A 60953-nucleotide genomic window follows, 5' to 3' on the forward strand; every position below is an offset into this window, starting at 1 on the left:
CCTTTGATGACTTGGGACTCTTACTGGACTAAGAGATTTAAATTCATGTTCAGCCAAGAACACACTGGGTTGTCTTGATTAAGGGCTGCAATCTTATACCCACCTAACTAGGAGTAAGCCCCATTGTACTTATCATGTACATCACCATACCTCTATTTCTCATCTGTAAAATGGAACCTAGTGAGCTACAAAATAGGGTTGTTATGAGGATGCATAAGAATTGAGACGCACTTGACAAAACAACATAACATATATTTGTAACGTATATGGAGAATGGTGCCTTGATATTTGAAGGCTGCGACTCCAGGAATCTTTTATTGGTTTGACACTCAAAATAATTCCTTCCAGTAACGCAACCTTTGTACTACTTGTCAACTTCACTCTGACCTTTTTCTTTTAAAAAAAAAAATGGAGAAATAAATCTTTCTTTCATCACCGGGGAGGATTTAAGCAGATATCATTGTGCTTTGTTTCTCACATCTCCTAAACTGTAAAATCTTTAAGCCAGGAATGAGTATACAGTCTTGAATTATGCAAAGCAGAATGGAGCTCACTTACCGCACTCAACAGAGCACCCTCCAGATCAATGGGATTCTGCTCCTGCACTTTCTACAGCTTCTTTTCCAGTCTGAGCTTTCTATGTTATGGGAATATTGTGTGCTGGGAACCCAGAGGGGTCTAACGGAAGAGCTCACTAGCCTCTGCGTTTGTAGTAAAGTACACTGGTTTATTTAGTTGATATGTTTCTTTACAGAATGCAGAAAACACATTTTTAAAATAATTATATAAGGACATAAAAACACATCAGTGGTTGGTGAACACTTTTAATACAAGATTTTCTCCCACCATTACAGTGTCTAGTGGCATAAATAAACAGCACTGGTGCTTAGGGGGAAGGCGGCTGATGAGAATGCCATTGTTATTATTCTGTTCACTGCCCCTTCGCCTCCAGTTTCTATGGTGACAGGTAGGCCCAGGCCTGAAACCGTTTGCGCTTGCGCATGACCATTATAAAGTGGCATCAGTTGCTAGGGACAACGGCACTGTTTGGAAGGCCCTTCTAACTTGCAGCATTTGGGCTTAGGAGGCTGTGTGTGTTGATAACTTGGAGACATCTGAAATGCAGGCCTGCCAGTATAGATTTTGGCACTGTGCTGCCATGGTCGCTAGCTTGTGGGGGGAGGCATTCTTACAAACGTATTTCTAGTGTCTGTTCAAAAGCAGTCTGCCCTAAGTGGTGCCACTTAATCCCTTTCCCTTCAACCAGCTCTCCTGTGTCTGGAGCGGAATCCATCGCTTCTCCTCATCTGAGACACACACCAACTTTCAAGCACTGAAGGGATAGAGGAGAGGTGTGTTGTTGTTTTTTTAAGGGAAAAAAAACTTTGTAGGGCAAATCTATACCTGTCAAACTAGACAAAGGCTAAACCTGAAGCATTCTTTACAGTCACCCTCACTTCAACACAAACCCCTCCAGCCCACCTCAGGGGGCAGAAGCAGAGTGCAGAACTATATGGGGCCATAGTCAAATTAACAATTGTTTTAATAGACAAAATCCTATTCAAGTAGTCAAAAAAAGGCTTGATGGGAAATGCCACCCTAGCAAGTTCAGAGGTGAAGGCCATTTTAGCCATTCATCCACTCGTGTGTTAACTGGCCATGTCAGCACACCATCATACTTTGCAAAACAGTCAATATGGCTTAAAAGTGTCTGCTTTGTGTGCAAAGTCAGCCAGAGGCTGCCCAGCCCCCAGCCAGGGGATGGACTAATTATTGCAAAGGGCTTTTCCTCCCTCTAATGTACCAAAAATAGTCTCAAATGGACAAGAAAAATTAATAACTCATGCTTAAAATCATTTTGTTGAAAGGGGGGGAGAAAGGCATGGGGGTGACCTTGACAGTCACTCCAACTTCCCAGGAGAGACATGTGGAAGTTCATTTTTTTAAAAAGGCAAGAAACCTAGACATGGCTCTACTATTTAAAAACAATGACTATGAGAGACCAAAAAGAAAGGGGAAAAAACCCAAAATGAGCAAAGCAGTCAGTCCCGTTGAATTGATACTAAGAAGCTAAGCTCATACAAACTGCTGGCAGCATTACCATTTTTAATCACTTTTTTTTAATAAAACAATTTGAGGCTGTATCAAAAATTTAGTAAAAAATTAGAGCTGAGAGTTCACTGATTTTCGCTATGAACTATTTCTGGCGCGCACGTGTTTTTTATTTTATTTTGCCAACCGCCAGACAGCTACTATTGCGTCTGTGTGTGTGTGCAGAGGACAGCAGTGAGTGATTGGGGGGGAAGAGGGACTGTTCCAATACTGTGGTCCAGGAGGAGTCTTGATGTGAGGAAACTGCATTACACTACATAAAAATATTGCATCTTCACCAAAATATCTCAAGAGTGTTTCGAAAGCCAAAGGATGCCTTCCAGATGAAAAATCTCAGCACAGCACCATGACCCTTGCAGCCTGCAGCTACCACTGTTGGGGCCCCAGTTTCCGAAAGGCAGCAAATGCTGCTACATAGCTAGATTCAACCCTCTCTCTCGCTTCTTTTTTCTTTTTGGTAATTGCAAAGAGCTCTCCAAACTCCATCCCTTTTTCAGAAACCTACGGCTATCGGCCTGAAATCGGTCCAGCAACGGCAGGCTGGAGCAACAAGAGCTCGCTCTACAGTTTGCAAAAAGGACCCCAGCTGATGACTGAACTGTATAATGTGTGAAAAAATAGGATTCCTTTGATTAAAAAAGACGGTCCCTCAGCCTGACTGGCATTGGAAACACCCCTGGAGCTTATTTGTAGTAAAGCATTTCCCCTCCCCCTCCCCATTCTATACATACAAGTTTAGGTAACAGCAATTAAATGTAAAAACTTAACATTGACCTCAGAAAGTCCTCCGGTTTTAATTTTTTAGGCTACATTTCATGTTATGCCCTGTAGCTAGACACACGTGAAATAGAAAAAACAGTACAGTTAGTTTTAAAGGCAAACAGCAGAGACCCAGCGTGCCACCCCTAGCGCTGCCTGCATGTCCAGCCATTCTCCCTTTGCACAAGATGCTTCGAGACGCCTGCTGTCAGAAATACTTTTTGAGCCAAGTAGATCCCCCCCCCCTCTATGAATAAACAAAACAAAAGCTGTTAGGCAAAAATAAAATCAGTGTCCCGAAAATTCCACAAGCACTGTGGTGTAGCAAACGCATTCGGAGAGAGGGCCTGCCGGGACCGGGCTACGTTTGAGCTTATGTATGTTGGTTTCCTAATTGGTAACGGATTCGCAGGCCACCGACCCCTACAGACAACACTGGTGTGGAACTATAGGCCCCATCTCCGCAAGCGCCTCTTGTTCATTAAGGGGGGACGTAGGGAGGTGGAGACCTGTATGGGGTCATGTTCTTCGGACGGGAGCCTTTGCCCTCCATGGGTGCTGTAAAGGGAGGGGGTGGCTGGTAGGGCGGTGCGTTGGGGTCTTCGTCTCGCAGTGGCGTGTACTCTCCTATGGTGTCTTGGTTGAGCGGGGTGGTTTCTGGCATATTCTGATTTGGGTACTCTGGGGGCGGGAGAGGGGCTTTCTCCTCCTGTAGAATCAGCGGCATGCTGGAGGAAGGGGGAGGCTTGGAGTCATCCAGCTCATCGGCAAAGATGATGGGCACTCCCTTCTTGATAAAGGTGGCTTGGTCTTCTATGGTGAGCTTGCCTTTTCTCTTCTTGCGATAGCAAATCATAGCAATGATCCCAGCAATCAGCAGGATTGCTGCCACCACCACAGCGGGGATGACCGTGTGGAGGTACACATCGTCTTCGCTCGTCTTTTCTGGATCCCGCGGAAGCACAACTGTAGGCGGTGCCGGTGTAGGAAGTCCTTCTCTATAGAAAGGAATAAACTGAATGCGTCCGCAGCTACCAGCACCAATAACGGAAATATTCTTAGCCGGGAACTCTGGCGCTAAGGCATTCTTGAAAGCGTGGCTTGGCTTCCCAGAATTATCAGCAATTTTTCTGCTCATGGTGCGAATCATCTCTTTGGGGCATGGATCCAAAGGCAGAGTATTGTTTGTCCATTCAACCACAATGGAGCCGTTGACAATGTTTTCTATGGTAATAGTGCTACTGTTTCTGTCTCCGAGGGCAAAAGCCAACTTCTTCACCAACAAAATTTTCTTATGAATGTCATTGACAACTGTAGTATAGTCTCCCTCTAATGCGGCTTTAAATTTAACGGGAGGCACCTCGTCGGCTCCAAGACCATGGACAAATATTTCAAATGCATCCACTGTTGAAAGGCCCCCTTTGTCTGTGGCATGCATGAAAAATTCATGCCTGCCTGAGTGTGTGCGATTGGGTAGTCCATACATTAGCTGACTAGTGCTATTGAACTGCACCCACGAGTTTTCTTCCAACGGCTTCTCATCTTCTAGTTTCATGGTCAACTGCAGTTTATCAGTGGTGGTATCTTCCTTGTCATAGAAAGTGTCTGAAGGTATCTTGAGTTCAAAGTAAGTGCCCACCCACGCATCCACCCTGTCAATGTGGTTTTTCAGTTCTGGCGGATCATTGGGCACACGGGGAGTTCCAACTGTAGTGGTGCGTATGCGAGTTGGTGGCGAAACTCTTTCTGGTGGAATGAAAGGCGATTTAGTAGTCCCGGGAGTCTTTGGAGGTCGAGGAATTTTGGTGGGTCTGGGAGTTCTTCGTGTCGTGCTCGTATCGGTGGTTGATGGTGTGGACGGTTTTGGCGTGGTTCTTTTTGGTTTCTTTGTTGTGGGCGGTGTAACTGCTGCAGTAGGTTCAACTTGCCCAGTCACTGTTGGCCGGATCTGGACAGGGGTAGTAGAAACTGCTTCTATCATTCTGGTTGGCTGAATTGGTCCAAGGGTTGGTGTCTGAACAATGGCACCTCTTGTTCTCATTGTAGCTGTGGGTTTCCTAGGCAATGGAACAGGCTCTCTTACTGGAGGAGCTGTTGTTTCAGTGGGAGGTGCAATGGCTGGGGAGGTGGGTGTAGGAACAATTCTAATTGGCGGTTCTTGGAGGGCTGTTGTCGGAGGTCCAACAGCAGTCACAGGGGTTGGTGTAGCATTAATCTGCCGCCTTATTCTCTTTGGAAGATTAGGCTTCTTGTTCGCAATGTGCCAGCCAACCACGGGGTAGCCAAGATGAGCAGACATTGTACCTTCCTTAGCTGGAGATTCAACATTGCTTATGTTTGGGACACTATTCTGGCTCAAAGAACAGCCTAGTTTCCAAGATAGTAAGGCTCCATTTTCCACCACTTTCTTTGCGTTCCCTGGGCCAGCCATGAAGGCTGACATGTCAAAGAGTCTATTATTTACAACGGGAACCAATTTCATGTTATAAAGTTCCACTTCTGAGAAGGTTTTCATTCGGTTTAAAAGTTCAATCCTCTGCTTTGGTGTCATTTTTGTTAAGTCAGCATCCAAAATCACAGTCAAAATAGTGACTGGTTCCTCTGCGCTACACACAAACGGTGCTACTTCATTCACATCTTGTGAAGCCACCCGTACCGACTGAGGTTCATTATGATCTTCTGGGTGAACCTCAATGGAAAAGACATTGGTGGTTTGGGGCACATAGCTTCCATTAGATACCAGATGCATTGAATTCACTGAGATATAATGAATGCCTTTATCTGTATCAAGCGGGAGACCTTCCAAGGTGCTACTCTCTGGTTCCCAATGCAACCAAGAAGGCAAAGTTTCTTTCCCAGCTTCGGTAATCTGTGAAAGAGAAAGAAAGAAAGAGTCACAGGTAGTTACAACATTCGTTAGAAATAAGTATAACAGTAAACTCTGGTCTTTAAAGTTTGTGCAGCAGGCGTTTAAGAACCCCTCCAGCAAGTACACATGGAATGTAAATCTTGAGCAGTAGCTCAGCTTAGGTCAAAGAGAAAGAAAACAACCAAGTTAATAAATTAAAACAGGATTGAAAATGGACACTCACTTGGTTGCCTAGGGCCTAGGCTGAGCCCAAGTCACGTACAGGTGACTAGGTAGAGAAACTTTTGTTAAAGGTAATGCTGGCTCTTTTTGCTTTTTGACTCAATAATTTTATTGATTGATTGATTATATTCAAAGGAGCCCAGGGTGGTAAAACAAGTGATAAAACCATAAAAACATCTTCAAAACAATTTCAAGACAGATGCAGATGGGTAAAAAATTAACTGAAAAGGCTTGTTGAAAGGGGACGGTCAAATAGGTACCAAAAGGTTTTTCCTAATAAAAAGAAAACACATAATTGAAACTCTTCAACTATCAAATTTGAAAGTGGTACTTAAGTCATGCACTCAGTGTGTCTAGTGTGTTCCAATGTAGACAGAGGACCCTGATTTTTCACTGCTTCTTTACAGTATGCCCAGCCATTTTCATTGGGGCAACATGAGCGAACACAAAGTTCTACCAGAAAAGTGGAAAGATACGTTCTGTGCCAAAGGGCCACCAGGAGCCAGAAAGAACAAGCAAGAGTCCCCTTTTAAGCTTCCTGCTGGTGGTTCTGTTAGACCAACTTTATTGCTTCAAATATACATAATTGAAACACTCTAGAAAAAGTTTTTGCAGAAACTTAAGGACACCAGTTAAGGATTCAAGTGTACTAAGGTCTCCTGAGACATTTGTATTCAGGAACAGAACACTTGATTATATACTTTCTCATAAGTAACTCTGTTGCATGACATGCAGCAGTGGCTAGTTCTCAGAGTCCAATTACATATATGAATGTATGCTCAAAATCCTCTGGCCTACTTTAGGAAGTGGAAACTTTATGTAAGAAAAAAAGAAAAGAAAAAAGCCCTCCCATATGTCAAAAAAGGATCTTATTAGAAGTCACTGCACCTAGTTCCTCCTCTTTGATTTCTGTTCCTTATTTCTTCCATTTCCCCTCAATTATATAGCTTTCAGTTATAATCCTGCATTTCTTGGTGTTGTGGATAGGAAGGAAGGAAGGAAAAGAGGCATGGATGAAACCTGTATACTTTTGTTGGTTTCATGGGAAGCCATGGGACCCAAAATATCAGTTAGCAGACTGTATGTTTACTGGGATCTTGCTTTTTCTATAGCCATTTGTTATCAGAGTAACTATGTGATAGCATGCCAAGCTGAGTTTTCCTTCTTCAAAATAGATGGGAAAGCTATATAAAATCTATTTCTGTGCGAATTCCTGTATGCTTTGAAACCAAGAGAGTCCCAGCAACCATCCTGCCTAGCAGGAGGAGGAGGCACCATTTTGGTTCCATTTCAGGCAGCAAAACATTTTATGACTGCTCTATCTGTGATCTTTACAGTGTATGGTGCACCTTCAGTATTAAAATAATATTTTAAAATAAGTAGCAATGTTGATTTGGTGTCTAGAAACCGTATCCAACAACAGGGTCATCTTATTTTATTGAGGTTTGGTTTTTTTGCATTCCAATGTATTTTTTTTTTATTGGGGTTTTGTTTTTTGCATTACAAGGTATTCTGAGCCCATGAGTAGAATCTGGGTCTTTCTAGGTACAGTTCCAAATGACTTTGCTGCAGTCTAGTGCACAGCTGTGATTAAGCTCTCAGAGTTTTTCTAAAGGTCTGTAGAATTCATATATATTTCATGATTTGCCAAAACTCAAATTTATACTTTGCCGCCATACAGCAAAAATGGATCCATTGCATATGTACTGTACCTCCCTCCTCTTTAAAAAAAAAAAGAAAGCAAAAGGGGAAACATAATAGGTGAACAGAAAAAATAGGTGAACAAAATAATAATAATACTACTCCCATAACAGATAGATATCCCAATCCCAACATGTTTCAGACTATGCAGTCATTTACTGGGGAAATATTCAATGTAAATAATAGTAACTCAGTTGTATCTGCCTTAAGATGGTTCACATTTAACTAATGTGATACATGCAAACTGAGCCTAAATTATGAAAATACTCTCTCATTCTGGCAAATTGCAAGTATTGTTTAGCCCTCAGAACAGCTAAAGTTGAGGAAACAATTACATTTCAATATCAACAACATTATACAACACACAAACACATTTTACAAAAGGAACAATTAAATACTTTTTTTGGAGAAAAATTACATGAATCACTACAATAGATAATGGTTTAGATTTAATTTAGATAAGCTGATTGCGACCAGCAGTTTTGATTTTATTTTTGGTAAGATGAATACCACAGATAGGTGAATGGAAAAGTTCGTTTTCTCAGAAAACTTACAGTGCAATCCTTTATGTGTCTACCCAGAAGAAAGCCATTTTCATTTTACTCTATAAAAGCAGGTTGCAGCCTGAGTGTAACACTTTTGTCCCACTGACATCAATGGGAAAATTAAGCAAATGCTAAAATTCATGAGTTAAAAAATGTTTACTTCTGGCCAGATCATTCCCTGTTTTTCTACAAATACTGCCAACCACCTGAAGGTGCAAACATCTCAGTAAGCAAAATGCTATCTATGCTAGCTCCTTCTGTCTTGGGTCCTTGATATTAACAGCTTTCTCTTGAGTAGTTAAAAGTGTTTGTGAACATTCTGGGATATCACAGCAAGGCAGCCCCACTGAGAACATCTTCAGTCAGGGGACAGTATCTGCTAAGTGCTGAATATACTGCTCCCTTTTGAGGATTCATGTTTTTTTAAAAAAATCCATTTTAAGAAATGCCTTTAAAATTATTATTGTTATTGTTATTATTACTCACAACCACTATTAACATGAATTTTTAAGTAAGGAGAAATTTCGAAGTGTGTGCCCAATTCAACAGCAGTGATCTGAGTGAGGCCAACTAGTGAATTGCTGAGGCAAAGTCTTCCCAGTGCATAGCTTACATCCTTAGATCTGAAACTCTCCATTGCCGCTGGAGCTCTACTCTGCCTTTTATCTGTGACAGACTTCGGGAAACAGAAGCAAGAAAGCCAATGAAAGCTGTCAGAGTGCCCTGTGGGCACTAAAGCTGAATACAGTGCTGCCCCGCAAGGCGAAAGAGTTTTCCGTTTTCTGAGTTGCTTCACAAGACGGATTTCCCTATGGGCTTGCTTCGCAAGACGAAATGTCTTGCGCCTTTTTTTTTTTAACCGCCAATGCATTCCTATGGGAAACCGTCAATACACATTGGTGCTTCGCAAGACGAAAAAACTCGTAGAACGAAAAGACTCGCAGAACGAATTAATTTCGTCTTACGGGGCACCACTGTACTAGGAGAATGAATCCCCCATGGTTTCCAAGTATTAACATTATCACTTGAGGGGTGCAAATGATTTTTTTTTGGGGGGAAGCACTTTGGTACTAACTCAGCCCAATACAATAGTTAAGAACAAGAAAGGAACTATGATTTGCAGGTATCTAGTGTTACATGTGAACTGGATCAAAGACAGATACACACCTTCAATTTCTAATTGATTAATAAAGCCAATAAATAAATAAATGACAACAAAAACAACAACATACTATTTCTGCTTCAGCTGATTAGTACTATTTTCAAGAAGTATTCAAATCTGAGGGACAAAGATGAGTAATATTTGCCGCCCATCTACTTGTCACTCTGTGCTTCAGATGCATCTGTGTGTCAAGGGACTAATTTTCTTTATGCCGATTTCCACAAACAAACAAATCCCATATACAGTAATTGCATCCTCACACATAGTAAACTTTGCAAGCAGTCAGACTATGGCTTTGACAGCCACACTATTTTTACTAAGATTTCACATACAAATATAAACCCAAGAAACACTTTTCTAGTCATACCGCATATATTGGCCAGAATATGTAGTGGAATCTAGAAGAAATCCCATGGTTAAAGCCTCACTTCGCTGTGTACAGACAAGTGGCTACATTAATTCCTAAAAAGTGCATAGCTGTGTTTGTGATATTGCCTCCCCATGCTATCTTAGCAGAATAGAAAGATATTCAAGCCTAAGATGACTACAGATGGATAGATGAAAGAAGGCAGAAAGAGAAAAGAAGCTAAAAGGCAGAGAGTCAGGTCACTAAAACCTAGGCAGATTGCATGATTCTCAGATTATCATATCAAGACTCCTATACAGCTGGCTACTTTTAAGAAAGAACTTTTACCGCTAATTTTGTTTTTCTGAAAACTTATAGCTCTGAACACAAACTAATAAGGGTTTGTTTTTGAAGGATACAGTCCTCTCAAAACAAGAAAGGAGAGGCTTTGAAAAGCGTGCTATTTGCATATTTGAAAGCTATTGAAGAACTACCGTATTTTTCGCCCTATAGGATGCACTTTTCCCCCTCCAAAAATGAAGGGGAAATGTGTGTGCGTCCTATGGGGCGAATGCAGGCTTTCGCTGAAGCCTGGGGAGCGAGAGGGGTCGGTGCGCACCGACCCCTCTCGCTCTCCAGGCTTCACGCACCTCTCCGCAAGCAGCAGGAGCCCAGCGCTGGGCTCCTGCCGCTTGCGGAGAGTTGCCTGCATGCTGAAGCCTGCGCGCGCTGAGCTCAGCGCGTCCAGGCTTCGCGCACCTCTCCGCAAGCAGTGGGAGCCCGGCGCTGGGCTCCTGCAGCTTGCGGAGAGTTGCCTGCATGCTGAAGCTCAGCGCGTCCAGGCTTCGTGCACCTCTCTGCAAGCAGCGGGAGCCCGGCGCTGGGCTCCCATGGCTTGCAGAGAGCTGCCTGTTCTGGGGGCTGGGGTCGGGGGAAGCTCGGGCCCCGTGCCTGGGGAAAAAATATTTTTTTCCCCTTTATTTCCCCCACAAAAAAACTAGGTGCGCCTTATGGGACGGTACGTCCTATAGGGTGAAAAATACGGTAACTGAAAAATTGCAATGTTCACCATGCAAGAGAATCAGGTTAGTCAGTTACACCAGAAAAAGCCAAGCATTTTTGTCTCTCTCAGTCACCATTCTGCTTTCATCCATTCAGTTGTCTAGTGAAGTCACCAAACCTACATCTTCCTCCTCAAGACATTGTTTCTGCCACACACTGAAATGACATGCAGACAAACTTGTTCAACTGTTAACAAGCATATTGCCTCCCTGCTTTTGATTGCATAAAAAGCCCTAGATACAGTAAGCAACAAGACTTAGGGAATCTATTATACCAGCTTTGGAACAGCAGCATTGGCTACAGGCCCTATCCAAGCACAATTCAAAGTAGACATCCCCAGAGACCATCCTCTTGAGCATGAGCTATTCAGAAATGCCTCAGCGACCCGACTCCATGTTCCCTGCCAAGTGAAGTAAGGAAAGTGGTAACCTGAGACACTCAAACCTTGTTACGGAGGTCCCTTCCAAAGAGGTTTGCTTGGTGCTGCCTTTTTATTTTTGGCACCAAGTGCATACTTTAAGAAGGTCTGGGCAAGGGACATTGTAAGAAACCTTTCATATATTTTGTTCTGATTTACTGGTTTTACTGCTCAAGTGACTGCTATTTTTATTGATCTAGGTTTGTATTGGTTTCATGTAAAGCTACATGTAAGGGATGCGGGTGGCGCTGTGGTCTAAACCACTGAGCCTCTTGGGCTTGCCAATCAGAAGGCTGGCAGTTCAAATCCGCACAACGGGGTGAGCTCCTGTTGCTCTGTCCCAGCTCGTGCCTACCTAGCAGTTTGAAAGCACACCAGTGCAAGTAGATAAATAGGTACCGCTGTGGCAGGAAGGTAAATGGCGTTTCCGTGCACTCTGGCTTCCATCATGGTGTTCCGTTGTGCCAGAAGCGGTTTTAGTCATGCTGGCCACATGACCCAGAAAGCTGTCTGTGGACAAACGCCCGCTCCCACAGCCTGAAAGCGAGATGAGCGCTACAACCCCAGTTGCCTTTGACTGGACTTAACCATCCAGGGGTCCTTTACCTTTTACCTTTTTACCATGTAAGTTACTCTAGGAGTAAAACAAACAAACAATAGGAGGGACATATTAGTTCTTCCTTTAAGTATTATTTCTTCCACGCCATTAAGACGGCATAGAGAGAGGGTAGGGATGTGCATGCTGAGCCTGCTCATCTATGCTCCACCCCCCCATCCATGCAATGGGGAGCTTGTCTGTATAGGGGAAACCTACTGAACATATGCTGGCTCTATTCGTGATTGGGAACCCTGCACTCACACCCACTCTCTCTATGAGACCTTAAATAGAGGAAATAGTGGGCTACTTGCTATTGTAAAGGGTAAGCCCCTAGAACAGTACAATGTAACCCAAATAAATGAAATTAATTACTGAATGCAAGCGTCTTAGTTCATAAAAGTGATCAATTTTCTTGGGAAAGGGTTGAATAGATGTGTGTATTGAAAACTCACACTCCCTCTCCCCCACAGCTTTGGTGCTGCTGGAGTTCGACTTCTGGGAGGTGCTTATTCCTAGATCTTAACAACTGAAGCCACCACAAAGCAGAACATGGAAGCAGTTGCAGGGAAGGTCTGATACAGAAGAGCGGCTATGTGAAGCCAGAAGCAGGAATGTCAGTGTGCAGATGCAGCAGTAAGTGTTTAGGGTGTTTGGACTCAAATATACCCCCAAAGTAACTTCTTTGGTTATCACATATTAATGCCATCCTGTATTTCAAACCCTCAAGCAATTCAATTTGAGAAGCAGTTATGTTCAGCGCTGCCTGCCCACTATCATCAGCACGTCTGTGAACTCTGCCATTTTATGCAAGACAGAAATATCTCCTTGGATGCTAAGAAAAAGCCTGCTTTTGTTTCCAATTATTACAAACAAGCATATCTCAAGCAGCTTTCATGGAAGATGATCTTGTTCCTATGACTCATGGCAAAAAAGTAATTTGTACTCCAAATGGAACAACAGTGATTTAGAACAATTTAGATTTCTAAAATTGCCATCAAGCTATTTATGAGGTAATGCCTAGTGTCAACAAATGCTTGAAAGTAGATTAATACCCTAATCACAGACCACCTTCACCCCTGCCATCTATAAAACTCAACGCCAACTTCTTGCTTCTGGAATGGATTTGATCTTGTCAGTTTTTGGGATCCACAGCACATCTGTTACTTCCTTTCAGTGCACTGCCCAATTTACTAATTTGTACTCCATCTCTGGGGCTTACATTCATGCTGAAATCCATTATTTACAAGCCCCACACCCAGTATCCTGGATACTACCGCTATAATTTAATATTTCCCCTCAGAATAATTTTTTAATTCCTGAAGATTTTCAGAAGATTTTTGTCTCGACTGCAGATGCCTCACCCTGACTGGATTTAGCTGAAAAACGGATGTAGTGAGGTGGCCAAGTTTGCTGATGATACTCAATTGTTCAGTCATTAAAAGAAAAGGACCTCGCCAAACTGAGTGAATGCGCAGTAAAATGGAAAATGTACGGAAAGCCTACTTAAGTATGTTTTATAATTTCCAGGAAATGTTTGGGTTTTGATTTGATTGACCTACAGATCATGGGTAGGCAAACTAAGGCCCGGGGGGCCGGATCCGGCCCAATCACCTTCTAGATCCAGCCCGCGGACGGTCCAGGAATCAGCGTGTTTTTACATGAATAGAATGTGTGCTTTTATTTAAAATGCATCTCTGGGTTATTTGTGGGGCCTGCCTGGTGTTTTTACATGAGTAGAATGTGTGCTTTTATTTAAAATGCATCTCTGGGTTATTTGTGGGACATAGGAATTCGTTCATTTTTTTCCTCCAAAATATAGTCCAGCCCACCACATGGTCTGAGAGATGGTGGACCAGCCCACAGCTGAAAAAGGTTGCTGACCCCTGCTCTAAGCAAAGGGTCAAGCTATGTCTCCATCTTCCCCCAAACAATGGAGGCAACTGAAACAAGCAATGTTCAGTTGAAAATTTGACCATCTGAACAAGCTTGAATGCTGAAGCCATGTTGGTTTTGACTTCTCAGCATAACAAGGAATAGTCAGTGAATGAAAAGCAGATTGGAAACTTTGCAAGAACTCATGAAGATTGTTTCAATTCTAAATTTAGGAGCAAAAGAACTCCCTTGCTGGGTAAGATCAAAAGTCTACATGGCCCAGCACTCTTTCTAACACTGGCTAACCAAATGCTCAAGATACTCACTCCAAGGGCATGATGCAATTAACCATCCACCATTTGTCCAAGCATCTGGCAATCAGATAAACTACTTTTGAATATGGAAGCTCTAATATTGATTGGGAAATCTATTCTCCATGTGTTTATATATTCCCTTTTTAAAATTAAAATAAACCTAAACCAGAAGCCACAACTACATTTTGTAGCGATCAATTCATTATTATACTTTGAATTAGAATTCCCTTGCATCTGTTCAAGACCTAAATGCAACATACTTCAAGCCATCTGGGACCTATTAGTCACAGCTGTATTTTATTGATCATGAATTTTAAGAGAGTCAGATTCAAAGGTCAGAAATTTAAGAAGAAAAGATGCGCTATGATTGTTATCCTGGAAAATAAGGACAAAAGCTGCATAAAACCAAATGCTGACCTCGAGAAAGCTATTTTTGATATGCAGTGAACATTCTGCAGTATGCCTTCTTCTGGGACCACCCAGGAACACCAGTCAAGCATCTGAACCTCTAGACGTCCAATGTAACCACTAGAGGGAACTACGAGGCTCACTCAAGAATACTAACTAAGTAGTACTGACAACTAGGTGTGTTACGATAAAATGAAAAAAAAGTAAGGAACATGCCTGGTTATAGTATAACAGTGGAACTGCATCCCAGATGCTAAATCGAAGGCACATTTTTTAATTTCTTGTTTCAAAACATTCAGTATATTCATCTGGAGAAAATGGAAACACTGAATAATCAGTGGGCAATTAGAATATTTCCACTATGCATACCAGACATTTAACCATACCCCGGCAAGATCCATTTTAAAGATGTGGAAATGACCCGTATTTGAAGTGGCATTTGTCTTTGGTGTCTGTAATAAACAACCTCTCTATGAGATCACATTGTTCAAAACTCAGCAAAGTTCTGAACAGCTGCTCCATCTAATACCATTCTGCCACTCCCACTGTAACGCCTTCCATTTCCAGATGTGCCCATATTTATTATAAAGGAACTATTCAGAGGACAACTCATTTCCTCTCTCATATGACAAGAGGGCATGCCAGTAATTTCACTGGGTGGTCAGTGCAAAACATTGACTGTCCGATGAAATGCTGCCGGTCTGAAAACATTTCATTTAATCTAGAGTCTAGCAGGGTGCTCAAACAAGGGACCTGTTGCCTGAATCCTGCTCTCCGTTTTGTTGCTCACAGTCCAGAATGCCAAATTTTGAAAGAGGGCACTTCTCCACACATGACCTTTTTGCAAGCAAAAGGCCAAAGGAAAAAGAATCTATGATACAACATTTGCACCAGATGCTAAGCGCATATTGATGCTTTGGACTCCCAACTAATCACCACTTGCTGCTATTTCCCCAGCCAGCAGATATCCTGATGGCTGAATTGGCAGGAGGATTAAAACTTCTGCTAGTGACCTTCATCCAAGCCACGCAGACCATGTATACAATTACTTACTGGTTATCTTCTCCTTCTTTAAAATTCAATGCTAGAGGACACTATTCAGGAGGGGCAACGTCGAGAGACAAGGAACTGTCAGTGTGAAACGTTTGTTTGTAATTAGACTGAGTCATATCTTCCAAGTGTGGAACCCACTGTTGGAATCTAAAAGGCCAAAATCCGTCACAATGGGAGGCATACATGACTGCACCAGTGAAAAACTGGACAAGATCTTCTTTGAGTCTCTTAGCACACGCCTCTGTGACAATCCCTTTATATCCTGGGAGTCCACAGGTGTTACTGCAACTATGTACGGCAAACAGCATTAGGTTCCCACAGACCCAGGCATGCACAATTCTCAACCCATTAGTTAGCAGGCAGCCTGCCAAGTGCTCCCACTGCATTAGCTTGAAGCTTTCACGGAAAGTGCTCTTTGCACCACATTGACCCTAATCTTGAGTTCATGTTCAGTTAGAAATCCATGTGTTAATCTTCTTAACAGAAGGCCAGGAGAGAAAAATGCAGCATAGATGGCAACTCCTTGCTACATCCAAATGCCTCAGAAGAATGTCTCTCACAGTGCAGCTATTGCATTAATAGGGACAGAGCCCTGCCCATGTGACCCCACTCACAGCTGATAATGAGCCTGTTTGGTTTCAGGCTCAGATCCTGTTTGTGGGACGAAATCTCCTTAATATCCAATAAGAATAAACCTGTTAAATAAACCTGTTAAATAAAAGCCTCTCCAGCAGATGGTGATAGTTATTGGACTTGTGAAAAGAAGTCTCCAGACCGCACAAGCAAAGCAGCTTTGCATAGCTTTATTGCCAACTAGTCCGTCAGTCACAGAAAACACCATTTAAATGGAGTCAACAATTAACCAAAGATTAAATGGATTTGGTTTTGCTCTTGACAATTCACTGACATAGCACCATCTGTGCATCAGTTATGTGTATGTACAGCACTGCAGAGAGGTTGAAAGGAAGGAGATTCCATCTCCAAAGGAAATACTTTCCCGTACTTCCATTTTGTTGGAGGTCACAGAACCTAACTATTGTAGCTTCCAAGGCAGATCCAGATTGGTCCTTCATTCGATTGCTACAGAAACACCTGCTGCCAAATGTTTATCTATTCCTGAGCATGGTTTTTTTGGGAGGGGGATTCCATTTAAGAGTGTTCAACGAAAGTGATCACCACCAACATACCCAATAATTGTCTCTTCTGTTTAGTGGGAACCTACTTTGCTCTGCAGAATATTTGTTGAGATTTTACTCAGCAGTGTGACCAGAGAAAAAGGTAGAGTAATTATTTGCTAATTATTGTTGGTCCCTTAAGTATTACACTGCACCCTTTTGGCAAGAAGACTAACACAGTTCTTAAAGCTCATGTAGGGTAAGAAACTATTTTAAAATGGCATTGTGACCTTGATGGCAAAACAATACAGGCTTGAAAACAGACATTTATCTGACCTGCAGTTAGTAAGAGTCTCCTCCAGGTGACAAAGGAGAGAAGCTTTTGTAAAGCAAAGAGAAGTGCTGATTATTTTCTCTTCCTTTCATACCTCTGGTATTGTATTCTGGTAGCATACAATTAATACCACATGGATGGGGCAAAGAGGCTACAAGAAATTGTTATGGGCAAGTAATTTCTGTATATTTGCTTAAAGATCTAAGGTAACAAATCCAATTTGAAGGTTCACATGTCTAAAAAACAAACACTGAAAATACTATCCCAGAAAAGTGTGGAGAGCTCAACATGTCAGAACTTCCCAAAAGGTTTAGATGTCATAAGACTGTGGGGATTAAGTATATTCATGCATTCAAAGTGTTCGGCACTAAAGAGCTAATCTACCATATTTTTCATTCTATAAGACGCACTTTTCCCCTCGTAAAAAGTAAGGGGAAATGTGTGTGCATCTTATGGGGCGAATGCAGGCGGGAGGTCTGCTCAGTGCTCCCTTTAAAGAGCCCCGTGGAGCGTGTGTGCAGCTCTTGGGGGCTTTTCCCCGAGGAGGGAAAAGCCCCCAAGAGCCGCACACATGCTCCGCGCGCTCTTTAAAGGGAGGGCGGCTCTTGGGGGAGCCTTCCTCCCGCTGCCCAGGAGAGACTGTGCGCAGCTATCCCAGAAGCCAGATCCCTCTTGCTGTTCTGGCTTCTGGGGTTCAGAATATATTTTTTTCTTGTTTTCCTCCTCCAAAAACTAGGTGCGTCTTATAGAGAGAAAAATACGGTAGGTGAGGCACATATCAGGTCACGGATATCAGAAATAAGACTGCAAAATTAGGCATAAACTTGGGCATGGGGCTGATTAACCAAAAATGGAAATAGTTTGGGAGGTTTTTTACCCCCTGATTTTAAGTGAAAAGCAGTCTTTTGTAAAATAGAAGAGCAGATTATGCTGATTACTAATTCCATTACTGAGTAAATTTCAATGGCCTGTATTATACAGATTACAGGCCATAACTTATTAGTCCTCCTGGTTTTTAAATCCTATGGATGCTGCATAAAGCAAGGTGAATAAAATAATTCCGCACGTTTCCAAGCATAGGTTGGCCGTTTAGCACAGTCAGCATAGCAAGTTTGGGCAGGATATGATTTCTTCTTTTGAGAAGATGTCAGGCTGCCTTTATCCTGCCCTGAAATTCAGCCTGTAGTTCTGTGGGTCTTGTGAATCCTCTGAGGTTGTCCAAGCTTAACACACCTCTGGCATTGCCTAAAATAAGTTGCATCTCAAGATCTCTGAGCATCTTAGTGATTAAAACTAAATATCCTAAAAGGGAAGCAGGACTACAACTGCTCTTACAGTTTGGGAACTACTTAACAGATTACAAGCAGATTCTTGCCCCTTACTTTCAGTTATCAGTACCTATCACTTTCTCTTGACCTTCAAGCTCTGTAAGGCAACACCCATCTGGCTTTCTATGAATGTACCATGTCAACAATGTTGCTAGCAAAGCACTAGTTTCAGCACAGGATAGCAAAGCAGTTCTTGCACAAAAACTTGCACAAAAACTGAGAATGAAGCCTCAGTAACTAAGCTACACGTCTTTCAAGATATAAAAGAATGAGCATGGGTATGAATGATATCTCTTTTTGCCAGCCCATGTTGAGGCCTGGCAACCAGACAGTTGACTACATGCCAATAACCTTTTTTAAAGCACAGGGCACAAAAAAAGTTATGATCACCTCTGAATTATCTCTGAGAGGTTCCAGCAAGGGAGACTCTACATCTTTGACTAACCCTTTAACTAACACTTTCTGCATACTCTCCACAATCCCAGTGCAGTCAATTACTCATATATGCCTTGTTTCCTTCCTCCACCCAAAGACAGAGGCTCTTTCAACCCAAAGACAAGCAAGTGACAAGATGGTCCAAACCTCCCTTTGGGGGAATGCTTTTGGGCAATAAACGGTTGTTCCCTTTCTGGGACAAATTGCTGTAGTCGTTTTTTCCTGTGCTGTTTTGTGTGGCTCTTTCACTGCTTTTATTGCATTTATATGTTGTTGTTTTTAATAGAAATAAAAAAGTGGTTCCTTAACTAAAAACAAGGAAGAAGGGGTAGGAAGGAGTGCAAAGTCAGCAAGTACTTCCTGATTATTTACAGGCCTTGTATCCCATAAATGATTCTAGCTACTTTCTAATACAGCCTCAACTTTTTGGCTGAAAAGCTTTTGGTCAGGCTGGCTGACTAGTGGCAGAATTTATGTCTTCGGGCACTGCAACACTTTCCCCCAGAACAGCAAGTTTCACATCATTACCACAGCTACCTCTCCAATTGGAGAAATGATACATTATTTGTCTGTAACATTTGAATTGTGACAGGCCATGCAAGCCCTGGACTCAGTGGTGGGCTAGGTGAGGGTCAATAAACTGACTCTTTCAAGATGGAGGCCCTGTGTGAGAGCAGTTCCAAGTCTGGATAACTGATTAATTGCTTGCTTTGAATGGGGCTATACAGAAGGAGCAGGTTTATAGTCTGGATGTCTCTCTATTGCTAGAGGCCCAGGTGACCTGGATGGTTAACAGAGCCTTTTATCAGGTTTGACTGATAGATAGACTGACTTAGAAGCTGCAGCTGGTGCAGAATGGCTTGACTGCTCACCAGGGCAGAATATTATGCCGGTGCTGAAAGAATTAAACAGCCTGCCAGTTATCTACTAGGCTAAGTTCAAGCTGCTGGTATGGGTGTACAAAGCCTCACATAGCATGCAAAGTTTTAGAAGTTTTTAAGCAGGGGTTGGATGTCCATCTATCATGTGTGAATTGGTTGAGATTCCTGCATGCCAGTTGTTTGGATTAGATGACCCTTGGAACCCCTTCCAACTCTACAATTCTATGATTCCTCTTTCAATAAGCCTTCTGAAATCTTTATCTCGGTTTTTGAATTGGTTTGATATATAGTGGTACCTGGTTTACAACCACAATACGTTCTGTAGGTCCGGTTGTAAACCAAAACAGGTTGTAACCCAAGGCACGCTTTTGCCAATGGGGCCTCCCAAAAAAATTGGTTGTAATCCCCCCAAAATGGTTTGTAATCCAAAAAAAGGGACACGCATTTCCAGGTTTGACATGGTTGTAACCCAAAACGGTTGTAATCCAAAGTGGTTGCAAACCAAGGTACCACTGTGTGTGCTGTTGCTTTTTAAACTGTCCTTATAAAAATAATTGTTTTAAAGTTGTTTTTGTGTGTGTGTGTTTTGCACATGTTTTTATTATATTGCAAATTGCCTTGGGGTGTCTCATGGAAAGCGATTCATAAATAAACAATAAGATTACATTTAAAAATAAAGTGTTAATAAAAAATATCAATATGCAATAATGAAATAATTATAATACAACTAATAAATTAAAGCTGGGTCTGGCAGGCTCTGTAGCATCCTAAGGCCAGGAAAGTACATCATGGCTGCCTGTTCCTACCAAAGTCAGAAGAGGAATGCAAAAATTTTATGCCTAGGAAAGTGATTATGCTTGGAGCGTGTTTATGACAAGTTCTCTTCCCCTGGCATCAAGTTTCAAATTCCATGAAAAGTCAACCGAGATTTCAAAATAGGATCACGTTAGACAAATTAGTATAGTAGATACTTATCCTGATCTTAGTCTCTGTGACATTTGGATGTAAAAGTCAATTTCTAAGCACACCCATTGAGGAGAGAGAGAAGACAAAGACTAGTAAGATAGAAGTAAATACACAGCAGGCGGTATTACAGCCCCAAGTTCTCACCTGGATAATTTCGCCATTAGAGGCTATTAGTTCTGTTGGGATGGTGACTCTGAAGGAACGACCCACTACAGCAGAGCTGTCAGGAATCCCCACCACCGCTGGCACATTCTCTCGGAGATCCGAAAGCACCGAATGCATGGAGGCCTCTAACTGGTTTTCCCAGTCCCGTACAACTTCTGAGGCCTCACTAGGCCAATGGCACTTAACTGTAGTAGTCACCATCAGCACTAGCAAAGTCCTCCCCAGTATTGGGGACAGCTGTATAAATCCAAGAGTCATTCTCTCAGCACGTGCCAAGTACTCCGTTGTAGCCAGAAAAGAGATCCAGGGCCCAGCAAGCTAAACAGAGCCGTGCAGTCACCAATCCTTCACACCAGATTCATTGTTGCTAGTCTTGGTACCTGTAAGAGAAACACACACAGAGTCAATGAGCAGGTGACAACAAACTTCATGATGACCCTTTGACTAAGGTTCTGTCATCTGGCTAGTGCATGAAGCCTTTCAGAAGCTTGAAGCCCAATTGCCCAAAGAACTCTCCCTCTACTTTCAAAATTCTCCAGTTTCTGCCCCAGTCCAGTTCAATCTTTCTGTCAAGGCTTTTGTTGACCCTCCCACATCCACAATGTCTTCATCATTTTTAGATTTTACATGGAGCTCCCAGGGGCCTCCCATCCAATTTTCTGCAACAGTTTATAACTTCCTGGCTTCAGTAGCGCTGCAGCATTAAATGTTTCCAGGTTTTTTTACTCCCCATACCCTATATCTTTACTGAGTCATAAAAGTATGTGAACAAAGGAAGAAATCCAACGATGTATCATCATAGAGCGGGGCAATCTTTCAAGAAAACAGTAGTAAGTTTGAACAGGCAGTTTGCACTTTAATTATCAGAACATAAGAGCCATTAGTGGAAGATGTTGCATGCCATTCAGTTCCGCTACTTTGAGCTCAACTCCACACTACAGTTTTTCTAGCCCCAATTTGGAATGTTACAAACAAGTAATCTAAAGATGACAGCTGTTTTACATAGGTCACTGCTACCCAGACATTGGTTCTGTGTAGGAAATTCCATACAAACACCATGTTGCTTGGGAGAATTGTGTCTATATATTCTGAGAGGTGTGTATGCTGCAAGAACTATTTGCAAAATAGGCTTCCTGCTGCATGGTCGAGAGACAAAAATGCCTAAACATATCTGGGTACATGAAACTTCCTGCAGAAGAGCAACAGAATTCCATCCTGCGTGAAGACATTCGCTCTGTATTCCTTATTAGGCAGGTGAATATCTCTACCCACAAGTTATCTGACTGGAATCCCCTCTTGATATGAGACCCTCCCCGCCTCCACGCTTCTCACTTTTGTATTGCAGAAATTTCAAATATATTTTCCAATTTCAGAAGTTGCAACACAGAGATAAATGGGATCCTTTATTAGCTCTATCCATATTTATCTACTGTACACAGACGACCTTTTCATTAGGTAGCAGACATTTTCAATACTACTGCTTTTAATAATGGGAAAGTATCAAATGTAATAGCTTTGTTGGGTGTTGACACATCATGCAAGCTTGTCTTTCACCAGCTAAAAAGAATCTACACTGACGAGCAATGTCTTTATAGTTCATACAAACACTTTGCTCCATGTACACTTGTAAAAAGCACAGGCCCAGAACTGCTCAGACAATACGTAAATAATAAACTAGACTAGCATTTGCTCTGATAAAACCATTAAAGGAAAGATCTTCAAGGTCAATGAGTAATAGAAGGCTTCCTTAAAGCTCAAGAACCAAAGTGATGATGTGATTACAACAACTCCCAGTTAGGCACACCTTCTCTAGTGAACGGAAACATTCCTCCCATGCACTAAGTTGTGTTAGAACAAGTTCTGACCCAATTTGGAAGAATACTGATCTGCGGGTTAACATTTCATGTGTGCATTCCAATGCACAATAAAGTGCCTGGACCAATAGCTTAGACAATATTTGAATGCATGAATGTGCTTCTTACTACATTTTGGTAGCCTTGGGGCAGTAGTAATTTCTGTCTGGAGTGTGGAGAAAAGGGAGACAACACAGGAAGGAGCATCACGGTGTCAGTGTGTGCAGACTATGAGGCTAAAAGACAGCAACTCTGGAGGTAGCTTCAGCCACATTAGTGCAAATGCACACCCAATGCATTAATGTCTTTTGCTTTGGGCAGAAGCTCCACCCCCACTGTGTGGCAACTGCACCATATGCTAATATGGAAAGACTCCACTTTGTGGGTGGGGCAGAAATGTCAGCTACCCAACTTCCCCCTTCAAGCCACCAGTGTCTTCAAACAGCTGGGAAGGCCTCTTCACAGGTGCAGGGAGGGGGGGGCCTCTTCCCCACAACTATGCCATTTGATGCATCTATCTTGGAAACAAATGAGTAATTATGTACATTGAAATGAGCAGGCCCAGTCTTAAAAGCTACCTGGATAGAGAATCTGGGAACTACGCTTACGTCACTGAGTTCTTTTGAAGACTAATGGGTTAGAGCAGTGAAAAAATATACTTATAGAATATAACTGGATTTGACTTTGTCTAGTCAGAGGGACCTCAGAGCTTCTTTGCACGGCTCAGCTGAGCATTAAACGGCTCCCACTCCACAGCTGAGAGAGCTAGGGCAGAAGCAGTTTAAAGAAGTCGAGGGAGGAAGAAGCTGTATCGGGCCCGGTGATACAGCTTGCTCCTCTCTCTGCAGTATAAGGGGCTTCACCCAGCAGTATATCGTGGGTGAAACCATCGCTGCTCCTGAGTCCCTCTGCTACCAGCAGCTCAATGCTGAAAGTGGCACTGGTAGCAGAGGGACTCAGAAGCAGTGTCAGTTTCACTTGTGATATACTGCTGGTTGGAGCTGCTATACATCACCCAGGCCCAGTTGAAACACCTCCTACTAGGAGTGTCTCTGTTCAGGTTTCCTACCAAACCAGCCAGCCAGGCCCTTCTCCAATATACTATAGCTGTAAAGGAATTTAAGCAAGGCATTCTATTCTTCTCTCCTTCTGGTCCTCATGGTTCCCCACAGTATGTCAGTAGCTGCCTCTTATTTGTGAGTGGCTCTGTTTTGACGCCATTTATGACAGCACTCACAACATGAGTTTGTTATCGGAGGGAGCAAATACTGAATGTGTTAATGGTTCCTTTGGACGAACTACTTACTATAAGATCAGCAAAGCTGCCTTGCAAATCAGGCACCTAGTCCTTTACACATTGCAGGACTAAAGATTGTGCGGAGGTTTCTGAAATGAACAGGAAAATAATCTAAAACAAACAACGTATACCTTTATTCAAAGTCCAAACATCAAAGAAAGCCGGTCACTTCAGTGCTCCATGGATCTTTGAAAAACAAAAAAACTGAACACTTGGCAATGTAGGCACTGCCTTTCCACCAGCTCGTATGTTTAGATAATGTGCTGCCCACCTGGACTTGGGAGCAAACACCTAGAGGCTCCATTTATCAAAATGTGCTTACTTTAATTGGAAAAATATGATCCAGGAGTGCTTTGTTGCTGTTGGCCAGAACCACATTAGAGCACATAACATTAGTCTTTATGAACAAAAACACCAACTGCAAACAGCAACTGCTTGTGACAGAATGCATAAATCTTCATACAACAACTGCAAACAGCAAACAGAACAAAACATTGGCCTCCAAAACCAAATAAGGGAAGCCCTGAAAGCCCCTCAATACCTTAAGGACCGCCTCTCATACAAAGTAACCTGGACCCTGTGTTTGTCATCTGATGCCATTCTCTGTGTCCCTCCTCCTTGATGGGTTCAGAGAGTGACCCCCCCCCCCAACTGTGGAATGCTCTCCCCAGAGAAGCTCACCTGGTGCCATCATTACATTAGGCACCAGGCAAAAGCATTCTTCTTTAGCCAGGCCTTCAGCCACTGAATGGCCTGTTAAAGCTTTTTTTTGGGGGGGAGCCAGGTCAGTTGACTGTTGTTATTATGATTAGTTTATTATTATGCTGACAGTTATTGTGCTTTTTATTATGTTTTTATTATCAGTGGTTCATAAAATGTGTTATTAATGCTGTACACAACCCTGGGAGCTTTTGATAAAGGGCGGGATATAAACAGAACAAATAATAATTATAATAAAGCAGCTTCCAAAATTATGTAAAAACTTATACCATTTTGTAAGGCCAGATAATGCATATTATACAAGTCATCAATCCCACAGCAGGAAGAAATCATATCAAAGCCTTCTAGAAAAACTGCTCTGTTACATTTCTACCCATATGAGATTTACTACCAACATTTCAAGATACATATAAGGATTGCAAATAGAGACAATGCACGTATTTTTATAACCCAATAAAATCTTTAATAAAAAATATTTTTTTTAAAAAAAAGATGCATACAAGGGGGAAAAGCCCAGGAAGGCCTTCGTGTAACCTTCACCCCCTGCCAGTAATGCCAATGCTCCTCAGAAGGATAGATTTTCTTGAACCAATTTCATCTCTTAACAGGAACACATTTCTCCCAGAGGCTAAGAACTAACCTTGGAGAGTCTTTTCACCCCAAATCCCTCCTTAATCTAAATTCCTTTCCTCGATACTCCACAGCACCAAAATATGCAAGACCTTTGGACCAAAGTTCTGCAAACTGGAAGTTTTACTCTGACTCCCTGGGATGCTTTAGGACCAAGGTTACTATGCAAATATTAGTCTTGCTAATCACATTTCAGGTATGTAATCAAGTAGACCAAAGGGAAGGACACAAGATAATGAATGTTCTGAAGTGAAAAACACGCAGTACTTCAGACAGTTCTGGTTTAACAGAAAGATTGTGCAAGGAAGTAAAGCTGCATAATTGCTCATAGTTTTGTACTTACGCCTTCCTTTTTACATAGGCATTATCTTAAGCAAAGGGCTGTTTTGAAGTTGGCCAAGTGGATTTGAGTTGTACATAGTATAGCTACTTCAAAATTCCTCATCTCTTGAAACTTAAGGCATTTCTTTATTGTGACAACATGTTTTGAGGCTCTCCTCCAGTTCATTTATTCTTAGTCTCAGCAAAGTTAAAATAAATATAACTATTTGAAAGCTCTTCACACTACCCGCCACTGTTCCTCCTCTGTGGTATAAGATTATTCTGCTGCTATCATATGTACACTGCATGCATGAAAGGAAGTGGTCCCAATATATGAACCCTACTGCTTTTCAAAGAGGTGAAGAAAAGTATTTTTAGCAAATAAGTCTTGTACACTGCTTTGCATGAAGCATTCATAACTACTACAGTATCCTAAAAGAAAGATACTAATATTTCCTTTAGATGTCATTAGGGTGCATTTAATCCAAGGTGACTAGATTTAACCACATGAAGTACATTAATTCCAATTTTAATGTTCTGGTTTTTGCTACCTAGTGACTTCTGTTTGGTAATCTGTGTTATATGCCTGTCCTATGGGAGTGAACTCTTCAAATGCGCTGAAGATCCTGCAACTGAGCTGCACTACTGCTTTAAATTGCTTCTGTTCACAGCTATGTGCAGGGAAAGCACTGTGGTACGAAGGGAATAAGCTGAACAAAGCCACACTGACCAGCAACATTTTCTTTAAGTAGCTCAATTATGCTATATATGACATCACCAGGAACTTTTCTTAGAAGTAGATAAAAGTTTTAAAATAACCTCAAGTGGGCAGGAGTAATGAAACAAGTGCCACACTGCTACATTAGACTCCTATTACAACTGTAAGAGAAACCACAAAGTGCCATACTGCACTTGGGCAAGTAACACGCATCTATAGGAATCTATAGGTGTGTGCAGAGTGTAGAATAGGCCATGATGGACATCTAATCACCAGCTTATATAGGAAAGCTACTAGCTTCCACTCAGAACACACCACAAAAGAATCCACATGTCTACAGCCAAGCCCTACAACTGCATTTGTTCACAGACTCAGACAGAGAATTGCGACTTTCAAATTTTCACCAGACATTCCTTGGAATCCAACACCCATGCAGTGCAATGAAAAAAGAGATAAACAAAATTGGTACACAGGAATATTCTACTAGTGTATATCTAGAAGAGAAAACTACAGATCGCCACTTGTCACTTTCAGCTCCCAGTTAAAACCAATCAAATGTATCATGATCTATAGCACACTTTCTTCTCACAGGCTTTGGATGGCAGGCCCACACTTGTATACAGACACCCTCTTAACCTAGAACAGCTACTCATGAACAACTGGCCATAAAACAGACATCAAGCCACTAGACCCTGCCACACATCCAGATCCAAACCCTGCCTCTGTCCCCATGTCAACTCCACAACATTACAAGATCTAATAACACCATCCCCACCACAGCTTCTAATACAAGCCACCTGCCAACAATTCCCTTCTACATGGAGAGGTGGCCTGCTCTAGATAACCCACTGAAGAAGCAGGTATATAACACAGTCACTGGAGATCCAGATGGCATTGGTGGCAAGGATTGCCTATGTCTAGCTCCAGCTACACCACCAGCTTTGGTAGGGCTACCTTGTGAAGATCTGAGAACTGCATTTTGTGCAAAATGTGACCACCAGATTGTTGAGTGGTGTATTTAATCAGAATCGTAACAGACCACTCCTGTGAAAACTGCACTGACTGGCAGGATGCTACTGAGCCCAATTCAAGGTTCGACATTAACATATAAAGTCTTACATGACTTAGGTCCCAAATACTTGAAGAAATGTCTTGGCCTGAGCCTTAAATTCTGCTAGGAAGGCCCTTCACATGGTTGCACTGCTGGGCATAGCTTGATGTGAATGTGATGATACAGGAAAATACCTTCTTGATTACAGCAACACATATGTGGAATTCCCTTCCCCTAGAACTGAACTGTGTATTGTGACATGTTAGTGTATCAGCTGCAGTATGTAGGTGTGTCGTGTGAATGCTCCCCACTCTCCTCCAGGGGCTAGAAAGGGGTTAGTTTAAACTCTGGTTTGCTAGTAAAACTGAATTACTGTGTAGCGAAATGATGCAAAACTGAATTACTGTGTCGCAAAATGATGCATATCTAAAAAGTGTTGTCACCAATATGAATAAAAATTTCTGTCTTTTGTAAACTGTCCTGAGATCTAATTAAGGGAAGTATAAAAATTTGATCAAATAATTAGCGATTGCTGCTTTCCCCCCAAAAAGGGCACAAATCTGAGATAAGAAATGTCAGTATCAGTGGGGGAACATTTCAACCACACTCTTAACAGATCATAAGATAGCCATGATAGAATGCCAAAGGGAAACTGCAACATGAAACTGTTGGATTAGCATCGAACTTCTCGATGAATTCTTTCTTGTGAACCAAATTGGGATATCACACTGCTTGTTTCAATTGGCTTACCAATGCCAGGATGCCTATGTTAACAGAATATAATTATCACATTCTGCATTTTATTTCCTCCTGAACTTACAGTTTATAATTCCCCTTCCCCCAACTGTACATATGGATCTCTGTTGTGATACAGATGCATCTGAAACAGTGGGCTGCCATCTACTAAAGCTTATACCAGGATAAACTTTGACAGTGTTTAAGGCATCACAAGACTTGGTCGTTTTCAGGAAAGTCTTTGCAAGTGATTTTGCAAGTAATGCTGACTACAGAAGTGGTTTTGGACTTTGCTCTCCTTCTCAGAGTAAGCCTTCATGCATTACAAAAAGATGACATGAAACACAAATCAAATCAAAACATACGTAAAACTACTTTAAGAATGGCCATATTCAAATACAGAAAAGAGGGTATGAGGTAGAGAAGGCAAGAGAAAAGAGGAATTTTAATTAGCAGGCACACTACATTTTCAACACAATTTTGTGGAGTCCGTCTTCTTTTTCTTAATTGGTGATCATTCGTGGCTGAGTAAAATTACTGGTAAGTAGTCCCGTACTGGGTAAGTGTATTGCAATTTTTTTGCATTTAGCTAACTTGGGTGCATTTTCCATCCATGAAAGCAAAATCATGCATCTGTGCAATGCAGAATCCAGCTAAAGGTCATTTGCTATTCATTTTTTAAAAACTTACATTTCTATGTTACATGGAAAATCAGTACAGTACAACCATACCACCAAAGCACACACTGCGGGCTGTAGACCTGGAGCAGAACTCTGGGTGTTTGTGAACAGGTCTTGTCCTATCCTCCTCGACTTTTTGCTGAAACTAATTCAAACCGTACATGAATTTGTTAGCCACTGATACTTCCTGTTTAGTCAGAGTCAGCATGATGTACTGGCTACAGTGTTTGACCTAGATATGAGAAAACTAGGTGTGAATACTTGCTCAACTATGAAGCTCACTGGGTGGCCGTGGGAAGTCTCAGTCTAATGTTCCTCACAGATCTGCAAAAGCTAAAATTCTTCTTGGAGCCCTTTAGAGGAAAACCGGGGTACAAGTGTAGCAGATATATACAGTCCTGTGCAGCAATATGCATCTTATAGGAGGCTTTCTCTGCAGAGAACTTAAAGGGGGAAGCATGTACCTGCCCCATGTACCTGGTGAAAGCATCTACCTGGTGAAAGCATGTACCAGCATAAGCTTTGTATGATTTTCTTTTCATCAACTACTTCTGTTTAAATAAAACTAAACACACAGCAGCCCTGATCCCAGTGCTTCTAGGTTCCACTTATTTCAGAAAGCATTTGTGCATGTTGAGTAGCATATTAAGTATATTGTGTTAATAAAAGAATGAGCAATGTATCATGCGATGAGAAATATTTGTCTTCAGGGCCAATATTTAGGTCATGTGCCTCCTGATTTTTAATATTTGAGGGTGTGGGTGGGTGTTTTTTCTTTTACCTTGGGTGATGGCTGGGATAGCTAAAAGGAGAAGTGCAGACCTGCAGTCACCCTGCCCTCTTCCTCTCTATTCCCCAGAATGCCTCTGGGCTCAGAGAAAGTCTTCATAGGAAAAGGAGGGCAGGGCAGCTGGAGGCCAATGCTTTGTTTTGCAGTAGGGGGGGGGGAGGAATGCTGCCACTGTCTGGTGAGTTTGGGGGAGGAGAAGTGACTTGGAAATATTTAGGGGCATATTTTACCTGGTTGTAGGTTCTGGTGTTACAAATTGGGGTTTTTTTGGCAGGGGGTGGAAGTGCCTGTCCTTTTTTGTTTAGGGGCATTAAATAAGAAAATAAGCCAACGTACCTGGATATGTAGATCTGTATTTATTTATGGAATTTATAGGCAAATAAAAAGAAAATAGAAGGTTTTTAATTTAAACAACTAAAATATGCTAGCATTAAGAAATTTTACTGTGCATTCACGCTGTGTTTCCCAGAATTAAATATTAATATTACATTAATTCAGAGAGTCGTTTTTCTCACCTCTGCCACTGTGAAGTGAAGCAGAGAAACCCAAAGACTGATAAATGGCAGTCACAATCAACGGCAGGGTATGTCAGTTTCTCATTTACCGATCACTGAAATCATGTTCTCATGAACCTGAGCTTTGGAAAAAGCTGCTCTCACCTCGCACACCACAAGCCCACAGCTCCAGGTTGTGTCCAAGGATATGTGCCCCCCACAAGCTTCCTGTCCCACCCTGACAGAAATCATCTCAACCCCCAGATCTAATTCATATACACTTTCCTTACCCTGCTCCAGATTATACCCCCCAAAATCAGTTTAAAAATCAAAAATCAAATCTGAACTGTGGGACAGTGTGAGGAGGGGCCTTTCTTTGAGGCAGGGAGGACAGCTCAGAGACCAGGGCTGGCAGAAGCGGCTGCTCAGAGGACTCCCAAGGAGAGGGGAGGAGGCTGAGGGAGCACTCCACAAGGAAGAGTGTTCAAAAAAGAGCAAGAGACTACCAGTTCTGCAGGGGTGACATCACTGGGCTCCTGAGCCCCACAGGGGTGCCGCAGAAAGAATGTAGTTGGTCAAGGGAGCCGTGGACTCAAAAAGGTTGAATACCTCTTACAGCAACAGAACTGTATATCCAGCTTCTAGGCATGAAATAGAAGCACCAAATCTGCACAGGCCTATGTATGTGCTAGTGAAGCACTGGGTGTGCAGGTGACCAATCACTTGGGGTTTTTACATCCCTGTTTAGGGATATACAGTGGTACCTCGGTTTAAGAACTGTCCTGTTTACGAACGATTCAGTTTACGAACTCTGCAAAACCGGAAGTAGTGTCCCGGTTTGCGAACTTTACCTCGGTCTAAGAACGGAATCCGAACAGTGGAAGGGCACTGATGGCGGGAAAGCGAGCCTCGGTTTAAGAATGGACTTCCGGAACGGATTAAGTTTGTAAACCGAGGTACCACTGCATAAGTGATTTTTTTCTCTGTTACCTCAAACATATTCCAAAGGGTCAAAGCAGCATGGATAATATTACTCAACCTATACATGACAAAGGGGTGGAAGGAAATAAACCACTGAGGAGTATCATGTTAGTCTGTTTGAAGGTGTATTCCTAGACTTTACATAAAACACATGAAATTCAGCTGATCAGAACCCAAACTTTGCCATACCATATCCAACATGTAACAGGCCTTTGCTTTAGAGGTCAAAGCTAATTTTGTATTGCACTCAGAAACTCTCTAGGAGCGAATATAGCCTATGGAACATACTGTAGGATAATATCCTACTCTCTAAATAGCACAGCTCACTCAGGCATTTCAGTCACCCAATGAAAACTAAATAAAAATAAAAATACACTGGTAGACCCTCTTGCAAGATTGGCACATCGCTGTTAAAAACAAGTCTCCGTTTTGCTATGCAACTGTTGCAATTAAGCTATCTGTTTATAGTTCATGCACATTATTTGTTCTTGTTGCAAAATCTGGGACAAAAGGTTGAAAGTCAAGGAAAACTGGAGGGGAATAGAAAGGTTGCTAATCTCTCACAGAAGCATGGAATTTAATGAAACAGAGGACACCAATGTAATGCATCCTTGTTGTCCACAGGGACCCCTCCCCACATTGAAATCAGGCTTCGAAGAGGCTTTCTATCATAGCCAACAGAATAGGTGGCAGAGTGTGTGTGGGGTGCCTGGTTTGAAAGTGTGCCCATGGGCCCCCAAAGGCCAGAGAACAAAAGGAAATTCTTACCATGAATTTCTGTTCCCAGAGCCTTCTGGAGGACAGCCCTTTAGCTAGACAAGTGGGCTTTGTCTGACAAGGCCTTCAAGTAGGAAGGTACAACAGAGGGTGGTGCAGCCATTATACCTCTTCAAGCTCACTCGGCAAGCTCTGGTAAATCCCAGCAAGCTCTGGTAAAAATCACATTTTTAAAAAAAAATCCAAATCTTTATGAGTGCCACTTTCAAAACATCTCTGCAGAGGATATACAGAAGGATGGTAGCCCTGGTTTGCCTTTCTATCCCCGCCTTCCTTTCCTTGAAAGCCATAATGTCCCCTTCTCCAGTGTTTCAATCACACATTTACTAGCTACTTTATCTCCAGATCTAAATAGGCAGTAAATTACCTCTGCATCTCAGTGAATCTGCCTGTTCTACAGCTGTATTGGTTATAGGCAGCTGATAGAAGAGATCTAAAAGAACAGACTATGTCTACAAGCCTAGATCTTTCTGCTTTAAATACATGCAGATTCATACTATGTCTTCCTAGCTTTTAGTTACCCTAGAACGAAGAAGAAAAACAAGGCTGGTGATTACTGATTTACCATCTCTGCCTCCTGGCCAATAGTGTTTATGGTACCTCAGGTTCTCAATCACTTTACATACTTCAGATATTTTAGATTGTTGAAATTTCCTGTTCCTTAATGAGCTTAGTTAAAGATACAGTTGTAGGCATCAAGCTACACACACACACACACACACACACACACACTGCAGTCGTCTTTGTAACTGAAGTGAACAGAACTAAACTAAGTATTCCAAGTGTGGCGCATTCAGACACCCAAGCCTACAATACCTAAAGCAGGCATCCCCAAACTCAGCCCTCCAGCTGTTTTGGGACTACAATTCCCATCATCCCTGACCACTGGTCCTGTTAGCTAGGGATGATGAGAGTTTTAGTCTCAAAACAGCTGGAGGGCCGAGTTTGGGGGTGCCTAACCTAAAGCATCACCTTGTGGCCATTAAGTACAAGCGCAAACACACTACGTAAACCACACAGACTTCACGGCATTACTGCCTCCCTACAGACTATCGTTATTTGGTCTGTCAAAATACTATTTTAATATCTCCTTCCTGCTTTTCTTTATTTCATCCAATACTGATTTGCACAACTCAGAAATCCTTAAACTTGAAACTTCCTTTTCCAAGCACTCTTAAGAGCTGTTCAATTTTTAGCAATCCTCAAAAAATAAAAGTCACCTCATTCCTTTCCAACTGGCCCATGCAATATGCTTACAGCCAAATCTATTTAAATTGTTTGGGCGAGGCGGTACAATATGTCTGGTGCTATTTTCAAAAATATGCCATGTGGGTGATAGAAGCAAGCAAACAGTCATAGTCTAAGAGTGCTTGGATAAACTAGTAGTGACACTCCAGGTGCTCAGGGAGCAACAAGAAAAAAGCCTCCCACAGATTGGGAAATGAGAGCACTGGGGTTTTGCTTTTTTAAAAAATCTACTTTATTCTCAATCCTCCTCACATTCATCATAGGCAGAATAGTATATCTTACAACACTGGAGCTAGCTCTAAGCCCGATTAGAAAAATAGCAGAAATGACAATTAATAAATCCAAATAAATTTAAATGCCGTTGTTCTGCTTTACAGCAGTGATTTCAGTGTTTGTTGCCACTATGCAACTTGTGGCTTCTGATTTAGAAGTCAATGCCTCAGGAAAGTTTAAACATTCTTTCCAAAACAGAGGCTTATAGGATAAGCCACTTCCAGCCTCTGGGTGTGGAACAGTACAGTTTATAAACCCCTACAGGAAGCTCCATGTTACAAGTTAATTAGCACAGAGAGATCCTTCAGAAGATCTGGTCAACTTCACTGTGGTTAAGTGAAGAGTACAAGTTGTTTGAGAATACCCTCACTAATCCTGTCAATAAGGAGATAATGCCAAGAGATACAAATTCCTTGGTATTTTAGAAGTAACAGCATATTAGAGAATCTGAAGCATGCAAACTATCCCAATCTGAAAAAGAAGTCTGGTTTAGACATCATATTAAACAGTTTGTTGTAAATAAACTATGGTTTTGAACAAGCAGTGTGCTGGTGCACATTGCTCAAAAGTCCTTGCTCTTCCTGTTGCTGCACCAGGCAGAAAACAAGCCAGAGGCTGGCTTTGCAATACTGTGAGCCAGAGCTGGTGGGTTGTTTCCCTAAAACAAGCCCAACTGGTAAGCTAAGCAACATCAGCTTCTACTCATGGTTTGTTTGGAAAGAAAAAACAGGAGTGCCAGTTCACATGTAACTCAAAGCCACCTCCTGATTTGTTTCTGCCCCAGCTTGGCCACAGCAGGCAAAGTGGGGGCTCCTAAGCAATGTGAATCAGCTCACTGCTCATTCACATTCATGGCTTGTATTTAACATGATCAAACATGATGTCCAAACCAAACCGATGTCTGAATGCAATGCATTAAACCAAGAAGGTTTGATGGTTGAACTATTCTTTCCCAAGCAGATTAGAATGGGGCAAAATGGACTGCAAAGGACAGAATATGTATTCAACCATGAGAGACCATGTCTTAAATACTTGCTCAGTCATGAAGCTAAATGGGAATCTTTGGGCAACCCTGCAACTCTATCTTAAAAGCATGGCAGGAATAAATACGGAATAAAACACGCTTGTACTCTAAAGTAGGGTAACTGAATAGCACCATCTAGGTTGTTGTGGTTCTAGGAACAAGGTGCTGGATGGCACATATATGTGATTTCTAATGGTCTTGCTGGAGCAAACCAACATTCACCTCCATCAGCACTCTGCTTACAACAGTTTTAACCCAGATGCCTCTGGAAGCTGACAAACTTAGACACAGTTGTAATGGCCATTTTGTTTGCTCCTCATTATCTGATACTCAGAGCTATGCTGCCCCTGGAAATGGAAGTTCTTTAAATTAATAAGCTGAAAGATGCAGTCCTTTGATCTGGAACCAAAACTGGAAAATTGAGGATGATTTGTGCAATACTCCATGGTCTTCTGGTCTACTTTTGTCAAAAGACCTATTCCTCCAGATTCCCTTTGAATTTGATCAAGTTTTATTAGAGAAGTCTGTTTCAAAGCATTTGATCTGTGAACCACCTTTTGTCGGCATCTTGCAAAAAAAATGTAAGTGATAGCTGGGCAAGTGTTTTGAGAGTACAGAATATACTCTTTTCTCAACCCACTAAAATTTACTTCACAGCTGAATTCCATTCTTCCTCCTCCTCCACTCCCTAAAACATTTCCCATAACTTTCATCCACTATCAGCTGTGTGATTTGCTGCTCAGTAAACATACTGATGAGACCAGCCAAATGTGGATTATTAGGTCCAGTGAACAGAGGTCAAGCCAAGGTTTCAAGAACATCATGCCATCTCCTTACTTTCATACAGTATTCTTTAAATCAGTGATATTCACGACAGCACTTGTAAACCAGATTACAGCCAGAGCAGTGACCAACACTTAATAGCTGCATTCTGAAGCCAAATCAAGAAGAAAGGAAATCTGCAGTTAATCCCACAGCAAGGAAGATGCACATCTTTCAGTTCTGTATTGGCTGTTAAGTGACAACGGATATAGAAGTCACAGATTTATTTATTTTTTAAAAACTACTCTCAGTGAAATATGTTGTGACAGATAAGCACATCTGCCTGTCCCCACCTGTTGCCAACATTCCACACATTCCCCCAGAAACTTCTGCTGTGGCAATTGATAAGCAGCCTCCCCTCCATCAGAGGAAAAACGGCTGCAGAAAAGTGGGAAACAAACAGGCTCTTACACAAACAAATGCTGCTCCAAGGCCTGAAAGAGGCCAGTGGATAGTAGTGGTAGAGGACAGCAGGCGTAGTATAGCGGCCGCGAGACTAAACTATGGACCTGGGAAGGCCCCAGTGTGACTCTTGTCTCAGTCATGAACTCACTGGCATCCCAGTTCTTTGTCTCAGTTCTCCCATCAGTAATATGAGGGATAGTACAAGGCTGTTGTAAGGATTCCAAGATAGATAATGCATGCAAACCACTTTGAAAGCTTGAAAATGCCCGATACAAATGGTTAAGTAAATAGAGGATGGAGCTGGGAGCAGTCATGTTTGTGAAGACTTCATTACCTGCTTCTTCTGTCAATCAATCTAAAATCTACCTCTTTTATTCTTACAATTATTGGTTTCCATTAGGATGGAGAGGTGGCAGAATATGTTTATTCTTATTTCTTTGTGGATTTCTGAATATAGGTCCAATCACACTTTCCAAGTCCTTGTCAAGAATGAGTTGACTTTTATGACTTCCCTCCACATTAGGTATGGGAATCCCGTGGCTCTCAAAATGATGTTGAACTACAATTCCCATCATTCCCCAAAATTGGTCATTTTGTAGTTCGGAGTTTAACAACATCTGGAGAGCTACATGTTCCCCATCCCTGCTCTACGTATACCTTACACAGCCTTCTCCAAAGAGAAACAAGTTTCTGCAGAGTACAGTGGTACCTCGGGTTAAGAACTTAATTCATTCTGGATGTCCGTTCTTAACCTGAAACTGTTCTTAACCTAAAGCACCACTTTAGCTAATGGGGCCTCCCGCTGCTGCCGCGCTGCTGCTGCACGATTTCTGTTCTCATCCTGAAGCAAAGTTCTTAACCCGAGGTACTATTTCTGGGTTAGCGGAGTGTGTAACCTGAAGCGTCTGTAACCCGAGGTACCACTGTATCTCTTCAGCTGCTACAGAGAGGCTCTGTCCATGCTGTTCGGCCATACCAAAAAACAAATGCATCTGACTGGCAGAATACAGTAACCACTACAAGAGCACAAGGTCTTTGTCCCTTTCTAGAGGAAGTGACCCCATTAGCTGCCCAGGCAGCTGACAGAACAGATGGTGGAACAGCTGCAGCCCAGACTAGTTGAACCAGCCGATTCTTACAGGTACCAGTATATGAACTTTATTTAAACATTCATACTTAGTTCACTGTAGTTGTGCTGTGAAGTCCACCAGTTTAGTGAACTGTGCTTAGAAGTGCAGCTCTGAAACTACTGCCAACATAAAAAGTTTACTCAACTGCATATTCCACAAAAATGCATATATATAAGAAGGCACACTTACTCCCCTTACTTGCAGTTTATAAGTGTAAAATGCTTGCCGACTATCTCACTAATGTGGCAATAACAGGCCGCACCATAATACATGTACATCCACACAACCTTCTTTCTAGTAATCTTCTACAAATAAAAACTTATATGCTCAAAAGTGAAATATGAAATTATAATAATAATAATCCTGCCCATCTGACTGGGTTGCCCCAGCCACTCTGGCCGGCTTCCAGCATATATAAAAACATAGTAAAATATTAAACCTCAAAAGCTTCCCTATACAGGGCTGCCTCTTCATGCAGTGTGCAGCTTGAATCATTTGCTGAAGACACCCAGAGCTCTTTTCTGAAATACACCCAAGTGCTGTTACTCTGTCTCTGCTACACTGTGGCCTGGACCTGAATAGGCCAATCTTTGAAGAAAGGGTCATGCCTTGGAGCGTAGGTTTGGACTTAGTATTTATCTCTTCCAAACCTATGATTCTATAAAATATAGGGTCAGAAGTGTTGTGACTAGTTTCAAATGAGTAATCGTTTTTTTAAAAGCTTCACCTAAATCAGTTATATACGGAAACGCCTAAGTAAAAACAAAAACAGCTACACAAGTTATTTAGTATCCTAAAAGATACCTTTCATTCTTACTTCTTGAGACCTAAATAATGCTTCAGTGAAAAAGCAGGAAACTAACATTCAAAAATTGTACTGTTAAAGGGGTTTTTGTTTTGTTTTTAGTTTCCACTTGAGAACCAGGGAAACAACAGACGGCTCACTTTAATAAAACTGGGAATAGAAGCATTTTGCAAGCTAAAATGGAAAGTTCAAATACACCAGCAAGCTCAGAAGGCAGGTTTGTCCCAAACTACAAGGAACTGTTTTATTCACATACAGACTCCATGAGGTCTCCGTTTTCGTAATACATATGAGACAATGTCCTTCTGATAAGCTCTCAATTACACCAGCACTCGGAAAATATTCCCACAGGAAAACACACATTCTTAACTGCTCACTAAACAGATTAGCTAGCTAATGAGTCTATATTTTGACTATCAGTTCTGGATTAATTTCATTTTGCATTCCCACATTATGTGCTAGTTCTAATACCATACTTTCCCTAATTAGGAAACATACTTGGCACTAGAAAAAGCAACTAGTCAAAGCATTTTGCGCATGAATCCTTTTTGTTCTTTTTCTTATAGCAAGAGGGGCGTCAGGACACCATTTTTGGTGGACTACAGATTTAGTCACTCAGCACTTTCTAAACATGAATACTTCAATACCTGGGATAGCTCAGTCAGTACAGCCTGAGACTCTTAATATCAGGGTCATGGGTTCAAGCCCCTCATTGAGCAACATATTCCTGCATGGCAGGGGTTTGGACTAGATGGCCCTCGTGGTCCCTTCCAACTCTACAATTCGATGATTCCATGAATGATGATTGGGTTTCCACAAAAGTTTGCACATTGTGACAGAGAATAAAAATCTGGACAAAGGAAAGGCAAGTATGGGGAAATAACTTGCTTGTTCAACAGAAGCAGCAGCATGGCACAGGGATCTCCAGTGAAAAGATCAGTATTTTCCTGCAAATGCCCCAGGGATAGCACCTGCACAAGATACAGGTGTGACCACAGCTCTGGGCACACCTACAGCATCTTCAGGCCAACCACAACCTATTGCAACTATTAACTGTATTCTAGAGATGAGGGCTGTCTACATAACAGATATCAATGTAAGCGCAGAGCTTGCTCAGAGCATTATTAGTACCTCCTGTTCTCAAAACAAGATTGAAACAGAATATGAGAATAGAAAAGGCACAGAGAGAGGCCAGACTGACTCCAGAAATCTAAAATAACCATGCCAAACTGCCTGAGAGACAGTAAAAATAGTTTGGCTTTCCCTTCCTTCCCAAGACATAACTTTGCAGGAAATGACTACACAGAGCGTCTCTAAATACTGAGCTTAAAAAGTAGCTATTTTAGAATATTTATCTCGAGATCTATCTGAAGAATGGCTAGCAAGTCAGAAAGCTGGCTTTTAAAATGTATCTGTTCTGGGCCTAGTTCCAAGCAGTGTCAGTTGCTGTGCTAATTTGAGATTATAACCTTATTTTAGACAACTAAACATCAAGAGAAAATCTCCCTGCAGCCTATGAACTGCTCATATATACAGGCACAAAGAGCAAAGCAGCAAACTAACTGAGCAAAGCACAGAAAATTCTCATACACTAAGAAATTCAAGAAACAATACTGCCCACCTTGCAAATGTCAGAAGGTCAAAACTAACACCCCCGTTAAAATTATAAGTGATTTATGCCCCGGAAGGAATTCCTGAGCTACTAAATGAAACACATCCAATAAAAATAACATTCTTTCTACATGGTTACCATATAGCTTAAATCACATAATTATGTTTGAAGAGATTCAGAAACAACCATCCAGACCACCATGGCTGTGTTTTCTCACTAAGTGCATCAATTTCACACGGTAGTTCTATAAGCCAGCTTTCCCAACTCAAACATTCCTGACATTCCCAAGCTGAACTGCAGCTTCAGATATTAAAACACAGAAATCAAAGAAACATTGATTTAATCAGAAATAAGGATCTATAGCGACATGTGTATTTCTTTCGATAAGTCAGTCTCCCTGACAGATTTTAAACTCTTTTCTGCATATCGTATCAAGTGAGCAATCACCACTTCATATGGCATGACTGCACCATCAGCACTAATTCTGGAACAAGATCTTCATCAAATGCCCGTTATGATGTTTTCACTGTATCCTTTGCTGGATAAATGCCAGTCTACGCCACAGAGCCAAAGTTTCTCTCATAAAGGTCAGCATCCAGGTTCCCCCTTTTCATCAGCCCCAGCTAACATGACCAATAGCATGATAGGAGCTGAATTCCATCACCATCTGGAGAGCCACAGGCTCAGATTTAGATGCTGCACAGAATCCTGTGGAATCTAACCTAGAAGAAGGGGTTCAGAAATAATATATTCTGGCCCTACACATCCATTTGCACTGTAAATAAGGAGATTTGCACCACTTTGAATTGACTGCAATATCTTCCTTTACATCTGTAGTTTCAAACTTCTTACTTTCAGCAAACCCTTTTCACACTTCTCTTGGGCTTCTGAAAAGCACACTCCATTCACTAAGGCTGGGCGATATATCGTCCCAAACTGATTTGAAGTTCACATTGTGTTAACTGTTTCATAATATCTGAGCTGGCAATATATCGTGAATCACAATTTAAGGTCTTGGGAATATCTGGTGTTCAACATTGGCAATGAGTCATAGTGAATACAAATAATCTGGGACTGCCAGACTACTAGCAGGCAGAAGTAGCAGTTGCAGAACACCTTGCCATGACCGTGGTACATGTTGTCAGTAGTGGCGACAACCTGCAAGGCCTTGTGTTGGCGACGGAAAGTGGTGGTAGTACAGTAACAGCAGTGGCCTGCAAGGCCTCACAACAGCAGTGAGAGGGAGTGCTGGCAGCGGCAGCAGACTGCGAAGCCTCGCAGGCTGCAGATTATTATGCCATGGCTGCTGCTGCTTCTGCCGCCTAACAGGCCTGCTGGCAGTACCAGATTATTTGTATGCACTATGACTCATCACCGTACTTCGGATTCTCCAGAATACCACCATTTGGTAGCCAAGTCCAAAACCAAAAGTCCTGTTGGGATGCATTTTGGCTTGCCTGCTGCTGAAAGTGACCATGAGGTGATTGATAATATCATCATTTATCAGTTTTAGACACTTAAGTAGTAGCAGCTGCCAGGACATTGTCCTGTTCACATTTACGTTGTTCCTTCTTTATTTCAGGTATCATGATATATCGGTATATAATGATATATCACGATATTGAAAACCAGTTATTGCCCAGCCCTACCATTTACACAAGTTGCTGGTCAGGTCTGCTTGGCCTCAAAGCCCTGTGTGCACAAAATACACCTCAGATTTCTGATATTATCCATATGGAACTACAACACTCCCTGGATGTAGCTAGAAAAACAACTTATGCATTTAAGTCATCAGATGAAGAATCATCTGCTGCTCAACCTTCCACCCCACCCAAAAAAGGCCTCTGGCAGTTTTGTACCAAAGCCCAGAACTGGTTCAGTGGTTGAAACACAGCATTTTACAATAGTATTCTTCAAGACTTCTCCTACAATCATCTTGTCTAATAGAATACAGATAAAGTACAGAAAATACAAATACATAAAACCCAGATTTATGGGGGGGTGTTAAAAAGAATGCTCACATTGAGGCTTAACTAGATCAATCGTCGTGCATTTTCTAATGAACTCTATCACAAGGTAATTCTAATAAATCTTCAGTTTAAAGAAAAGAAACAAGAGATTAGAATATGGATATAATAACTGAACTGTAGAGATGTAAAAGCAAATGGAAAAATGGAAAAATTCAGAATATGACTTCCCATTCTTATCACCACTACCTTAGATCATGGAAAGATACAGCAACTGGAAAGCTCTATGAAGTAATTTCACTTTTAGGATAATGAAATGTTTTAAAGCAGTGTCTTAAAATAATATTGTTTGAAATCAGCTATGGATCTTTCGGAACATAATGATATTGTTTGACAAATCATGGCTTAAATTGGACTGAAGAGGAGTGTTTGCATCTGTGTGCTGTCTCGTCTCTGCTTATGTGCCCTAATTCTATACTTTGGGGGTTTATTTCTTGTTTCCCATTACTTCCAAACCGGAAAAGTGACTATAATTGTTGCTCACAAAATGGGAACAAACAGTAGCTTGCAATCCTGACTTACAAACAGAGCTTGAGACACAGTCTTCCAGATTGTGTGGAAAACTGGGAAACTGTACATTAAAGAAACCCTACAAGCATTTGAGAGCAGAGGGAGTATTATAGATACAACACTCATTCTTTGTTCAATAGCCTCTGCTTTATTGGACTGAGATTGTTTTATCTGAACTGGGCTGCTAACTGATTAGAGGAATAAATGAGTTTTGCTAGATTTCATGAATCTAATTTACTGGGATAAAATGGGATATAAATGCATAAAAATAAATAGCTACTAGTAGAGAAAGAGTAACTTTTTGGATAAACTGCAACCAGGTCTGATGCCTTTTACACAGAAGCAAGTCATGCTCAGATCAAAAGGGCTTCCTCCAAGCTAAATGACCACAGGAGTGCCTCCCCAGTCATTAGGAGTCTTGTTAATTTAAATTAATATCCAAATGTATTGCTGTTCCTTATAGTGATGCTTATCTTCTGAGCTCTTTAAAAATACAAGTTTCTTCTGTTTTTGCATGACAACTCTGAACAGGTCAAGATCTTAAGAGCTACTTTAAAGTGAACCCAAAGGCTTGGACATGCCCAGTAGGATTTAACTTTTCTTCCTTTGAATGGCAGAACCTCTGCCCCCAAGCCATACCAAACACTGCTTTTAAAATTCCCCTCAGAACGCGGATTCAAAAGAAGTTTCCCATGAAGCAAGGAGTTGGTCTTTTTCAAGAAAAAAGCCCAGTGCCTCTTTAGCAGCACGCTGAACTAGCTGCAAGAATCTTTGGGTCACTCCATTCTAAATCCAAACAGAATCTTCCTTTTCTGCGTGACAATATTGTTTCTATTCTATATATTCCAGTTGGCAAGCTATGGTGCACTCTGATACTTTAGCGTACAACAGCTTAAGCTCCACTTTCAGAACTGTATATTTATAATTGTTTACATGCAGTAAAGGCACTAATACTTTTAAAGACTAACAAATGATGCAAACACTTTTATTAAAGTTTTCTCATTTTAAAAAAAGAAAGTCTGAATAAGTAATTGACCAGAGTTTGGATATACACAGAAAGTTAAGCGGGTTGCTTATTAAGGGTGAAGGTGGGTCTCAAAAAGTTGAAGACAACTGCCTTATGGCCAACTGCTTCTCCCCTGTGACTTAGTTGTAGACCAGTAAACTGAAGGACAAGGGTAAAGGTAAAGGGACCCCTGACCATTAGGTCCAGTCGTGGCCGACTCTGGGGTTGTGGCGCTCATCTCGCTTTATTGGCTGAGGGAGCCGGCGTACAGCTTCCGGGTCATGTGGCCAGCATGACTAAGCCGCTTCTGGTGAAGCAGCCCACAGAAATGCCATTTACCTTCCCGCCGGAGCAGTACCTATTTATCTACTTGCACTCTGACGTGCTTTCGAACTGCTAGGTTGGCAGGAGCAGGAACCGAGCAACGGGAGCTCACCCCGTCGCAGGGATTCGAACCGCCGTCCTTCTGATCAGCAAGCCCTAGGCTCTGTGGTTTAACCCGCGTCCCTCTCCACAGTGCCACCCGCGTCCCTCTAAGGACAAGGGTACCATCAGTTATTTGAGTACTGAACTGCACTGATGGGGATGCCCTCAAAGTGCAATAATACATCCTTTGACAGCTAAGGTGATAACTGTGGCTAGTTAAGATGCGGGGGGGGGGGGGGGACAGGGGAGCTTGTATTATTTTAATCCAGATCATGAGATTTCAAGTCAAATACCCTTCCCCATAAACACTAACAGAAACATTTCTGAAATACTAATTTGAGAATAAAAGCCCAGAGATTAGTTTGCAAAGACCAAAAAGTTCCTGTACTTAATGCAAACACACTTTTGCCCCATTTTATCTTTGAGACTTATTCTTTTTCAAATACCTAGCAGGAGTTGGGGTCCCAGTATCCCATTAATGGATTAACACCCCCCACCTCAACCTGCAGCTCAATAATAATAAAATAATAGACAGTTGCTAGTAAAAACACATGTGGTTTAGACGACAGTGCCACCTGCGCCCCTTCTTCTCATATGCAAAGAATTAGGTCACAACTTATAAACTCAAAAAAACTGTACATTTAAAGCACAGCAATGGATGGAAGTCTTGTGGTGCAACTTTATGAATGAGTTTATAGTCTCAATTTAAACCAGCACGATCACTTATTATGCCTTAAGGTTCATTTGAAAATCAACTAGCTATACTTATAAGAGCTTTATTGTACTGTTCACCTTGTGAATTTCTTCTGAAATGGAAGCATCTGAAAATGTGGTTTTGTAAGACTTTCTATTATCCACTTTCAAATAGCAAGTGAAATTTAAAGCATTCCCTGGATTAAATAGCAGAAATATAAAGCAGCTCATCGAACACAATCTTTTCAGGGGTTTCAAGCTTGTTTCTCATTCTAACTTAGGCTCTGAGTCCTAGCTTGCACTTGGTTGGTTGGCATCTGTCTGTCTCGAGAGACAATGGAATACACCTCTGGGGGTGAAGTCAAACTGCTAAGTTAGCAACACCCAAGTGACCCCACCCAGGGGAACAAAACTGTGTGGTGTGTATGGAGGTTCTGGATTGTCCTGACAACAAGACCCACCCCCTTGACCTCACAAGGAACGGAAAGCAATATGTTTGGCAATAGCTTGGGCTGCAGAAGTTGTTGAGACGTACAAGACGCCATCCAACCGTCTCAGGGACTCCATTCCAGATATGTGTTTACTCATTATTTTCTTCTCCAGAAGATATCCCATACACCCCATGCTTACCCTGGGAGACAAGAAAACTTCAAATCAAGAGTTCCGAGACCTTTACACATTCAGATTAACATAGGCAGCCACAAACTATTCCAACCTTACTGTTATGATGGGTTCCTCACACCAGATTTTCATAACTTCACTAGTCTGGCGAGCCGCTGAACTTCTAGAAAGAGCTCAGTTCATCAAAAAGAAATCAACTAGTTTCTTTTACAAATAACTTTGGGCAGAAAAGGAGGGATGGTTCTTCTCTTGTATGTTGCATTGTCTTAAAAAGTTATTACAAATAGAAAGTTTGTTTTACACCTGGCAGAAGTTCCTTGGGTGAAGCAAATGCTCAAATGTGTTTCACAGCTTGATCCTATGCATGCTTACTTCTGAGTTACAGTGGTACCTTGGGTTACAGATGCTTCAGGTTACGGACGCTTCAGGTTACAGACTCTGCTAACCCAGAAACAGTACCTCGGGTTAAGAACTTTACTTCAGGATGAGAACAGAAATCACATGGTGGCGGTGCGGTGCGCTGCAGCGGGAGGCCCCATTAGCTAAAGTGGTACCTCAGGTTAAGAACAGTTTCAGGTTAAGAATGGACCTCCAGAATGAATTAAGTTCTTAACCCAAGGTACCACTGTACAGAGTTTGGTGATGTTCACTCCCATGTTAAGTATGCACAGGATTGCAATCCTACAAACATGCGAAATGTCAAGAGATCACAGTTGGGGAAAATCTGTAAATTTCAAAATCTGGTGTCAGGCAATAATTTTATTAGGACCAAAGTGCCACAAAATAACAAGCAAAGCTTCTGAGTTCACAGAACTCTTCATATTACACCTGAAACACATATTTCCACCACCCTGTTGGGGCCACTGAGAACTCAAAATGACAAAAGCCTGTTTCCTAATGAATCCTGAATAGAAAATAAAGACCACATATAGTTTTCCAAATCCTGTTTCAGTGCTCTAGCTTGAAAAACTGTCCTTGAGACTGACTCTAGCTAATAAACACTCATGCCACATGACTCTTACCTGACATTCCTTACTAACTTTTGTAATAATTTATTGGACAGTTCATCAGAATAAGCCTCTATTGGGCAAAACTCTGATCCTCCTACATCTGAGGGTTTGCACCAAAAAAGGTAAACTTTTTTTTTTAAAAAAATTGTGCTTTAAAAAAATGTATGGGTTATACCCAAGTTACACAAATAAAAATCTGCTCATTCAGCTGAGCTTTACCAGACCCTTGTCCACAGTACAAGCTGCTGTTACTCCAAGGAAAGTGCTGGGATATGCAAAGGGCAGCTGCAGAGAGGAAGAAGGAAACTGACAAAAGCAAAGCATTGGCAGTAATGGGAAGAACAGAGGAAGAAAGTCCTCTTCTCATGTAGACTTACACTCATGTAGTTTGGGATGTAACCCATGTTATTTACTATGGAGGGAAAGACCAAAAATTGGAAAGGAAAAAGTAAAGAATGTCATGTGTTCGTTAATTAAGATAAAACCTGAATTACTATATATTTCACTTCATTTTTATGAAACAGATACTGTTTTTAAAATGTGTATTGTATGGCTGTAATTTTATGGCAGGATTAGTCTTCACAGCCGGCCAGCAGCAAAACATGGTTGGAAACCAAAGCCAGACAGAAATTTGTGGCTACCTGTGAATGTAGCATTATCATGAGTACATAGTGTGACTAGGCATCAAAATTAGTTTCCAGATGCCCCAGAGATTGCACAATAAGAATGTATACGGACTAATACTCAAAGATTTTGGTTTGAGGGAATAATGAGCTGTACGCCTTTGCTCGGGGATCCCATTGTGCTGGGGCTATACTGCTTGAAGCATAATGAGCTGTAAAGCAACACTCTCATTTCAAGAATCATTCGTCTCATTTTGTTCTGACCTGGTCCCTTTTCACAATTCACCAGATGTATTTTCAAGAAGAAAAATCATGTTTTGAAGACACATTGACATGTTTTATTACTCAGGAAGAACTCAGAGGCCAAATTAGTCCTTATGTCAGGAATGCATGCCTGTCAAGAAGTGTGTGTAATACCTAATGATTTAACTAGATAATGGACAGTGGTTGATAACAGTGCCCTCAATATCTGCTTGTCCTATTTCTTTGTTCAAACTTGTGTTATAGCCCCTACATTTTTCCTGGGAACAACATGTTTTCAGTCAAGAGCAGGGCAAATACACCACAATAACAAGGGGATTTTATCATCTGCTTAGGGTCTGGTGGTTTTGGCAGCTGTTGCCCAGCTAGTTCAAAACCACAGTTAACTCATATGACAGGCTGACAGGAAATCAGAAGAACAAAAAAAAAAGTTCTGTCAGGACAAAAATAAGAACAGAAATTTACAGTATATTGGAAAGTTAGGAAGGACTTTCAGCAAAGAGCTTCAGTGGAGAAGCCACCATAGCTATTACTATGCATAACAGAAAAAGTCTATTCTCTTAACTTGCTACTTAGGACATGCTTCTGTATTAGTGTGCCAAAATACTGCTATGTCCATCCTACAGCTGCCTGAGTTTCTGATTCAGTGCTATGGCAAACAGAAGTGCTCCTGGGAGAAAGTTTATCTTCCACTCCCAGGACATTACCACCAAACCAAGCCAGTCACCCATGCAAAATGGGTCAGTCCAGCAACCATCCCCAGCAGCCGCAAGCCTGGGAGGGCACAAACACACCTTGAACGTCCTGCAAAAGAGGGTGATGAGGACTAGATTTTGTCTAATCTCCAAATAAAAATACGCAGCTGTGCCTCAAGTTGGCAGCTGTATCAAGTAACCATACAACTGAACCTGAAACCTCAGCTGCCAGAGACTCAAAAAAGCATTTTCAGATTGGAAGCTCCTTGCGGCAGAACTTGTCTGCTGTAAACCATCAAGAGTACTGATTTTATAAAAGTAACAATAAAACTACTACTGCTACTAATACCACCATCAGAACTGCCATAGTTTAGTATTCTATAAATAAACCTTGCAAACATGTTCCCTAGTTATTGGCCCACAAAAAATGTTTACTAGTCTGCCTGTCCACAGTATACCATTTCTGGCACATCTATAGACTAAGTGAGTCAGCTACCTCCTTCCAATATTCAAAAGCTTTCTTGCCTGGTGATTCCGGGTAATCTGGTGGAGCAATTACAAACCTGATATAAATGCATTTTCAGTAATCTAACCAAAGCTGCCTTTTCCAAATTGGCAGAGATTAGGCCAGAGCTGAAAGGTCAACTGATCCATTTACATGAATGAAGAAAATTGGTATTGCACAAAATGTTTGCTTGGAAGATTAGGAAAATAGATAACTGATGTTTGTTCATTCAACCCTGTGGCAACTAAGGGATTGGAAGTGACACAAAAAACAAAATAATTGGAAAACAATTGGTCTATCAAGACCATTTTGTTTGTTATGGCTAAGCTATGCAAGAAATATTGCTTGGCAATCCCTGCTAAAACCATTAAAAAAAACTTTTAAAGACTAAATTATATTCAAAAGGTTATTCAGATTATAACTTGCAGAATGAATGCCATATCATAAAGATGATAATTAAGTGGCAATAAATACTATCCAAGTCATCAAGGTAACAAAGTTAAAGGTTATTGGAACTGAGTACTTTCTTCTCATCTTCAATTTCTAATTTTGGAGAAAATAAAAAATCTCAGATGAATATTCTTGAAAAATATGAATTTGATCCACAGTAGATTCAGTGATTGCTTAAGTACTAGAGGGGTCTAACAATGGATAGTTTTTGTTAAACCCTTCAGAATCTCCCAGCAGGTCTTCAAGAAAGTTTCAGTCTAGCAGCAGAGTAACTTTCAAAGTCACGGTAATAAGGCTAATTCCTTTCCAGTGAGTGGGTGGAAAGGGGTGGAGGGCTGGGGGAGGACTGTAAATGGAATAATTGTTTGCCTATGAATGTACTTTGCAAATCAGTTCAGTCTTCACATTGCTTCAAAGCCACAAGACATTAGCCTGATTGTAAACACTTTGATCTGATCCTCACCCTCTCCCCAAGTTTTCATCACCTCAGTTAGGGCAAGGTGCCCCAAAGGAGAAAGTATTTATTGACCATTGTGGCTTCTCTACATCTAGGTATCAGCCACAACAATTTAAAATTGCTATTATGCATTCGAATCTCCTAGTGAGTGTGAGATCAGCCCCAAAGAGCCAAGCCACCAATGGAGGAGGGTAATAAGACCTAAGAACCATTATTTAAAGAACTACTTTGTGAAGTCTTTCATGATTGAATTAAGATTTGATCCTGCATGATGAAATTCCATGTCCAAAGCAACATATACCCTAATCAAGCTCAAGTTTCATCCAGGAGACAGTGAAAAAGGACAAGGGAATCAACACAAATTTAATAAGCTTGTTTAAGTTCTATTTTAATTTCTCTGAAGTTCTTCCTTTTTATCTCATTGCATTCAGGGCTTTTTTCTAGAAAAAGAGGTGCCGTACCTTGTTGAGGTTTCTAAGGGGGAGCACCCACCCAAAGTTGCTTTGCACAAACAAGATTGTTTTTAATTTTAAAATATTGAATTTTAATTTTATTTTTAATATTCTAAAAGGGTACAGGTCCAGAGCACATGAAACTCATCTGAATGCTTCCTCGCATAAAAACAAGTTAAGGAGAAACCTAAGCATGTCTCTCTCCCCCCCCCCCCCGACATACTAGCTTTCCAAAACCAGGAAGCTCCATCATAGGAGGATGATTAAAACATGCACTTCTCCATACAGTTTGAAGTAACAAACTCCAATAAAAACCACATTCATTTTGAGAACATCAAATTCAGAATTTACATGTAGCAAGTATTGATCATAGGGCTTAAAATTACAGGAGGTGGAAGTAAGAGGGTTTGGGAACAAAGCCCAATAACTTCAAAAATAATCTAATCTGTTCCCCAGTAGAAGCCAAGCACCTGCTTTGCAATGAGGAGTGCCTTTAAAAGGATACTACATACAATTGCAATTATGTGTCCAAGGGTTAATGAGAAAATGTAAAGAAATTCATTAGGCCTGATCAATTTCTGTAAAGATGCATAATAAGAAAGCACAAAAATATTGTTGTTATGAGCGCAAAATTTAAGCAAACAACTAGCACAAGAAAAAACCTACTCAGGAATAACTAATCTGTAACTGTGTGAAATGTGGGGCTTGCAAGGATGCACACCCTGCCTGCTCCATCCCCCAATTTTTCCATGTACAGCAGCAGGGTATAAAAGGACCTTGCAAGCATGTTTGCTTGTACACACTTACAAGCCTTCCCGCCAGCAGGAGCCCTGTGTGATTAGGGTTGCCAACTGCAGGGAGACTTATAAGTGTATTCAAGTGTGGCATGAGGTCTTGCCACTAAAAATAGCAAGGTTGGGGCAGAACGCTAAAAAATCCTGTGTCTCTCACACAGTTACAGATTAATAATTCCTGAACAGGACAAGATTTAGTACTAATTTGATAAAAAGGCACCCAATAATTCAATTTGAGGTACCCCAGACAAGTTTCTTAGAGGACAACTAGGCAACCTAAGGCCCATGGGCCGGATCAGGCCCAATCGCCTTCACAATCCAGCCTGCGGACGGTCTGGGAATCAGCGTGTTTTTACATGAGTAGAATGTGCCCTTTTATTTAAAATGCATCTCTGGGTTATTTGTGGGGCATAGGAATTCGTTAATTCCCCCCCACCGGAAAATATAGTCTGGCCCACCACATGGTCTGAGGGACGGTGGACCGGCTCACAGCTGAAAAAGGTTGCTGACCCCTGGAGTAGTGTGACTGGATGCAATGTGCTAATCTTTAACAGGACAGGTAGATTCATGAGAACCACATTTGCAACTTCCTTATTCTGATGGTTGGAACAATTCTGTTTCTCACAATCAAATTAAATGATGGACAGGTCCATGACCACCACAAGCCTCTTTAACTGTTTCCTCCACTTTGACCTGTCGTAAACAGTCCTTCAAGGCACCAGAAACAATTATATCATCTCTTTGTTTTTTTAAAAAGTTTTAAAATCTGCTCTCGGGAACTAGTAACTTTGACTCAGACATTTAGCTACTATTAAAAGAAACTATTAAATATCACGAAAGAAACATACAGAGCCAGCAGTAAAGACAGCAGCACGCGAGACATCCAACATGAATCCAAGCCTATCTCACTGCAACATGTCACAGGACATTCCATTCCAAGTACAAGTGCATTGGAAGCAGATATACGTCCTATAGCTTAGTTTTAAAAAGTCTTCTCTGCAGAAAATTTTATTGATCTATAAAACTTCTCTATTTCTAAGATATGAAAATTTAAGCCAAGGGAGGGAAAAGCGCTCAGTTGTCTGCAGCAGAACTCTAGAGACTGGGATAGGATTAACCAGCTTTGACTCTGTCCTATTTTAGGATGCCTACTTGAAGTATCTCCTGAACTAAATGACTAAACAAGGCCCCCCAATCAGAAAACCAACTGGAATTGTGAATAAGAATAAAATGATAGTTCCTGGGCAGGAACAATCGAACTTTTTTGACGCTGTAAAATCTCATGTCATACTGTACACGGCTGTTACAGCACCAGCAACAAGAAGCCAAGACCAAACCAAAAGTTTCATTTTAAGTCCAGTGGGAAATTGCTAACACGAAGACCATTCAGATTTATTATGCTGCATGCACAGAAGTAGAAGTTCTATCCATTCTACTTCTTCCGTAGCCGGTTCCCAAGTCTCATCCCTCCGTACTGCAGGAGCTTAAGAGTCTGGCACAGCAAACTCTCTTCTAGCTGAGTGTTACAGAGGGAAACAGTATGCATATGGAAGTTTACAATAGCCTAGGAGACACTGATATAGTCCAGATGGAGCTCTAAATCCTATTGAGTTCAATATGTGCATAGGATTATGTCTTATAAGACACTCAAACTTGGGATATCCTCTGTGAATCTTCACTGCATAGTTCTGATGGCATTATTTCAACAGACATGTATGACATTGGGGACATCCCCCACAATTGTAAGGACAACCTCTCAGCTAAATGTATCCACACAAATACATGGTACAAAGGTGAGAATTTGTTCTTTTTCAGGCAGGTTCTACCCTGATGACAGAAACTAAGGGGCTGAATAGGTACATGTTCTGCACGTAGAAAGACAACCAGTTCACTGGGAACTGACTTATATGCATTTGAAAATTGGTTTTGACCTATTGGCATGCCTCACTTCTGTTTTTTCCATGCAACAATTCTTCCGCTCAGTGAGTGAAGTTCTGAATTTTCAATGTAGGTTGCAGGGATTATGCATTCAAATAAAATGATTTCAACATAAACTGATTTTCTACTTCAATGTCCCCAAAGCAGCTTACGATAAATGTAACAGGAACATAACACATTTAAAGTTAATAAAATAAACTCCCGGAAAACAATTAAAATGGCCTAGAGAAACCAGAACAGTCTCATGTTCAGAAACCAAATACATAACAAAGATAAATTTTCTTCTGTCAAACTTCAGTAAAATAGACCTGGCTGATCTCCCTTGGAAGTTCAATTGCGCAGATACCTATCACAGTAAAAGCTACCAGCGAATGACGTCGGTGGCACATACAGAGTCATAGAATTGTAGAGCTGGAAAAGACACTGAGGGTCTAGTCCAACCCCCTGCAATGCAGGAATCTCAACTGAAGTATCCATGGCAGATGGTCATCCTCTATATATTTATTTACACCTTGCCTTTTTCCCTGACAGGGACATCGTGAGTTGATTTTTAATTCACAGAAAGGGGGAAGGCATATAAGGGAGAAGATGTCCCCTAAGTGGTTCCAGGCCTTAAAAGGTCAAATACAGAACCTTAAATTATCTTTGGGGGTGGGGAGTGCTGTTGGCTTAGCCTGGATACTAGCTAGGCCAACATTTACTTGGACCTTTAGAAGTTCCTGAACTACTGAGGGAAGCTCCAGCTACAGACGATCTCTCAATAAAAACTAAAATTCTAAGCCCTTTGAATAATAAGTGTTGCATATTCTGGCTATAGTCCTTTCATCAAAATCTATGGAGTAAACCCTTGTAGTACTTCTCCAGAAATCTATTGGAATTCCAGAAGCTTCAGCTTTCTAGCAGAGCTTTCCAAATTGGCACGCTAACCTATATTTAAGATACTACTGTGGAACAACCAATATTAAGAGTAAGCAATTCAGTATGTAAGTATGTGAGTTTCTACCACATGTTCTCTAGTGTGACCAAGAGACAGAATACAGGAACCTAGAAAGGAGGAGGGGACATGTCTAAGACATAATTCCTTTTCCATGCACGGAACTGAACAGGTAGGGAAACTCAAACGAAAGGATACAGTATAAGCAACAAGAGGCCTGGCCTATACTGGGCCCATCCTCTTTTAGCACAAAACTAAAGATCCACATTCACTTTTAAATGAAAGAAGAGGAGGGAGCATGTCCAGTAACAAGTGAATTTTGATTTGTAAAAGGTGCTTTAAACAAGTATTGCATATAATAATAATTTTATTATTTATACCCCACCCATCTAGTTGGGTTTCCACAGAAACTGTATGTTGCTATCCTCCCCAAAATTTTCTTCCGTCCCCTACCCCCATCTTCTTTTTTGCCATTGCTTTAAAATTTCCAGAAACTGATTCCACCCTGTATGCATATATTATAGTGAGAGCAGCAAAAATCCTTCACCCAAACCAATTAATTGTTCTAAATATTTGTGAATTCCAGTTCTATACAGGGCTATCTAGTTTTTTGCTAGCTCCTAAATTTCTCATAGTGACCTGACCCTTGTGACTGCAAATTAAGTAGCATAAGCAGCAATGCCTTTAAGTGACATGAGGAATATATAACTACTCTGAAAGCCATAGCAGGAATCCCCTTCCCAAAAACGAAATCTGTTGGAGTTTCTATGTAAAAATTTGGGAGTATTTTAACATCACAGTGTATATTGAATGATATATGAGATAGAAAACCTTACCTGATTATTTATTTAGGTGCATCCGATCAGAACTACCTACAATTAACATTACCGGTTTCACATACTTTTGTTATGATATTCCATTACTAAACTGTAATGAAAAGCTGCAAGTAATAATTTACACAAAATTCTGACTAATTAATAACACCTTGTCACTCTGTACACTGCTGCACCAGCCAGCCCTGACAGATGCTGAAAAGCACAACCATATTCAACCTGTTCTGCATCCGTTGCACTAGTTAGCAATTTGCTTCCAGGTCCAATTCAAGGTACTTGTGTTAACCTTTAAAGCAGGAATTAGGAATGTCAGGCCTAGTAGGCAAATACAGACCTTCCTATCAGGCTTTTGGGACTCTCCCCAGGCTATACCCCTCACCTCACCCACCATTCTACATCCTTCTTGAGCGCTTTGCCTTGCTGAACAGTATCCCTTAAATTATGGTAATGCCTTTTCCTTGCCTGGATGGAGAGATATAGAATATATATGTATGTGTTTGTTTCTGTGTGTAGAAATCTCTGGGCTTATGCATGGCTAAAATTTATTCTATTGTACAAAGGCAATAGTGGCATCTACTGCCCTAGCCACCTTTGCCTCTGTCCCTACTAACTAGTGGTATGCAGTGCCCAGAAGATCACTCTACAAAGGAATGCAGCCCTTGGGCCAAGAAAGGCTTCCTACCCCTGCTTTAAAGCCTTGCATAGCCTAGACTCACATACCTCAAAGACTACTAGTCTGCTGAGGTGAGGTCAGTCAACAGGCTTTATTATTTGTAGCGTCTTTGTGGCAAGTTACAACTGCAACAACTCACAAGCACAGACCATTCCCAAACTGTCCTAGCAGCTATAGGTTAGAACATCTACCTCTTTGCTTTATTTTTATGAGGAAAGCAAGACCTATTTCTTTAGGATGGTTTTTGGTAGAAGCCTTCCTGTAGATTTAGTTTACTACGTAACTGGATTTTGTCCTTATTAGTATCTTTAATTACTGGTGGTAAACTGCTTTGAGCAACCAGAAAAGACATGGAGCATGTCTTGTTGACATTTAAGAACTCACAAATTTTATGGGAGGCAAGAAGCCACATTTATTACTTTATAGAAGCCACATTTATTAGTTCTCATTGATGCTTGTTCTTCTGTATGTTTTAACAATTCAAGCTTTAGTAATACTTTCCACCAACTTATTATTATTAGGTTAATTACAGAGTTTAACAAAACAACCCCACCCTATGTTACTGTCTCATCTTCTGGTGAAATGGTAGATTTCTATAGCAAATTCCATATATTTAGAAGATCTAGTTTTATATTCAAGTTATTTAAAAACTATTGGGTAGCAGGTGTAAGCCATCAACTAGAGACTTGCTAATTTTTAATTTGTTAGCAGTGGTTTTCAACCTTCGAGTCCATGGCTCCCTTGACCAACCACGTTTTTTCTGTGGCTCCACTGTGAGAGCCACTTACACTGGGGTTCCATTGCAGGACATGTGTAAGTGGGGATTCTCCCATTCCGCCCCTGCCCCACCCTGTTCTGCCCCGGCTGGGTCCCCTGAATGTTCCTCAGAGAGAAAGAGAGAGAAGTATTGCAGGAAGATGTGGGCTGCAAGTTAATGAAAGAACATTCAGGGCTCCTTTGAACATTCCTCAAGTCTCCCCAGGGTGCCCCAGCACACTGGTTGACAACCAATGGATTAGTGTATCCTGGAACTTTGAATCTTGACACCGTTGTCTAACTACTATTTGATCTCTTTTTTCTGACACTCTCCTCAAAGATGCAACATTTTATTTTATTATACTGTATTAAGGATTAATAAGGGTTATACAGTCCAGGACACCCATGTACCAATAAAACAAAAATCCTCAACATTCAAAAATTCTGTTTTTACACTGAAGTATTTCAGTAATTCTACCATATTTTGATATTGTAGCAGTTATACACTGAGGTCAAGCACCGAGGGCCTTCTGGCGGTTCCCGCACTGCGAGAAGCAAAGCTACAGGGAACCAGGCAAAGGGCCTTTTCGGTAGTGGCGCCCGCCCTGTGGAACGCCCTCCCATCAGATGTCAAAGAGATAAACAACTACCTGAAATTTAGAAGACATCTGAAGGCAGCCCTGTTCAAGGAAATTTCTAATGTGTGACATTTTAATGTATTTTTAATCTTTGTTGGAAGCCGCCCAGAGTAGCTGGGGAAGCCCAGCCAGATGGGAGGGGTACAAATAATAATAATAATAATAATAATAATAATAATAATAATAATAATAATAATAATATAATACAAATATTTTTTATCTCACGCATTACTTTGGAAAATAAAAGCCCCTTCTTGGGATAAAGTCTTATAATCAATAGCTTGTCAGAGAGTGAAATACTGAACTGCATTTAGTAATCCCAGTAATTATAATGGGTGCTTGCAGAGAACTAACAATGATACTCAAAACATACCAGAACCTCCCTCTTCACATGACTTCTAGGAGGTCATGGGAAAAGTGAAAAAGTAGGACCTTACATGTATTGAGGTTTAAACTACTGAACTCAAGTATGTGTCAATCAATCTGCATTTAATAAGGAGGAGACTTGTGGAAGCTAAGGCTTCTCTCCCACGTTTACTGAAACAAAGCCAAAATATTTAGCATCAAGAATGCATTCCTGGTTCTCCACACTGGTGCCAGAGGTTCCAGCACACTGTTTAGACAAAAGGACAACTGCAGGAAGCACATGTAAGAAAAATGGAAAACAGATCAAATGGAAACATCTAGGTGTATGTGAATGGGTCCAAAGCTAACATCCCAGCATAAATAACAGCCATGAAAGTCCCCTATAAGTGCTGTCCTGTTTCAAATTTCATTACTCCAAAATGATCTAGAGTTTCAGAACCATGTTCTCAACACACTTCAGTTGTTTTCATTCAATGTTTCGCAGAAAATACACATACAAACTCAAAAAACTCATTTGCAGTGGTCACAGGAGCTATGCTGATTGCCATCAGTCTAAAGTAGCACAGTAGCAAAGTAGCACAAACTTCAAGATGGGTAGGGAAGGATGCATTTTTCAGAATTAGAATTTGAGATGCCTTATGCCTTGTGAAATGGCATTACCCGACTTTGCTTCTGAATTAATATTTAGGCTATGCATCCTGAGTGGATGCAACAAGCACCTCCTCTCTCAAGGCAGGTAATTCAGCTGCATCTCTGAACTGGGGAGTAACTGAATGCTCTGCTGAAAACTAAGCAGAGACAGCAAAGAATTGCCCACCTCCAGTGGAATCCAACTGCAAGACATACACTCAGAACAGAAGATTGTGCAGAGTTGCAACAGAAAGCCTTTACTGTTAGTGGATAAATAAAGGAGCCCAAACTAATTAATTTATCATTGCATGTTTGCAGCACAGTACTGTACCTCCACACAGTTTAACAATTAGCAAATTAGCATAAAGTGGTGTGTAGATAATGGGCATTTTTGTCAAAAGGTCGTCCCCCCCCCCCCCGTTTTGATACTATACAGGTGCCACTTTTCTTCAGAAGAGAGGAACCCACTTCCACACATTAAACTTCTCCTAAATGCCTATCCTCCTCCAGTCTGTAGGACACAAGGGTAGGAAAGTCATTACTTTTCAGCCAGCAGTGACAAACTAGAAGGCACCCACTCTGATTGCAAAAAGATTAACATCCATGAAAGCTTATGTCCTAATAAATCCATTACTCTTTAAGGTGCCACAACACTATCGGTTTTATTGCAACAGACTGCTGAGGCTTCCCCCTATGGAAGTTGTCATTTAGAATTGAGTTTTTATAGAACTGCTTCTTACTATTTTTTAATAGCACTGAATATATACTTCACTTTAAAGGCTCCCTTCAGGAAACATCACATGTCCTAGCATATCTTCAGTTTACCAGCTAATAATAAATTTCTAGTTGGTCCAGAGAGTGTCAAGTATCCATATCTGTTCTTGTATCAAATACTTAGTTATCAGAAATGTATTCAAGGACCCGAATATCTTAGAAACATGGTACAGGACTTTATCTATCTGATAATCAGCAAGTGACATATAAATTGATATGGAAGTTGTTTACAATGTAACTTTCCACTGTGAAATATTAGTGGGAAAGAGCACAACAGCAGAAAGTCATGCTGCTCTCTCTCAAAGGGCTAATACCTAGTTTTATAGATCTAATGCATCGCATGTAAAAACACAAAGCATGTTAAAGATGGAGCAATTTCCACATTCTCAAAAAAATCTGAAGCTTCATTTTGGTCATACTACTTTCTCAAGTCATACAGGACAAAAATTATTTTGCTAGCAAATATGCATACTACCAACATATTTTTTTTTGCTAGATGAATGGCACAGCTGTCTCTTCTAAGGAACCTCCCTACCTCACCTTCAGTGAATTTGCTTTAGAATAGTTGATCAAGCTACCTGAAGAAGCATTTTAGAAAGAACTACATGTATAGTAGCTTAGTTTTCTAAAGTGTTTTCAGTGAAATTTAAATCAGTTATTTCCCCAGGACTCCAATCCATTAAACATCTTAACATCAAGTGGGTGTGCCCTATTTAGAGGATCAAATATACAATTCAGCACATCCAATCCCTGCAGTGATTACACAGAGGGTACTTCAGTGCACACTGGTCCCCTAACCATGCACACAGCCAGCAAAAATTACTGGGAAATGTACTGAGTGATGTAAGAAAAATGTACTGTATACTATACTGCCTTTTCTAGCCTCACTATTGCATTTCCAAATGTGCACTACAACACCAGACCAGGAAAGCTGCTGTTTTAACACGCCCTTACACGTTGCTTCTAAATATACTGAGCTTTTTTATAAGATGTACTAGATGCCTGTACTGGATTAAGCTTTTGGAATGCAGTGCTCATTCTGCATGTGGTGGAACAGCCAGCAATTACTGGTATCATGACCGCATTACCTACAACAAGAATAATGGTTCCAAGGCATCGCTTTACAAGTCAATAGTACCTCTGGTGAATAAATTGATTTTTAAAAAAACAAACTTGCACTTAACATGTTCAGTGTCAATGATTCCTGCAGGCCTAGCTCTCCAGGATACAGACTCTAAAGCAGTCCCAGCATATAAACATGTACCTACAGAGAAGCAATGGCTCCTACTTAGCAGTTATAAAGTTTCTAGCACTTCCAGCTGTAGATATTGGCCAAATAGTCCAGCCCACAATAACAGCACAGAATTAGGTAGCAACCTTACAAGGATTACAGAGATTGTATGTGGAACACAGATCTGAAGCATTGAGTGGCATTGCTATTACTACTATAGTTAGCATCAAGTAATTCTATCAGCTACCACTTTCTTCTCAATCAGGGAACTGTGGGTGCAGATTGAGGGCCTTAGAAATTAGCATTGCTACATTAGATTGCAGATAAAATGTTGAACCATATAGCTAGATCTTTCTGAGATTCAGCATGACAGTATTATAAAAAGGGAGCTCCTGGAACAGAGAACACTTAGCCTAGGCCTTACAGCAGCTTGCTCGTCCAACACTAACTAACAGAGAACTCATTCCTCAACATGGCAGGCAACTGCAGAGTTTTTTTTAATGAAAGGGGGCCTGCAACACTCCCAAAATGGCAAAGGCACGGCAGCAATCTTCTAGCAGGACCTCAAAGATTTCCCTACCCGTTATAGATGGCCCAGTTTCCCAGTCTCAACAAAACATGATGGTACCCCAAGGCCACTCGTTCCTACCGCCTAGCAATCCAGAGACCCTTCAATCGCAACCCAGTATCGCCGACCCTGCCTGCGGCGCACCTCAATGCTACACACACACACACACACACACACACACACACACACACACGAGGAGAGCAGAGCAGTGCTCCCAGCGCCAATTGCACCTGCTCAGCCAGTATCGCACGTCCACCTGCATTCTGGTGGGTGCCCGATCTGCGCCCCCCCCCACCTGCCTTACCATCAGACGCCCCTCCGGGAAGGGAAGACCGTGGCCCAGGCCCAAGGTGAGATGCTCCTCGTGGGGAGGAGGAAGCCCGAGAGTGGAGGAGATTCGGGGCGCAGGGAGAGCGAGCGCGGAGGGATCAGCGGAGGAGAGGTGAGAGTTTGAAATCCGCCAGGAGATCCAGCTGGAGCCAGAGCTCCTTGGAGAGGCCTCGGGGGCTCCCCGAATCCCGGGCCTGCGAGGGCCCCGCGCCGGTGCAGGCTGCCGCTGCCGCCGCCGTCGCCCCCACGGAGCTTCCCTGGCGCCAGGGCTCACCTACCGCGGCGCGCTCCCGCTCGTCCCCCGCCCGCCCGCCAGCCCCTGAGAAGCCCCAGCGAGGAGGCCGCTCCCTCCCGGGACTCGCCGCCGGCACAGTGACCGACAGAGGAGGCGACCGAGCAAGCGCGACGGCGCCGCGACACGTACCTGGGGGAGGGGCGGCGCACAGGAGCCTAGCAACCGCCGGCACGAGCGCGCCGCAACCAATCAACGAAACCTTTCCGCGGGCCGAGCCGCAGCGCAGCGCAGCTCGCCAGACTCTGCCCGTTTGGCTCGCGACAGCCCCGACCCAACCCGCCGGGCTCCGCCTCGCGCGCGCCCGGCCGGCCTCCCCCCACCCACCCCCAACCGCAGGACCCGCCCTCTCGCCGAAGGAAACCACGCCCCTCCTCGGCGTACAGAAACGGGCGCACGCTCCCCTGGCCACACCCTCAGGGCTCTATATAGCACGCCCCCCCATCAAGGGACCGAGGCCACGCCCACTGCTAGACTTATTATTGGGCAGAGGTGGATAGAATTCCGGTTCTTCGTTTCCCGATTGGCCTGTCCTAAAAATTCTTGTGGGAGGGGAAAAGCGCAGCCAGCGCGCCTTGCCCCACCTGCAAACTCCGCCCACAGCTTCTCCTTTCTTCTTGGGGACAAAGACTGAGAAAGAGTGAAGAGCGTGATTCTCCATCCCTAAAATTCGAAACCCGCCATCTATCACTTGTTTTGTAAAATAAGTGATATTGAGGTCTTATCTATTTAGAAGGTATGACTCTTAGCGCTAGATCGGAGGTTGCCTGCTGTGATTATTCGCGAGAGGAATGCACTCTGCGCGCTCTCAGAAATACGTTCATCAGCAACCAAAGCACTTTAGTGAAATACAAGCTCAGAACAAATGCAGAGGAAAAGCAATCCATAAAATATGAATGCTGTCTATATTAAGAGTGCTGAAATACGGTGACCTAAGCATTGATTTAGATCAGAGGTTGTCAACCTTTCTGGGTCCACTGCTCCCTTGACCAACTACCTTCTTTCTGTGGCACCCCTGTGGGGCTCAGGAGCCCAATTACGTCACCCCTTGACTGCAGAGCGGGCAGCCCCTCACCCCTTTTCGAACCCTCCCTTGTGGAGGGTTCCCTCAGCCTCTTCTCCCCACTCCTTGGGAGTCCTCTGGGCAGCCTCAGCTGCCACCCCTGGTCTCTGAGCTGTGCCACCTGCCCCAAAATGAGATGCATCCTCACATTGCCCCACAGGGCCCTGGGAAGCACTCCCTGGCCAGCAGCAGAGGCACCATTTGCAAGGAGAGCTTGTAGCAAGGGCTGCTGTAACAAACAGTTGTGCAAGCCTTTGGGAGGCAGGGACGTGAGAGGGCATCAGAGGAAGGTAGGGAAGGAAAGAAGGACAGAAGCCAGTGTTGCCCGTAGCACCCCTGACTATCATTCAAGGCACCACTGATTTA

The 60953-nt window shown here is 41.9% G+C and overlaps 1 protein-coding gene across 2 annotated transcripts; it reads right to left on the reverse strand.

The window, feature by feature from the left end:
• Positions 1–706: 706 nt before the first annotated feature.
• On the reverse strand, positions 707–59889 carry DAG1 (dystroglycan 1). 2 transcript variants are annotated; one of them, XM_083429371.1, is made up of 3 exons: positions 59657–59889; positions 20645–21045; positions 707–5740 (listed from the first exon to the last, which is right to left on the reverse strand). In XM_083429371.1, the coding sequence occupies exons 2-3, from the start codon at positions 20921–20923 to the stop codon at positions 3353–3355; spliced, it is 2667 nt and encodes an 888-aa protein (XP_083285497.1). In that variant the 5' UTR covers positions 20924–21045; positions 59657–59889; the 3' UTR covers positions 707–3352. The 2 variants fall into 2 exon arrangements, with proteins under 2 accessions (XP_083285497.1, XP_083285498.1); XM_083429372.1 differs by lacking the exon at positions 59657–59889 and adding an exon at positions 59207–59653.
• Between the last annotated feature and the right edge of the window lie 1064 nt (positions 59890–60953).

Source organism: Podarcis tiliguerta, assembly GCF_965153285.1.
Source record: "Podarcis tiliguerta genome assembly, chromosome: 2".
NCBI classification, from domain to species: Eukaryota; Metazoa; Chordata; class Lepidosauria; order Squamata; family Lacertidae; genus Podarcis; species Podarcis tiliguerta.

Excerpts from the sequence above, each read along its gene's own strand:
- DAG1 (XM_083429371.1), bottom strand. The coding sequence starts at position 20,923 with ATGACTCTTGGATTTATACAGCTGTCCCCAATACTGGGGAGGACTTTG. Across the intron at positions 5,741-20,644 it reads CTAATGGCGAAATTATCCAG|ATTACCGAAGCTGGGAAAGA; the intron begins GTGAGAACTTGG and ends TCTCTTTCACAG.